Below are 69,311 nucleotides of genomic sequence, written 5' to 3'. Positions count from 1 at the left end.
CCCGCAGCACCGTCTCCATTGCCGCTGGCCGCGGAGGGCGAAGAAGATCGGCGAGGCGAGTCCGATACGAGGAACAGGTGCAGCGACTAAGACAAAACACAAAAAACAAGAGAGAAACTGAAATTAAAAATGGACAAAATGACACGCCAAACAGAGACGGAACGTCCCGTAACATGAAAGATGAGACGCTCTCACGTGATACAAAATCACCTCACACCCTATTGTACACATGCATACATAAATACATATATATACATATATATATATACAGAGGTATTTATAATTTTTGATCATTTTACAGTGACTTTGCAGGGCTGGATCCTGGAGTGTATTCGTATTTACACATGCTGACGGAACGAAAAGTTCTGTTTAGACAAAGAAGAGCGTTGCCTCTCTTTTCGTGGGTAAAGAAGGTTGTACGGCAGACGCAGAGGAGCTGTGAGAATCTGCATCTTCGTCCTCTCGCTGCACTCGGATGTGGACCGTTCTCGTCCGCGAAACGCTTGACGCACATGAAGGATTTCTCCAGTTAGTTCGACGTCTCCGACCAACATGGCCTCGTGGAGAGCAAGGCGCAGAAAACGTGTGTCTGGCAGCCAGAAACGTTCGCGCAAATCCAGACGATATCGGCCCCAGCCACTGACGACGAACAGTGCGTGCGTCACCTGGAAAAAGCAAATACTCCAGTACGCGACAGCAGCGAATCAAGCGCGATCCCAGTGGACTCCTACACAGACAGACGCTGGCATGGACTCTTTCCCAGGTCCGCGCAGTCACCTCCCTCTCTCCTCGCCTCGGCCGCTGACCCCCTCAACGAGTCGATTCGTCGAACGCCTTCTGCAGGCGCAGGCAGTGAACGCACTCGAAGTTCTCGTCGACTCTAGAAGACCACGATCCTTTGATCTGATCCACTCTTTTCATGCACCTCTGTGTTCAGAGCGTTGCCGTCGTCGATATCACACGACGCGTTGCGTTTGGCATCTAATGCCGATTTCAAAAATCAAAGGTGAGGGGTGTGGAGGTCACTGCTTTCGCGAGTCTATTGCAACTTGGGTGGTGGATTCGTTCTCTTTGAAAGTGGCGAACTTTGCACGGAGAAGCAAAGTGCGGTCTGCTCCGCTGTGCGTTGAATCGCAGCTGCGAACCGCTGGAGTCGAAACGCTTCTACAAACGCGAAAGCGCGCGTTGTCCCATCGAACAGTTCCAAGTTCCACGTCGCTGCAGACTGTCGAGGACCCGCAGCCACAGTCCTTTCCTTCCGCCAGTAGTCCCTGCACTCGAGTGTCTCCGCCAGACTCCCCACCTGTAAAGAGACGAATTAAGGGAGAGTGTGTGTGCATCGCCTCACCATGTAGACTTGGTTTTTCCAGTCTTCGGTTCCCAAGTCGAGGCGACGGCGCCAGGGCCGCAAGCTGCTCTTCATTTCGAGGAGAATCTGCTCGACAGGCGACGATCCGCCCCAGCAACTGCGGCCTTTCTTCGCTTCACACGGAGTGATGCCCGCCCGCTGCATGAGGCTTCCCCACACCAGCTGCTCGAACAGGCGACCGAAGTCCACACAGGCCCACTCCGGCGGCAAGAGGAAGTTGCACAGACTGCAGACCGCTGCGCAGCAAACAGAGAGACTCCAGCAAGGCGCGTCACAAGTCTGCGCGCAGAGGCCCCAGAGGAAGGAACCTGGCTGTTCGTCGACACCGCGGAAAGCACGCGCGGCGGATACTCACCGCTTTCAGCCACCGCACCACTCTCCGAGAAACGCCCGCGACCCAAGCGTCGAGACAAGCGTTGGCCGCAAACAGTTTCTTTTTGCGGAGCGCGAGTCTTCCCAAAGACAGAAACCCAATTCACCTCAGTTCACATGTGTCTGCTTCCGCCTTTGTCGATGCACACGTACATATATATATATATATATATAAATGTAGACAGAGTGAACTTGTGAGTTTTCAGATATTTGCGTTCTGAAGGTTACCCCGCGTTTCCCCCGCCTGTGCAAGGGACTGTGGACTTTACCGTATCGGCCTGAGACGCCTCCAGATCGGTCACAGTTTGGGCAGGTGGAGAGGTCGTAGTAGAGGAGCTGGCCAGCTCGGAAGTCGAAGTAGAGGAACTCGAGTCGACTTGCAGCGATTGAACGCTCGACTTCTTCCTTCCACTCTCGGTAGTACAGTTTTTGTTCCCCCAGACTGCAGCTGAGAGTCGTCTTCGGAGAAGAGCCCGCCAGCGACGCCGAAGGCGTCGACGACGGCGAAGCTCGCAATCCCGAAGTCGTGCTGTACCGGTGAAGCACTCTGCATGCAGCAAAGGGAGACAAACGAAACCTGGACTTGTTCGCCAAAATGAACAGCGTGCACTCTGACCAACAGCCCAACAGACGTGAGGACGTTCAGGGGGGCCAGCGTCTCGCTGCAGAATGGGAGGGAAAGGTAGACAACAAGAAACTCGGATATTTCTTGACGGGATGAGGTCACTCGTGGTCAAAATGGACCCTCGAGCCCCGGTGCTCAACAGCTGTGTCGACTTCTGCAACAACCGTTCTCTTCTCTAGGAGACACCAGCTTCGCTCACGTCTCCTGACGACTGTGTGTATGAACGCAAGTCGATTTGTTCTCCCCCCCTGGCAAATTTGTTTGTTTCCACACATCCACGCGTGGGTAAGGCAGAACTGGAGGCACTGTTCAACTTCGAGAAACTCGCATGCGTCCGCTGTTCCGCTCTGAAGCTACTGCATGCATCGACCGCGGCTCGCACGCCCAACGAGAGTGGAGAGTATCACGGGGGGGCTTTCGTGTCTTCGCGTGCACGTGAGAGACTGGGTGCTTCTTGACTGCGTCGCGTACAGCTGCGCCCAGCAGGCCTCGAGTGTGGAGAAGATCAACGCCTCATCCGTCATGATCGCTTCTTTGCCGAGTTTCCGCCGGCGCTTGGACCAGAGCAAAAGAATGCAGGAGGCTGCGTCGACGATGGGGTCCACCAGATGTTTGGAGGCGCCCAAGTACCCGAGCAAGTTGGTCAGAAGATACGCTACTTCGGCTCCAAATTCCTGAGAGAGCTCACCACCGGACGCACAGGCACGGCTCTTGAAGCACACAGAAACGCGGGGAGAGTCGAGGAAAGGGAACCGCGTAGGCGCTGAGACGCGCCCCCAAGTGCCTCAGAAGGGACAGCAAACCACCGGAACGTCACGCCCGAGACCAAGCCTGCCAAGCAAGCGAAAAACGAACCCACCGCACACCCTGGAGCTTCGCGAGCTCCCCCGTCTCCTCGAGTCCCACACCCCTTTTTTCGTCGTGGCTGCATGCACTCGGCTACACGGCAAACCCCAACCGGACAGTGCGAAACGCTGCAGGCCATGCCCCTTCCGCAGTACCAGAAAGTTCATTTGTTCTTCTTCTTTGCTCGAGCTGGCGACGCGCAGAAGAAGGTTTTTCAGGAAGCCGACCGCCTGCAAGGCTGTCTTCTTGCCCATCGCGTAGAGCAAGTGTCTGGCGGGGGTGAGCGGGAAGTCTCCGAGTCGAAGGAAGACAGTTTTCGCAGGACGCGTTTGCTTTTCGCGGCCGGCCTTCGTCGCACCGGTCACCGTCTTGGCAATCTGCGCGGACCGCTTCAAGAGTTTCTCGCCTTTCCTGTCTCGGAAGCTTCGCCACGCGTCCTCATCGCCGAAGTACGGCTGGACGGCGTCGAGACTGGGGAAGGAGAGAAACAAATGGCTTTCTTCCTCAGCGAGTCTGCGCCAGTCGACGCACTTCACACGCCATGCCGGGTGCTCCGTCGGCCGGCTCGCGGAATAGGGGACGCCGTAGCAGTCCGGGCACATCCAGAGACTCTTTGCGTCTTCTTCCGGAGTCGCGCAGGCAAACGCAGAACCGCTCGCCTCTGCTCTCCCCCGGCCTTGCTCGTCCTCCAGCGCCCGCGAGTGGCTGCGGTACCCTGGCAGCGGCGGCGGAGGTGGAGGCAACGACCCCCAGTCGGCCGCCTGGGTCCGCCGAGAAGAAGAAGAAGAAGAGGAAGAGGAAGAAGACGAACAAGGAGAAGAAGACGAAGACGACAGAGTGGCGTGGGCAGCCTCCCGCAGTTCGACTGGCACGAAGACGCGCAGCGGGTGGTACTTGAAGAGACAGACAGGATGGAAGACGCGAGGACAAAAGTCGCAACAGAGAACGTCCCCGAACCCCCCGCAAATGCCGCACAAAGTGAAGTTCACTGTAGCCTGAAAACACGGGGCAGGGTGGAGACAGAGGAAATCACGGGAGAGAACAACAGACAAAAGGCCACCAGGAGAACGAAGCAGGACAGAGACCAGAAGTCGTGCAAGGGGAAAAGCGAAGAACGGCGTAGAAAAAAAAGAAACGCACTGAAAAACCAACCGAGAGACGAAAGACGAAATCCCTCCCAGACACAGATGTGACAAGACAACGGAGGGCAGGTCGACAGAGGCGACCAGCGTGTGAAGAAACGCCGGAACCTCCAAAACAAGAAGGCACCTTAACGAGAGAGAAAAACACAGACAGGAGACAGTTCAGAAGGAAGGACAGTCTCGAAAGGCAAGGACGCCCCTCTCGGCGGGGATGGAGTTGTGGAAATCTTTGCGAGAAGCTCAGTTGTCAGAACTGCCAAAGCCATGAAGAAAGGAGGAAGTTTGCCGAGCTCTCAGGCAAATATGAAGACTCTGAAGAAACCGCAGCTAGCCACTCGAAGGTTTTGTCGGCCGTCACTTGGCTAACGACTCCACAAGGGGGAACAGAGAAACGCGATGAGACACCGACCGCAATCGTCGCAGAACGGCGGTTCGACGTGACGACGCCTCCAAAAAAAAACGTGAGACCACAACAGCTCGTCCTGGCGATAGACACACCCCGCAAAGCGAATGGCGACCGGATCCTTGACCCCCACAAAGCATGCATGAGAAAACTGAAACAATGGCAAACCGCACTGGCACGTGGAGTCTCGAAAAAGGGCAACTTGTCGGTTGTGAGACGTCTCTTCAATGAACTACAAACATCCGTGTGGGTGCCACAAAAACTGGAATTCACCTACATTTGCTTTAATGACTCTCTTGCGAATTTTGAGAGGGCGTCCCTCGCATGGTGCGCGAACTTCTTTTGCTCCTCCCTGACCGTCAGACCTCTCGAGGTTTCCTGCTTCTTCTTCTGAGCTCCGGTCCTTCTTCTCTCTGCGTCCTCCGCCTTCGGCATCGCATGCAGTTGGAAGCGACGCTCGACGTCTATCTGTCCTGTTCTCCGCAGCTCCCTCGTCATCGCTGTGCGTCCTCACTCGTCGTATTTCCACTTCCTGGTCTTTGTGTTCTTCCCCGGTCCTAATCGCTTCTTCGGCTCGAGTCGAATCACCCCTGGGTTCTCGCTCTCGAGTCGCCTCTCTCGCATCGAGATCTCCATTTGCCTCGTCTTCTTTTTTCTCTCCATCGGTCGCAGAGTATCGGTGTCGAGCCCCCGAGACTGTCGCAGCTCCCCCCCGTTCCTGCGCCTCCAAGGTGTCTGCGTCGTCAGCCGAGAAAAGACATTTTTCAGCATTTGTCTTCGTTTTACGAGGTGAAAAAAGTGACACGCTGTTCTCCACCTCTTCCTTCACGAACTGTTCCTCTTCTGCCGTCGTGGACTCTTCTTCAGGACTCTTCGTCTTTGTCCTGGCCTTCTTCGGAGGAGAGAGTTCGTCGTCTCTGTTGCCGTCTCTGTTTCCGTCTCGCTTCGGCAGCGGGGTGGCTTGGACCTCTGCTCGGTCCACATCCCCGACCTCTCTAGACGCTTCAGCCGATTCAGAGGTTCTCTCTCTTTTTGTCACTTCTCTGGATTCCCCAGTCTCTCTTTCCTCCCCGCTGTCGCCCCCGCCCTCTCCGGTCTGCGCCTTCCTTCGCGTCTTCGCCTGATTTGTCCCCTTCGACGCCAACTTCGTCGTGTCCTTCTCCTCCTTGATTTGTACTTCCTCTTCTCTCTCCGTTTTCTTCCTCTTTTTCTCCGCCAGCTCCGCGTTCACGAGGTCACTTTTCCTCTTCCCGTTTCTGCCCCTCTCCAAACACAAGGCTTCGTCCTCCGATGACTCCGCCTCGCCTTTCGCTGTGGTCGCAGCAACTTTCCTCTGCTGCTCTTCCGCCTCTCTCGTCTCCGACGCCTCAGCCTTCTTCTGCCGTCTGACACCTCGGGATTTCCCCTTCTTCCTCTTTTGTCTTTCTTCTTCACCCTCCCCTCGCTCGGTCCCTCGGTCGGGCCATGCGTCTTTGTCCTCGTCAGACGGCTCGCCCTCTGCGCTCCTGGCGAGGACTGGAGAGCTCTTCTCTTCTTCCTCTTCTTCACCGATCTCTCTCCCGCCATCGCAGCTCTTCTTCAAGGCTGCTTTCTTGCTCCTCTTCTCTCTCATCACGTCGTCGTGCCATCCTTTGCCATTTGCAGCCTCTGCAGACGCAGACGCCAGGGCCGCGAGCTGCCGGGTCGCGCGGCGCCGGCAGCCGAGGCCGCCAGCGAGAGACGCCGCAAGTCGTCCGTACGCCTGGACCTCTCCCTCTCCCGCGAGAAGCTTCGCTGCTTCTCTTGACGCCCCGATTTCCTCAGCGAGAAGAGCTGCGATCGCAGCTTGTGTCGCCTCGTCTGCCTCTTCTAAAACTCTTCGCGAGTCCGTCTCTGTCTTCACTTCACTCTTGTCCTCTTGTTTTTCTCGTTTGCTCGCTTGCTTCTGCTCTCTCTTGTGCGTGCTCTTCTCTTCCTTGTTGTCCAAACGCTTCTCGTCGTTCACATCTGAATGCCGCTCTTCGGTTTCGTTCACCTGTTCCTTTTCTCTGTTCTCTGCGGGCTCCTGTGGATCCGTTCTCGTCGATCCAGCCTTTAGACTTCTTGAAGATCTTCCAGACTTCAGTGAAAGATCGAGGGAAGCAGCTGAGGAGTCGCGACAGCTGGCGGCGCGAGGAGAGGCGCTTGAATCCGACTTTCCGCATGCACTGGTGGAGCCGCGACTCTTCGCCTTCGCGTCCCGCTTCCAGGTGGCTTGTGCCGGTTTTGGTGCAGCGCAGCTCCGCAAGGGGCGTCGAGCTTTCTGTCCGGCCAAGGCCAGAAGAATTTCCTCCGGCACTGCGCCCTGGTCGCCGCCTTTACCATTCTTCAGCAGACTCGACAACTCCCGGCAGGTCTCCATCTCGGCAGCGAGGGCAGTGGCGATCGCTTTCGCTGTCTCCTCATCGACGCAGACGCAGCCTGAGGCCGCCGCCTGTCCTTCAGAAGCTTCGGGGCCCTCCCTCGTTCGTGACGAACAGTTCGTCTCCGAGTTCGTCTTGGAGTCAGTGGGTGAGACAGAAGCAGCTGACTTCTTCTCCTTCCTCACGGACGCCCGACCGCCTGACGCTTGAGCAGGAGACGAAGCCGAGGACGGACGTCCTTCCTTTTCAGTCTGAGGAGAGAGCGTTTCCAGGGTGCTGTCGTCTCGGCGGCGCCCTCGAGTCGACACCGAGCCACTGGGATTGGAAGCCCCAGCGGACGCGTGACGGGACCGTGGGTTGAAGGCGAAGCACAGTTCATCGAAGGAATTTCCACTTCCAGACAAAAGCTTCAGCAACTCTCGACTCATGCCGTTCTTCGATCCACGCGGAGTCGGGGCGCCGGACGAAGCGGGTGCGCATGCAGCGGCAGGAGCAGCAGCGGCTCCGTCGAGGGTGTCATCGCGACAGTCTGCGCCTGCAGAGGAAGCAAGCTGAGGCAACTGAGCGCGAGGTGCAGGAGCGGCGGATACAGAGGAAGAAGCGGGAGAGAAAGAGTGTGGTGGATTTTCTTTGTTTTCGTCACATGGGGCGGCTTCCGGAGCGTCGCCAACAATCTGTGCATGCAGTGTGCGGGGTCGACACCCTTCGTCCCTCGGATCCGTTTCCGCAGATTCGCTGCCTTCTTTGCGATTTGAAGAAACCGGACATGCAGAAACAGCGCCTGGCGGAGGCGCCGCCATCTTGTAAAGGCTTTGCGAAACGTCCTGGAAGCGACCCAGAAAAGAGGCGAGCAAAGGGGAAGAAGGACGACCCACACGAAATCAAAGACAGCGAAGGAAAGACAGGGACGACGAAGCGCGGGGGAGGCGAGTCGGCACCGGAAGCAACGCTTCAGACAAGACCGGGTGCAGGGATATGGGGGAAGGCGACACACAGGACAGCAAGAAAATCAAAGAATCCGGCAAGTCAGCCATGAAACCGTTTCTTTCAGCTCGAAACAACACGGTTCACTTCCAGAAGAGAAAAGAAGCCCTGAGATACCACAAACCCCGACGAGTCAACCCCAAGTCCGTGCTGGAAGCTGCGGTTTCGTGTTCCAGAATCGCTGGCGATTGAATGAGTCCACACGCGCCACCAGTCCCTGCGACACAAAGAGGCGACCTCTGTGGAACGGAAATGCAGCAACTTGTTTAGAAAGTAAAGACTCGACACTGCCACGCAGGGAGAAAGAGTAGGAAGATCGCACATGCGTGGTCTCGAACAGTCCAAATCTCCTCGCAGGAAGGAAAAGTGGGCGGCGGAACCTCGAAACTCGGTCCACGAATCACGAAAGGCGCCCTCTCCTTGAGTCGGAGGCAAAAAGTCAAACGTCTTAGTTCAAGCTGCAGAAACGGTCGTGAGAAACGCACGCAGACTCGCGGAAACGGACGTGAGAAAATGCCAAGCATCCAACCTACGCTGACGGGGGCCGGGCTTCAACTGAGACGCCCCCATAGAGACGAGGTACGGCAGCGCACCGTTCCTGAGAGTCCCACATTTGAACGATATTTGGAATGTTCACACGACAATCGAAAAATATTTGAATGGTAGCGGCATGTGGAAGAATGCTACACATGCAACTCGCGGCTCGACGGTCCCCTCCCCTTCCCGGTCACTCTCACGGGGCTCTTTTCTCCAGAAGCCATTTGCGTCGCCAGTGGCGCATGCGGCCAGGTCGATAAGCACGCAGTGAAACGGATTCAGGGGAATTATACGTTCGTTAGTGTCTGCCACAATCGCGAACTCGAGGGACATGTTAGGTCTGTACGTTGTTTTTTCACTGCAGTTTACGAGACTTTACTCCATGTGCAGGCCGTAGAAGCACACACGCGTGCACACTAGGATCAGATGCGCGTTTCATTCGGGAATTATGTTGCCTTTGCATGATTCTGATATTCCATTTCCATTCGTCCCTTGCCTTTCTTCCAATGTTGATGGTGGCTACCACATATAAATGTGGCGAAGACAAATCGATGCTTAATGATCGCAAGCTGTAGTGGACCGCACTGGCCCGCGAAATTTCGCATAAAACGCCAGAATGAGCTCGGTATACCGTTCACAGAGTCTTCGAGAGTGCTCGGGAAATAGTGTCTGCTGGAACCGCCAGTGCGAATAGTTGCCTGAAGCCCTTCTTCTGTTTGTTTAGCAGCTACCTCGATCGTTTGTTTCATTTGATCGACAGCTCGACTGCGAAGTAGAGAAATGGGCAGCACGTGTAAACACTTCATGTGTCTAAACAAGGATGCCACAAGAAAAAAACACTCGAACTTCTCTGTCGTGACTTAATCGTCTTATCTTCTATGAGGCAGAATTATCATCGATTTGTCTGTCACGGAAACGACAAAAGATGACAGGCCTACATATCAACGACACCTCAGCAGCAGCTGCACTGTAGTACCATCGCTATGAAGAGGGACCTGTAACTTCCTTGTTTCTCGCCGAGACAGAGAGAGTGAGGGCTGCAATACATCTTTACTGCTGTCTCCATGTCCTTTCCACTCGTGCATGACGTAGACTTGGCAGAGTGCCAATTCTTTGGGCCTGTTTTCCAACCTCAACGAGGCCTCATGGTGAGAATCCTTCGGCTTCTTGAACGGTTAACTTTCCACAAAGTTACCCCGAAGGAGGCTAGACTCCGTATGGATCTGTGTGTGTCGTCGATGGACCCTCGCATGTCCTCGCTTGGACTTCGGTCGCATTCGCGTTCGTTTTCGGTGAATAGTACGTCCTTTCGCGCCAGTCGCATGGTCTCAACGTAACAGACGTCATATGAACTAGAGAGATCGGTAGGCTTAAAAGCATGCACAATGCCGAGACTTTTGCAGAGTCAAAAGCTCTGCACAGCGAGACTTCCGGATTTCCACCTGACGCCAGCGCTCAAAAACACGCACCAGCTGGTGCAAACATTACCTGCCCTTCTCCCACATGGTCTCTGTGGTATCATTTTTATGACTCTGGGAGTCATGCCCGCTCAGGCAGTGACCGAATAGAGACGTCAAAAGAGAGAGTTGAATTAAGGCGGGGGGCGCCAGTGCATCGATCAATGGGAAACAGACACGGAACAGCGAAGGAGCTGCTTTCTTCATTCTATGCACAGGTAAAGCCTACGCCGAAAGACATCGGTTTCCAACAAGCGTAGTCGTGAATTTCTTCCCCCAGCCTCTTCAAGTGAAAGAAAATTCTTCAGCCCTAGCGGTAGTTACCGAGCCAGTTTCAATCTTCCCTCCGCTTTCCTGCTCAGGGTTCGTTACAACTCCAGTGCCAAAAGCCTTCACCTGCACCAAGCAAACATCGGTACCCACCCAGTGGACTCCGTGGTCCAGTGCACCCCGCGACGAAAGTGGCGTCCTGTGGTGGAAAAGCTTTTGGCGGCACCATGACGCTTCTTCCAGTATTCGAGGCAAATGCTACAGTCCGCCATCGTTCATCCATTTGGTACCTCTGAAAGATGTTGCTGAATAGCGGAACTCCTGCTTTCCCAGTGCACCCCTGGTTTTTCATCCCCTCCGCACAGTCGGGGTTTTGCTGTGATGGTTGGAATACCGCAGCAGTACCACAAACCAAGTTGTACTAGTTCGACGCAATAGTAAGCGTCACCGGGAACTATTCGACGCAGCGTTCGCGCATGTCGGTGTCCTTCTGTTCCGATTGTACTTTGACGCTATAATGGTCGGTGTTACGCATGCATTTGTACTGCGTCCCCTTTTACCTCAAGAAAAAAGTCTTCGGGGTTTACGGAGGAAAGCTTTTACTCCGTAATTCCAATCTCAAGCCGAGCGAAAGTTTGCATATGTTCACTTTTTTTTCTGCGCATTCGGCAAAAAGGTTGCATTTCCACAGCCTTGCAGAGATGAACACTTGATGACACGGTTCCAGTACACATCGTCTGGTTCTGTATCAGATTAGGTGGGACTGCATGTTCGCCGTTCCTTGGCAGGCTAATGACAACGAAGAAAATGATGTTGTCAATGTCACCGGATGTTTGGCTGACGGACCTGCGGCATTACATGGGAAGGTATTCGATGCCTCGCACCAGGTAACCCGGACTATGACAGCAAGCATAAAAGAACACCGTAGCCACAGCAAGACCGCTCCTGCTGTTGCCTCCAACCCACTTGCTACCGCCATACTCAGGTCCAGTTGAGACACCATTGATAGGATACTAAATTTTAAACGACACCAGACATACAGGAACTGTAAGCCGCATAAATATAAATATCAAGTGTATCTGGGCATGTGGAAAGGGGAGTTATTGAGCCCGTTTGACCGCATCGCCTCGAAAGACATCATGCACCTGTCGCTCCTTTCACAGTTGTCTCTTATTACTGGATGTACCACTGGTTGTCTATGCAAACGGACAGAAAGCTCAGCTATAAACCGGACATCCTGTGTACCCTCACGGTGACTACGTGGCACAGCCATGACAACGCCAGATCATCGTGGACAGCACAACTCGGACAAAAGCATTTTCAGTCGCCAAAGTGACTGGCGCCACCGGAAGGTTCCGGCCAGGCTCTGCGTCGAAAGAACAGAGTACGCTCTCGTGTCACTGAAACGCATTCCTGTTCCGTGCAGTCAAGACTACGTCAAGATCCATGTACCTTTGGCCAGACTCAGAGCGGGATTGTATACGTGACTACATTCAGCAGCGCCTCCGTTTTTACAAAGTGGTTCAGGAACAGGTCGGGCGACAGGTCGATGTGGTAATGTGGTATACTGGAGCAAGAGCGAAGGACAATTCTTTTTGGTATGTGTGTTACTGCCGGAGTGCGCTTTACTTAAAGGCAATGCGGTCAGACCCGTCGGTGCTACAGCAAACACACACCAGCTTTGTATAAGCGTACCCAGATCTCATCCATGGGTAACAAAGGTTGAGTTATTCTAAAAATCATCTGATTTCTCTTCCTGGCTGCCTGTGATCCCACAAAAATATCAACGCAATGTTGGTCGACTCTTGACGTGCCGCGGCACTGTGGATGACTGCGGGGTCACTTTTCCTTTTACACGACCCTGTCGTCGTAACGAGGAAGAGAGGCATTTTGAGGGAGCAAAAGATATTGAGTAGGCCGTGGAAAATCTGAGTCCGTTTGCCAGAAAAATCTACGTGGATGACCAACCCTGAAGGCGCTGGCGCGCACGCAAGCCGTCTGTACACTAGAGAGAGTCGGACTAGCAAGTATGCAACTCCGTGAAAAGAGACCGGACTACGAGTCAAGAAGCGTAAGTGAATCGATGTTGCTCGCTATCCTTGAGTTTCACCGTACACGTTTCCTGTAGACAAAGTCTAAGGGCTAATGGTGCCGCAAAAGCGTTGTCTAGCCGTATTGGGTGGCGTGGCGCACGCAGCAAGGGATCATCGACCTGGCCCGAGTACGTGTGTGCTGGCGTTGTCTTGCTCGAGACGCTGCTGCCACTCACTCTGGTTCAAGACACGGTTTTTATGACATACTGGAGATCACTTGTCTATGCCCACTTGCACACAACAAAGAATTGCTGTCGTTCACATTTTGGGTAGGAACGCGGACGGTTCCCTTGTGCTTCTTGGGACCGCGAACGGCTGATCCTCGCTGGTGCGTCCGGTTTACCTATTTTCCTGGCGTCTTCTTTGCTCCCTCGTGGAATGTCGGGGCTGTGGTTGTCTATTCGTTTCCGTGTATTGTTTTTTAGAAAAACAACTTGACTGAGGCTCCGCTGACAAAAGGCAAGCGCACTGAGTCTAGGCGCTCTTGCCTACAACCCTTCTTCAAGATGTACCCGCCAGCGGCTTTATGGGAGTTCGGCGGCCAGCGTCCGCGCAAGAACGATGTCGAAGAGTTTCTCACTCGGGTCGAAAAGGTCAGGAAAAACCGAAAGACCCATGTTCCAGAAGACCTGTTTTCTTATGAAGAAAAGAAGCGACTGCGGAATTCCGAGTACTCGTCTCCGCTAGACGGCTCTGACAGAGACGACGACGCACTCTTGTCTGGCGCAACCAGTACGGCTGATAGGGACGAAGTGGACACACCGGCCGGAGGGGTAGATGAGGAACATGACAATGCTCAGAAAGCACCGTCTGATGCAGGTAGCGCGAACTCATCGGGAAAAGACCATCCACAAGACACTGCGGCACAGAGAGAGATGGAGCAACTGAGAGAGAACATGAGCGAGGAACTCCATAGTGACTGCGTTGAGTGCTTCACGCTGCACGACGCTAACAAAGATGGCCTCGTTCCCCTAGAGGAACTGCCGTGGATGCTCCGCAATCTGGGCCAGTTCTGGACGAAAAACGAGTTGAACGCTTTAATCGCGCAACTCCAGATCGACGGAGTCACTGAACTGGATCTGACAAAATTCATCGATATCGTCGTGACTGAGCAAAGCCGGAGAAAGTTGGACGCCAGAAAACTCGCCGATGCTTTCCGCGTCATGGACAGGCAAAAAAAGAATAGTGTCGTTCTAAGCGAACTGAAACACTACATGCAAGCCTTTGGTGAACGCATGAGTGAGGAGGACTGGAACATGCTAGTCGGCACGAAAGGTGATGTCTTTGAGGGATACTATCCTTCTGCCATCAAACAAGCGACCTTCATCGAAATGTTCGCCGGAAGCCCCGAGAAAATCTTTGAGTCCGGGAGTACCCACACAATGCACCCCCCGCAGTGAGAGTGGATGCATATTGTGCGATTTCTGGATAATGCGGGGGCGTAAACAGCTTTCGGGGACAGAAAAAGTTAATCTGCTGTGTCCCAGAGCATAACCGGTTGTGGTCGCAGGCACTGCACGTTCCTTGTACAGCATTGAACTGGGAAGAATACCGAGCATGAACATGTTCAAAAAAGCATACTAAAACACTTCTTGCTGCTTCTCACAAGGAAAGGAGAACTTGACGGACCTGCACATTCGCAGAAGACATAGAGACAGGAACAGCAACGAAAAGGAAAGAGCCCTACCTGAAACGCGGAAGGAGCACGCGGAGACAGTGACGCTTAACAAAGATTACTAGTAAACGCTGCTCCCCACAAGTTGCGTCGCCAGTAAGTTTCGTCACATCCAAACGTTTGTAAACATTGATGACGATCGCCCATACCTTCCCATTCGCTGTTGTGTATCTGAAAATGTAGGTAGACGGCGGACTCAAGGCATCCATAAGACGGATGTACACATATATAGTTAAATACGCAAACATGCGTAGGTACAGTTCTGCATGCCTAGGGGCTAGCTTGGTTTTTTTCTTTTGATGTATATTTGAATATATGTTTTTATATATATGAGTACATATATGTGTATATATATGTACGACTATGCTAGTTGGCAGTCACATCGGATGTCTGCTTCTGTATTCTGGCACATCGGATGTCTGCTTCTGTATTCTGGCAGGCGCACGTGTAAGGAGGTCTACTTGTGTGGCGGGTGTCCTTGTTTTCAAGGTATCCTTACCTATTTCAAACGCAGAACCTGACAGAGATTAGCTCTTTTCGACTGTTTCTGGTTGACATAAAAGAAGCGACACGAGAATATCTCGTTGCTGCATTCAGACTGTGTTTTTATTAATGCGACTCATTCGCGAAAGTCGGCGACCTAATCAATCTGAAATTCTTCCATAGCTGGGCGCAGTGCCAAGTTCGTTTCTTGGTTGTCTTTAACTGCTTTCCTCTAACGCGCGGACGCCTTTCTTTCCTTTTTCACTTTAACACTGTGTATCATGAACCAGAGTACTGTACTTTTGTACGCACAGAATACATCTAGCTGCGCGTGTTCGTTGGGGAGAGGTCGAAAAATTGCTTGTCAAGCCATGCCAATTACTACCTTGAAGAATTCACACGTCATTCGCTTACGGCAAGAAGCCCGGGGTCGATCCCATTTGAAATGAAAACTACAAGGTTACGCGTGTCCTTCGCTTGACAGACTCACTCCCCGATCTAGGCTCCACGTCTTCTGTGTGTACTGGCTCTTTTCTTGCTGAGTTGTGAACAGCGCCCTGCTCCGGCGATTCCCCGCATTAATTCTTTGAGTCCTCGTAAATAACTAGCGTAAACAGTGTCCCCTGACTAAAGGAAGTCTGCTATCGACCACGTAGAAGAAAGCGGGAACTTTTTCCGGGGAACGGACACGTCCAGCGAAGCGCCTCGTAGCAACTTGCTTCTCGCTGCACTTACCAACGGTTTCTGATCCTGTCTGTGTATCGGCAAGACCAAGGGAATGCCCGGTTTACTGACAGGGAATTTGGACACCACTGTTAATGGCTTTGCTGGGATCACACTCTGGATTATGATAATGAGAAAAATCAGTGTTGCGCGCAAGCGTGTGCGTCCGTCACCCCGCACAATTGCCGCCCTGTTACCAGGGACGCCAGAAGCTTACTAGATTGCAACGTCGCTTAAACTTGTTGCTTCCCCATTTGCTTCTAGAAAAGACTCCTTTCAAGACTAGGTGTTGTGGAAAGGGAGCTGGATTCCATTTGAAGGAAGGCTTGGCCCATGACATTTTTATGGTTCCTTTTACACGCTCATGCTACCAATCATGCCACCTAGTTGCCGGCGACATGGAACGTTCTCTGGAATTACCTTTCAGTGCCGGGAGCGAATTCGAGTCTACTGCAGGCAAATCCATCGGAGGGACTGCTGATGCCACAACTGAACAAATACGTTACGGGTCCCTATGCGACACACCGGTCCTGTCTTGCGGCCAGACTGTGCCCTGTTGGCCTCATGAAATTTTCTTATCGCGGCTTACTGTTTTGTCTGGGTGGCCACATTTTCTCTGTCGCTTTTCAGAAGCACCCACCACACCTGGACAGGCATTCGCGACACTGTCACATAAGCTCAGTGCCACTCTGGGACGCAGGCAATGAAGCTTCGCAAAGTTTTTGCCTGTTCACTTTTCGTACACAGCGGCAAGCGTAAACATAGATAATTCGAATGAAATGAAGCCAAAGGTCACCATAAGACGACAGACGCTGCACAAGTTCACATTCCCCGACTCACCCAGTGGTTAGGTCACCACGACTTCGTCACCGCGCTCACCTGCCTGCTACTCTTATTGAAGAGTACTCACGAGAAAGCTTTTGTTGGTGTAATTGTGTGCATTTACCGCCAACCTCATTAGCTATCTACATGCTGGTGAACAGGACACATAATATGTCACCAGGTGTAGAATGCCAATCATACCGAGTGAATACTGAACCTTGAGTGCCCGTTACTCGATGCAAGATGGGGATGTCTAAGACACCCTTGCGCTTACTAACAATTCCTTCTTCCAGATTCGAATGAAGTTCGTCTTTAAATGTGTCCAATATCCCATCGCGTAGCAGGTTTCGACTGTCGACCGCCTTCCCTAGACAAGTGTGCCAATATGCCTCTCTCCAACGACACAACAACTAACGGCGGCATGCGTCCGTTCCGCCTGCTTGATTTAACCAGGCTATATTTCTGCTTCTGCGGGTGTGTGTCAGGGTCAGATCATCTCAATCAACAAGAATCATCTTAAACGGTATCTCGTGGGTCTCGTCAACTCTTCATCGTTGCATGCACAAGGAAAATCAGAACAGAACCTTCATTCGCCTGGAGTAACAAACGGCGGCCTATTTTCGAGGCTTGCTGGGGGATGTTGCCGTCAGAAAAGGAACCTGGAACGCGCTTCTCTCCATTCTTTGACGAGACATTCCTTCGGTTGTGGAGGACTTGAATTCAAACTCGAAGAGAGCAGTTCGGCTGCCGGGGCCGAAGAAGCTGAACTTGAAAGAGAAAAGTTGCCCCGCTGCCGTGCTAGGACTCTCTGCATGTAAGACTCGGTGGGTCCGCGTGTACGTTTTGAAGGAACGAATCGACCTTTTCGCAAGGAGATAAACTTCCTTCTTTACTTAGTATCTTCGTTTCGTTTTCGTGGATTTGGAATCGTAGACGACGGGCTCGTTCGGATTCGGTTGTGTGCAGAATGTTCTTGTCTTGCCAGACACGCCTGGCTGCAGTTCGCTTCTTCTGTCGACAGAATGGCAGATGACGGCAGAACGCTCGGCTTTCTGTCCTTTTTCTCCTCGTGTCTTCTACTGAATCGCGTCTCTCTGCTTTCTCTTACTCTCCTCATCTTTCTTCTACACTTGCATGCAGGCACTGTGAGGCCGGCGACTCCTGAGAGACTTTCTCAGCCGCGGTCTAGTGTTTTTCTCTTCGTGTCTGCTCGCGCATCCAGTCCTGATCCAACCTCTTCACTGAGAGTTCCAAACAGACTAGCCGCTCCGTCTTCTGTTTCTTCGCCGTCTTCTTCCAAAACGCCTGAGGCCAGTGTCTCAGGGGGACAGCAGTCTTGTGCCTCCTCTCCTTCCTCTGTGGCAGCTTCCCTTGAGGCCTTTGCTTCACTCTTTGTTTCCTCTCGTCTTGACGGAGACTCCTCTTCTTCTTCTGGAGTACAGACAGTTCCGTTTGCTTCTTCGGGCGCCTCTCCTCAGCCTGCTCACTCGATCCTTTCAGTTCACCAGGCACCGGTCGGAGTCCTTTCCTCTGCGTTGCTCCCGCCTTCTGAAGATGGCACATCCCATGAGGAGCCTCCCCTAACTCGTGAAGCTTCTCCTTCTGTGTCGGCTTCGCTTCCTTCGCCAACATCTATCTCGTCCTCTCCCTCAAGTTCTTCTTCAACCTCAACTGTTTCTCCCTCTCCTTCATCTGATTCTGCCTCTCCTTCTACTGTTTCAGCTTCTGCATCTCCTTCTGCTTCGTCACTTTCTTCTTCGTCTGTGTCGAGTTCTTCGTCCTCTGCCCTTTCAAAGGCAGCGCCGGGCACTGAGACACCATCGGGGGAGACGGGGAAGGAGAAGGATGTTGACTTGGAGGGAGAAGACTCGGTTCTCATCTCAGTTAACGCAGGGAACTTTGACAGATTCCTTCGAGCAGAGGAGTGAGTGGAGCTCCCGTGTTTTTCTTGTTTTCGAATCCTGCGGCCTCCCTCGATGGCTCTGCATCCTCTGTCAAAACGATTGTTCCCCCTTCGGGTGTCTTCTTCTCCCTCTTTCCGAAAGAAGCGTTTTGTGTCTCAGATGAGCGACGGCTGTCGGTCCCCAGCTTCTCTCGTCACCACGAGTTTCTTCCAGCTCTTCATGTCCTAACCGCGCTGTACAGCAACTGCTCAAGAAGCGCCTCTATGTACATCTTTTGCCCTACCTCTCTGCACTTGGCTGAGCACCCATTTTTTGTAGAGAATTGACTAGCATGTCCCCGTTTGCGCATTCCGTTTCGAGTTGTGAATGGCTGATGTGTCTTCGCTTGCGTTCTCAGTGTTCTCAGAAACGTCCAACCTGTTCAGCCGTCTCGAGTGTGGCGTAGCCAAGATTCGTTTTTTTGTGCATTGTCCAGCGAAGACAGCGAGTCACTGGAGATCTGTTCGTACCAAGGAGGTTCGGAGAACTAAGGAAACTCGTACTTGTCTCCTTTTCCGGAGATCCGCATGTGGACATGTTCTGTCACTGTACGGAGTGCACGTGTAGATACACCCGAGTCACGTCGCTGTCTGATTCGTTTCCTCTTTAATAATCTTTTCCGTCTTGGAACGCGCTCCGTAGCCGACGCTTCCCCTTTCGCGTCGCCTTGCGTCTGGCCATTCGATTTCTTTCTCTTTCGGCGTCTGGCTGACGCCTTTGCAGTCGCCTTTATATCGCTTTCTGGCCGAGTTCGAACCTTTTGACAACAGGGCACCGTCTGGGGGCTGAGGTGTATGAACATCCGACTGCCATCTCGCCGGCGCTTCCCGGTCGACTCGTTCGGTAGGCAGTTTCGCGTTTTTCTCTTTGCTGGTTTTCTGCAGACGCCTGGTTGTCTTCTTCTACGTCCCCTGGTGTGAGCGATGCCAAAATCTCTTCCCAGAAATCTACGATGCTGCTCTCCGTCTGCGCCGCCTTGACCCTCCGATTCGCGTTGCCACGGTGAGAGCGAGAATGAATGCACTGCGCAGTGCTGAAAGGGACTCGCAAAACCTGTGGCTCGCTTTCTGCGTCGACTGTTTCTTGACTTTTCTTTCGGATCGAGAACTTACACTTCTGTGGCATTCGCGCCCTCGTTTTCCTGAAGACGCGAGTGGCGACTAGGTCGATTACACGCGTTCCTCGCCATTGGAATGCGGCTTATGGACATCTTTTGTACGCGTCGTTGTTCTTGGTCGTATGTCTTGCATGCCTCTGCGCGTACTGCATACTCCCCGCTTGGTCAGGAGACAAAACAGAACCTGGACCCAGCAAAAGGAGATTTTCAAGATCGAAATTCGTAGTCCAACACTGGTGCTGAAGCTGCCTGTCATACTGAGATGGCCTCTGCTCCGTACGAGGGGACTTGGGAGGAGGGTGGACCGAGTTGTTCGCCGCTTCTCGTCCTCAACGCAAGACGAGATGTCATCTGTGCTCTCTCCACATGCTTCCTTCAGTTTCTTCGCACGCAGGCTTCTCCCGTCCTCAGCAGTGTCTCTTCTTCCTTCTCTCTGTCGTATTCTGTCCGTCACTGTCGCGCCACCTGTGTTTTTCTTCTCCTTCTTTCCTCTACGTTTTTACTGCCTTTTTCGTCTATTCTCTGCCTCGCTTCCCCTTCTCCTCTTACCTCTCCTTCTACCGCAGAGGGTGCCTCACTTTGTGGCTGCTTTTCTGTCGCGCTTCTGCCTTCTGCAGGTGGACTCTGCGGGCCAGGAAGAACTCGCGCGTCGCCTGAAGGCGGGCGCTGCTCCATGTGTGAAACTCGTCCGACTTCTTCCTGCTGCTTCTCCATCCTCTCCAGCCTCTGCCCAGGAAACGAATGGCGGCAGCCGCGCTGCTCTCGAGGCGGCAAGGCGAGAAGGAGCCGCCCTGTCTCCTTTCAAGGGACTCGAAACGGAAGAGTACCAAGGCTTCCCTGACGCAGACCGTCTCGTCAGATGGGCGATGAAGTACGAAGAGAAGAAGAAGGGCAAAGAGAAGACGAGGAAAGGGGAAAAGGACAGTGCAGAAACAAGAGAAGATTCAGATGCAGGGACGACGGACGACAGCCGCAGATAAAGATGAAGAGCGAGGGGAAGAAGGCGCAGACGAACGAGAAGACGAAAGAGAACAAGATGAAGAAAGAGAAGCAGAAGGAGAACGAGGAGAGAAAAGGAGAGAAGAACTCAAGGCCCGACAGAGACAAGGAGGAAGAGACGGAAAAACAGAAGAGTGAAAGGAAGATGAAGAACGAGAAGAACTGGGCAAGTTTTGGGGGAAAAGGAAACCGGGCGGTGTCGAAGACGAGGTGCGTGACGGTGGATGCGACTCCGACTTCTTCACTACAGCAATTTCCCCTTTCTCACTGTCGATGTGTGTTCAGGAGGGCAGGCGCGCCGGCTTATTACTTGAAGGATTTCGCTACGGCAGATCGCTTCCTTTTCGACAATCCTGTCACACTTCTGGGCGTCTTCGACAGTGATGGCAAGTGCCTTTTCTTCACCTGGTCGACTGCGTCTTTCGCTTTTCTGTCTCTCCGGCTTCACGCAGACGCATGGGAGACCCCAGTCCCCAAGTGAAGCCGGTGTTTCGCTTTGCTTTCTTGTCGTTTTACCTTTGGGCTTTCCTTCACAAAAAGTTCCTCGCTCCGGTCCGCCAACAGACAGGCGCGGTGTAGATTGCCCTCCCCACCCTCGCCGCTGCTCGCGCCCCCATCGACTGTGTGCACTTTACGCTTCTTGTCTAGCTCTCTTGAGTCAAGTCGGAAAGAGGCCTCTTTGAGGAGAATCGAAACTGGCCGGCAGGCAGGATGACTCCTTCATGCGAATCGTTGCCGGGAAACTTTTCTTCCGACCCTTCGTCTGTGTGATTTTTCGGATAGCGACACGAGCCTGTCTCTGGCTCAAACGGAAGCTGTGTGAAACCAAGTGCGCCAAGCACGGCATAACGCGGAGAACTGCATGCGGGGCCGAAAAAAAAGGACTTTTGTCTGGCGTTTGCCGCTCTTTTCAGGTCAAGCAAGAGACGTCTTCTTGCAGGCATCACATCTGATCGAGGAGGTCACCGTGGCGATCACAAATAGCACGGAAATTGCGACTAAACTTCAGGTAGGAAGACAACTCCAGTGGTCCACCTTTGTTGAAGTCCACCTTGGGGCGTCCTCGGTTTTTCCTTCAGGGTCCATCACTTCAGAGTCGCCCGTTGTTCTCCGCTTTTCTCTCGCGTCAGTGTACACGCCGAGCGCCTTAGTCGTGGCTGTGAAACGCGGTGTCTCTGCACTCTTTCCTGTCTTCCTTTTCGCCGTCTTAAGGTGACCAAGTTCCTCTTTCTGCCTCCTCGCTCCGGACTGGCTTCAGTTCGCCACATTCGCGCCCTTTCGAACGCCTTCTCTGCGTCGCGGGCTCTCCAATTGTCTTTGCGTTTTTGAACTTGCTTCCCTCTCCCAGGTTCCCATCCCCAGCGTTCTTTTGTTCAGAACGTACGGCGAGCACATGGTCGTCTTGGGGGACCGCTCGTCTCCGGCTCTCACGCCACAGGACATCGTAGGCTGCATGTTCCTCTGTGTGTCGCGTTGTTCTCGAGTTCTCTGACTTCGACTCTTTCTCGCCCCGCTCCTTCGCATGGCGAGTCGCGACGTCCTCTGCGTGCTGTCCAGACCTCGATTTCCTCCGTTCGCTGCCGCATGTCTCGTCTTTTCCACCTCGTCCTCGTCGACGTTGTAGCCGTCTGTCCTGCGAGAAAAAAGTCGCTCTTCTCTGTCCACACTGGAGCTTGCAAGGATGACACTGCATCTTCCATTTGCTCTCACGTTCTTTAGGCTTTCTCTGGGAACGCGCGCTTCCGCTGTCGGCCGCGCGAAAGAGGAGTCTACACATCGTTTTCTCTTCGCGCGCGCCTTGGCAGATTCGAGCAGTGCATGCTTACGAGCCGATAGCCTCGAGTCCACTGCCGTTCTTTCCGCCAGTTGCGAGTTCTGGTTGTCGTCTCTTTCGCTTCTCAGGCGTCGATCTGACTCGTGATTCGTCTTGCAAAGAACTCTGAACATGTCTGCGTTTCGCCTCCGCTTCCCCGCTTCTCAGGCTCGCTTCACGAGAGAACAGAGATTTCCTCATGTGGTTCCCTTCAGCCCATCGACAGCACCAGATGTAGGCCGGACGCATGGGTGCTGCCGGCAACGCGCATCCATCCCTGGGACTTATGAAACATCTTTTCGCTCTTTTGCGCGGTTTTCTCTTGTTCGTTTCGTCGCTGTTCTCTGTGGCTTGCTCGAGTCGGCCTCCAGCAATGGATATCCTCTCAGGTTTGCGCCTTGGTCTGTTTTTCCGTTAGTCCCTGCCCTCGGTTCCAGATCTTCTTTGAACAAAGGAGTAAACGACCAGTCGTTTCTTCCCCCGTGGCGCTCTTCCTTTTGCAGTCGCAACATTCGCCTTGCGTTTCCTTTCGTTTCGCTGCTCGCTGACGTCTTCTTCGCTTCTTCCCTGATGACTGTCCTCCTGGGTGTTGCTCCGCTGCTGGGTCTCCTCTCTGTGCGTTTCGCCGTTTTCTGTCTCGATTCATTCTCTCGCATTCTCTGTGTTCTCGCGCTTTCTTCCTTCCCTGCGTTCGCAGCTCTTCAATGACGGCCGGCCGCTCCTCATTCTCCTTCGCTCCGAGGACGAGGCGGGTCGGCAAGCCGAAGCGGCGGTGAGCTTTGGTGACGCGTTTCTCAAAAACTGAAATTCTTGAAGTCCTCCGCCATCTCGTGATGCACAGAAGAAGAACCGTTACAGTGTCCTTTGATGAGCAAGCTTTTCGTTTCTCTCTATGAGAAACGCGCGCCTGGAAGGTCACCTTCCACCACTCTGAAATCGAGAGGAGAAGGAACGAAGAAGAAAGACGCCTACAGACAGAGACGCGCGTCCCTGCAGCCTTTAGGTCGATCGACGATGGTTCGTCTCTGCGTGTCTTTCAATCTGTCCTTTTTTCCTAGGTTCTGCATGCAGAACCTCTCCTTTGCTTGTCGCGTTTTCGCTGGTACTCCTTCTTCGCCGTGTGCCCCTCTGTCACCTCGACTTCTTCGCGCGGGTCGCCTCGCTCTCCAGACACTCAAAAAGACCTCCCGCTCTCCGTTGTCTTTTTCCTCTTTCGTTTCAGCTCCATGAGGTGGCACCGCGGCATCGCAGAGAGATCATCTCCGTCGTCCATGGGACAAAGGGAGCATTCGCAGCTCGACTCATGAACTTCTTGAATCTCTCCATTCAAGACATCCCAGCTGTAAGAGAAACAGAGTCCGACTGCAAAGGAGACATTTTACGACCTAGATGCGCCTCTGGAAACAGCGCTCTCCCGTAAACATCCATAAGTATATATATGTTGCTATTTTAAGAGGTATACCTTTCTTTCCGTGGATCTTCCTATCCATCGATCGATCCATCTATCGATATACATATGTATATATATGCATATATGTATATATATATATGTACATATATGCATGTGCGTATGTGTAATTAGATGCGACCTGATTTATTGGCGTATACATTCGATTGGTAGAGGTACAATGTCGAGCATGTGATGCCCATCTGGTGAATTTATATTTCGTAGGCATATTCGGATGTTCACATCCGAGAACACATGTACATCTGCATTTGTTTTCTGCATATCCATTTTATGATACATGTAGATATGCATCTGTTTATAAATAAACTTGTGGGCGGGTGACAACCCGTGTGTCTCTCAGTGTACAGACACCACTCCGTTTTGAAGCAGACAACAGCACATATGCACATCTGTGTAGATGAGTCCTTTTGCGTCTGTGTGTGTGTGGATCGGTTGATTCAAGCCTTCGTTTGCCTGTGTTATTTCGTCTCTTTTCCGTGGTTGAACCTTTCTCTTGCCTTGGATCACTCGCTCTTTTCCGAGCTTCATCTCCACAGATAATCGTGACCGGCGAGAGCAAACGGCCTGTCAGATGCTCCCGCATGCAGTGTCTCCGTACTCGGATGTCCCTGCACTCACTGCATTTCCCCCGATGGCCATGAGAAGCAGCAGGTGTGGATGAGACTTTGAACGCTGTGCATCTGCGAACGGCACTCAGCACAGAGACGGTTACATGCCTATTCACTGCGTCTGTCTGGCGTTCTGCACAGGACTGAATTCGTACGGCTTTGGCCCACTGATGGGAACCATCGCTTTTTCTTGTTTTTCTGCATTGCAGGCGGTGATTGTCGAGAATCCATCTTCTCGTATTTCCAAAGTTCAGTTTGTTTGTGAAGACAAGCCTCTGACTCGCGGGAGCCTGGAGCGCCTAATAAGTGAGGAGATTGTTGAGAGTCTGAGACGCAGTCGTCGTCTCTGCTTTGTTCGAACAGAAAAAGACAGCAGCTGTCTCAATTCACCTGTCCGCTGTCCTTTCGCTTTCTCGGTCGCCTGCAAATTGCCAAGGTTTTCTCTGTTTCTTTCCTTTTCAGGAGACTACCGAGGTGGGGCTTTGAGGCCAACGCGAAAGAGCGCGCCGCCGCCTCTCCAGGCTGAGCAGGGGCACACCGTGGTGAGCCTCTTTCGTGAAACTTCAGCGAACGCGCGGGGAAAAAACAAAAGGCGGCAAAAGCGGAACCGATGGCCGAGACGCGACACTGCGAGGGGGAAAAGGAACTGGATGGAAGAGTTGGAAATTCAGGCCCAGCACTCGAATCCGAGGCGAAAGACGAGCCAGGAGGGAAAACGGAACTCGAGTTGAAGGGAGGACGAAGAGAGAAAGTGAAGACAGAAGTTCTATCGTGCGACGCAATTTGAGAGAGAGAAGGAGAAAGATTCAAGAGAAATGAAAAAAGAAGCAGTCAGAGGACGCAAAAGAATCACACCACTGTGACCGTGTCTATATCTGTTTATATCCGTGGAATTGTCTCTATTTCCATCCATGTGCGTCAAGCGATGCACATCTCTCTCTGTGTATCCATAAGATTTAAGCGTATATATATCTATATGTGTAGGTGTAGTTGCGTATATCTGTAACGTATCTTAATCTACCTTTTTCTCCCTTAACGTGAGTAGATCGATGTGAGAGGTGTGTCGTACGCTTTGTGGGGAACTTGTATTCGACCGCCGTGTCTCAGGAACTCTCTGGACAGGATCTACGCATGTCTTGGCAATTTTGTCTCCTTCGTTTATCTCTGCAGAAACTCGTGGGGTCGACGTTCGTCGAGCCTCTGCCGCCTCCGAACTCGGAAATGCTTCTCTTTGTTTATTCCCCCTGGTGTGCTCATAGCACCAAGCTGCGTCCAGTTTTTGAGGAGGTGAGGCCACAGACTCTATTGAGAACATTTTTACGAAGTCTCGTTTCGTTCCTCTGCACTCGGCGCACAGCAGAGCCAGGCCAGGCAGACCGACGGTCTTCTGCATGCGTGACGTTCTGTGTCCGCTACGGAACCACCAGAGGTGCTGTCCATACACGGCGGATCTGTTGCCCGGCGCTGTATCGCGCGAAAGGTTTTCGACTTGAAACCTCTAGAACGCCTGCGAATTCTCGTCACACAGATGCCTCTGTCGACGCATGCGCAGATGTAGAAACAAATGCTTCAAATCCCAAAACTGGACAGACTCCTCGGCTGGCTGTCACAATCCGTGACTTCGCACGCATCCGTGTGAACTGGTCTCTTTAATTCGGTTGTGAATCCAGGGCAGCTAAACGATTTCCTCCCACAAGAGACGCGCGTCGATGCGGTTAGACTGCATGCCCTGAGAGGGTCACTTTAAACGTGGATATTGTCTCGATGAAACTGACCTGTGCTCCAGAGATGCTCGCACATGCGGTGAGACTCGTGATCCCTTGTGGCAACTGTTCCGGTCTGCAAACGCGCTGCGGATACAGACGGGTGAACTTCTTACCGGTCGACCTTGTGAAGACGACTTCATCCTTCTGCGTGTGTCTCATCCGAGGAAGCGTGTGACCCAGCCGACTTGAGCTAAAGGACCGTGGCGTCCTGCTGGCGAGTCGTTCCAAAGAAGCGTTGCAAGGGAATGCCTTTTGCTCGACAGGCGACATCTCGGCTTTCTTTGACGACCTTTTGAGAACGCGATTCTGTGTGAGCTTTTCGCAGTGCCTCCTACGAGTGTCCGGCGGGCGTCTGCCTTGCGACGTTTGGATTTTGTGCAGGTAGCCACCCGTCTGGCTCACATTCCAGAACTGGTGACGGCTGAGTTGGATGGAACCGTGAACGAAGTCGAGGACGTCAACGTAGTGAGTTACCAGAATTTGGTGGATCTGCGCAGACGCGCAGGACCGAATGCCTGGAATGGCGACTCACTGTTGCGGCCGCCAAGTTCAATTCGCGGCAAGAAAGACGAGGGTCAGCGCGAGTCGCTCTGGGACTTTGACCGAGACGTCTCGCTCACGGATGTCATCGCTGCAGACGGCTATCCCGCGTTGCTGTTCTACACACACGACCAAGAGGAAGAGGACCTGGGGAAAACCAAGGAGAGAAAAACAGTTGTTTTCTACGACGGGGTTCGAGACGTGCAGAGCATCCTCGAGTTTCTGCTCATGCACAGCAAAATCCTCACCAGAGAAAGACTCTTCAACTCGCTGCAGATGTAACGGGGAAGGACTGGGGCGCTGCGCAGAAACGGACTTCGTGGACTCAGATTTCGAAACCGATGCGTGCAGAGCTGCATGCGAACGTGGAGAGCCTGCTCCCTTGAACGATGCCAGAGACAGAAACACGTGCTCAGAAGAGACAGACGAACGGGCATGAGGACGACGCGACAGAACGGGGTTGAGGCAAAAAGTCTTCGAAAGCTGAGGAGTCCTCTGTTTGCAGCTTGTACCGTTACACTCGGGAGCGTACCGGAAGACGCAGGAACTTTGTGTGTCGAGAGTAGTGCTAACATGGAGCATGCGGGGGAGAAAAACACAGGAATCGGGTCTCAGTTCGCACGCGGATGCAGCAACCTGCATGTGTGACGACGTTCCGTGACCAACCTCGCCGAGTTAGGCAGGAGAAACGGATCAAGCGGAACCGGTGTATCTGTAAGATAAGAAGAACAAGCAGAGAAACGAAGAGGGAAACAGAGAAGGCGGACAATGCCAACGGAGAACATTCTGAAAAAGACAGGAAGGACACGAATAAACTGTAGGGAGCTTCGCCAGGGAGGGGACCCGGGGCGAAGGCGGAGGGGGGGCTGCGGAGTAGGCAAGTGAATTTGAAAAACGCATGAAAGGTGAAAAGAATGTAGATGAGAAAGAAATGAAACATGCAGCGGTTGACATTCGTTTCCAGCGAATTGATTGAAGAGAAATCTCCCTTGTGGGAAATCTGGTAGAGTCGAGAAAGAAGTTTTACAGGACACGGAAGTGTTTGTAGGCTCCGGCGCTCAAGGTAGCCAATCAACTCGTCAGTCGACTTCCGTAACACTCATTACTTGCCTCTTTCCATCTGTCCCATCCATTTCTACCGGCTTCTCTGTCGAGTGACGATCTAAGTATAACCGTAAATTCTTTGAAGGACTGCTAAGGTCCACGATCAAATCAGAAATGAGATCCCCTCTCATTTCAGGCATCGGCAGGGACGTTGGGTTTGCGCGAGACTCAAAACAAAAACTCAGAATCTCAGAGGTCCAAAAGACACAACGCATGTCTTGATCGGCTTCCTCTATCTCGAAATTCCTCGTCCGCTTCTCTCTCACGATAAAATCGGTAATATGTATCAATTATTATCGACCATTATACATATTGTGACGTTCCGGGCAGATCTTGACAATCTCCGTCTGGACTGCTGTCTACATTCAACAACGCATGGACAAGCATGCCGACGTGTGCTGAGTTCCTGGCGGAGCAACGACAAAGCAGCGATCTACACTCGTCTTTGTTTCTCTTGCTCCAGGTTACACAGTCTAACAGACCCCGGAAACGGCCACCAACGCCCGCAGCAGTGATGCCGTTTGGTGGTTCTTGAGGCGTCTCTGTTATGTCCGTCGTTATATTAAATTTAGGTGTCCGATGAGACAGGAATTTCGTTATCCGAGGAGTGAACACCACAAAATGAATTAATGCACCTTTCCACGCAGTGATGACATACTGTCTTGACATGCCACGGACAACATCATAAACGAAAAAATTCAAATATCCTTTTGTTTTGGACACAACTCAAATCGAGGAGTCATAGACATTATAATACCTAAGGTATGACACAATATGACTCCAGTGCGAAGAATCAACACTTTTAGCGGCGACACGATGAAATCCAAAACGGCAACAGAGCTTGATCGACTCCGTGCACCTTTTCAAGGTTGTGAGGCACCAAGAATAACAAAGAGGACTCCTTTTTTAAAGCAACCGGCGGACAAAAAGACTGGCTAACTTTCCGAGTGTTTGGACATACATCGAGCTCCCTCTGAGCTTTCTTGTCGCTTGCTTGGTGTCTCGTTTTTGTATTACACAATATTTACACTTTCTTCACTGGCGACTGTGGAACTGGAGAGACAGCAGCAAAATGGTTTTCTTTATCCCTCCGAGCTCGCGCAATTGAAGTCCTTTGAGGTCGGCCGCCTCGTCGTCTCTTCCCATGACTCGCTGCACCGTCCAGCGTGTCCGAACCAGATCCTCTGGGTAGATCACGACTTCATCAATGTTCGTCGGAGGAGTTACATCGGGTGCGAGTTTCAAAAAGGAGAGAGACACCGTTGTTCTCGGCTGAGGGAAAGTGAATCGGCGAACGAACAGGGTGAATGCCCGGCGTATCAGGCGACAGGTTCCTGCCACATCTGGTAGCGGCTGCGACTGGAGGAAACCAAGAAAGACAAGGAGGTACTATGAATGTAGACGTGACTTCATACCAAAACGATAGGCATAAAACTGCAAGCAAAGCAAACATGGAGGCGAAACTACTCGCACTGTCTAATATACAGAGAGGAACGGCCTCAAGGAGCGAGGTGAAGTGACGGTGACAATGGGAATAGGGGAAAAGAAAAGCACACTCACACAAACATGCGCGGACATATACGCTTTGCCCCATCTGCTATCTCGATGTGTCTCTCTCGTTGCGGTTACACCTAGCTGTGTTGGTATGCGTGCGCATGCGTCGACATCTCTTGGGAACTATTCGTCTGTGAAATGTCACCTTCGTGTGAGCTGTTGAGTGACGAAGCATCACCAAAATGCCATCATTATCAGCTTGTTCTCCACCTGCAGGTCTGAAGGTGAGTAGGGCGCCTTCTACGCGTACAGGCTGCCCCTGAGTTTCCTCCTTTCCTTCTGTTTCTACTTTTATTTCCTCGGCATCAGCTAACTGATAACTCGACTCTTCGGGGCCGTCAAAAAGGATCGACGATTTCAGTTTCTTTCGAGAAATCGGTTCCTTGTCAAGAATCCAGACAAAATCAACTTCGAGTGCGTGGGTCTCCAGTGCATGCATCAACAGCGTCACAGCTTCAGTTGTCCGAACTGTCACATGATGCTCATCGGACACCTGATTCTCGCTGCCACCCGATGAAGTCTCCGTCGAAGAAGAGGGAGAAGATGGATCCGGATGCGGAGAAACGAATTTGCTTTTCTGCCTCTGGGACTTAGCCGTAACTTTACTGGGACCTTTCAAACGCAGCTGGAAGCAGTCACCAACAAGCAGACGAAGCAGACAAGAAAATGCGTCAGAGAGAACTGCGGGTCCGAAAGCACTGGACACATTAAAAGCGGAAGCCCGTGTTGACAAAGGCATCTGTGAAGACCTGATGGTCCTGCGCTTCTCGACCTGAGTTGATGATGAACGCTATCAAATATACAAAGTGTTTCTGAAGTGTTTCTAAACACGAGAGAAAATTACAGACTGCCAACCGAAGACCGATCGCCGTGACTTGCACCACCCGAAGAATCGGTGGAGAAACAACTGACCTTTGTGTTTCGTAAAGCGTCTCCCCACTGGTGAAGCGTAGAATAATGGGGAAGCCTGGCGAGCGCTCTCTGGCTTTTTGCTGTCAACTGAAGACCCGCGGCATCGAGAGCCGCACGAAGGGCATCTGCATGCATTGAAAACCAAAACAGAAAAACAACACAGGAAAAACGCCTCGCAACCGGAATTGTCGAAGAGTCATTAAACGCACCTGTAGGCACAGTTATGTCACTAGATAAACAAAGAACGACGGCCTCGGAGCCACCTGCGCGTGCGTTTGCGGCAACCTGGTCAACAGCAGTGCTGACACTCACACATCTAACAGAGATTTTTCACTGTGTAGACAGTGCGCATTAGTACGATTGTCTCTGTATAGAAACGCCTGTGCCATTCCTCCAGAAGTCACCCCAGTCGCATGTGTCAGAGGATGCGATATGCAGAAGTTTCGTGTCTGCATGCTTCGACATCCGTTGGTGATTTAACTCTTTACTTATATGTGCAAGCGCTTTTGCAGCTGTTCAGGTTTGCACACACGCATTTTCGCTCGCCCACATGAACTGAAGTTCGGCACCACACAGCTGGTCTGGGGTGTGAATTATACAGCGGCTGAGCACACAAGAAGCAAACCGTTTCTCAGAAGAAGCAAAAGTCAAACGACCTGGCTTCTCAGTTTCTTCCCTATACTCTTTATTGCTTTGTTTGTCTGCCCTATCACTACGTTTCTCTCGCGTATCCTACTCATCTATTGTCAAATGAAACTTCCAGCTTATCATCACTTTTGTACCTCCTATTCAGTTTCTGACAACCGTGCACTCGTTTCTTTCTCTAGGTAATGTTTCGTTCCTTCGATTCGCTTCCATTTGCGTCTTTGTTTTCTTCGCGTACGAAGCGCTGTAAACACTCACGGGTTGCTTCACCAGGTGACGAAAGCAGTCCTGCCGCTGCATCGTGAAGCACTGCGGAAAAGAGACACAAAACATGGCCCACTGGCGTACACCATGATGCATGACTTTCGTGAGGGAAACGCGGTCGCTGGCAAAGTATTTAGAAGAACAGGCGCGAATTCCGTGAATGCGTCTTACAATGGTGTAACTGGAGGTGTGTGTGTGATGCCTGGAACAAATGTTTATTAAGATCGTTAAGCCGCTACAGTGATAATCACGACGCCCTTGAGGCGGAGGTTCCAAGTTCTACCAAAACAATTATCACAATTCGAAAAAAGGAAACAAGCTGCATACGATGCAAACATGACTGCGTTGACAGTTTACCAAAGTACGAATGAGAAAAAAGACTACATGTAGTTGTGGGTGGCCGGAAACAGTTTGGCCATGAGGCGCATCACGCACTTGCTCTAGGCCACGGCAGTAAGAAATTTGATGCCGAACGCGATTCGAACAACTCACTTTTATCGCGGATATTCAAGAGTTGGCGTGCACCGGTGACTTGGCCATTGACTGCATGCACTCGCGCCACAGAGAAAGAAAAAGAACGATGACGCGAAAGCATCCGTCGGGGGTGAAATAAAACGCCTTACAGGTCGCGTGTTAGATGCCGAGGGAAATAGCAAGAGAGTGAATCTGCTTTCTCGAGCTTGAAGTGATATCCGCCCACGACTACCAGTTTTACGTCAACATTTCCTTTAAGTATGTGTGTGTGTTTCAACAGATAAAGCCTGTTGGCTTCTTAAACGTTTCTCCCCACTAGGACTGTGTCGTCGTGCGACACAGCGCCCATCAATTCGTTTCATTATGAAACTGCTATCGTTCTGTTTCGTCGTAGTCACCACCGTTCTGTCGCCGCTAGGGTCTTCTTCTACAAGCCAAACATGCTGAATTCCAATAGCTTGCGACACCAACGCTTAACCATATTGCTCATTGGCTGTGTTCTAAGCGTAACATATGGACTACTGTGATGAACAGGGTTAACAGCACCAGACAAGTACTGCTCAGATACCGACGCTCCTTTGATTTCCATGAACAAAGTTATATATCAGGTTCTCTGCGCCCCCATGGTGTGTAGCCAGATGACTTCGAACTTATACAATGTAACGTCTGAAAGTAGTTCACGTTCGTCTTCTATGCTGTTATGCTGAATAAGTTTCTTTGCTCGGTGTCGCTCGCTCACTTGCATGCGCGACTGCATCCAGAAACGCGTGCTGACCGACAAAGAAATCTTTCATTTCGTTTATCTCCAGCTTCGCTTCCTTCAATACGCGAACTGCTGCACTGACGAGATTCTGCTGGTCGGGCGCGGTTGAGTAGCGCAGAGCCAGACGATACAGCTTTGCACCAGCCTGATGGGAAGGCATGTGAGTGATGCAGAAACGGAAGCAAGCGACAAAGATAAAACCGTGGAACGACGGAGCTGAAGAACAGACGAAGGCAACGCGCGAGAGACAAACTAGCGAGCGGAAGCTGTTCCACATGAGCGCTTGCAAGAGGAAACAATGAAGGAAAGCAGAACGAAATCAGAAACGAGAGCAACTGGTACACATAAGTTGCCTACACGGTGACGAAGCGGAATGAAGGGGAGACGGCACAAAGAACACAGCCAGAAAAAGAGAAGTGACGAACCGTACGCCTGGATGCAAGAATAGGGCGGGAACTGTGAGAGCGAAACGTGTGAAAATGCATGCAGAGACCGAGAGAGTAAGATGAATTACATCAAGGATGACAGAAACATAAACAGATACGCAATACTCTTACGGTCCCATGGACGTCGCCGCTGTTCGAAGAAAACTCTTCTGCGGGGAGAAAGCAAACAACGGCAAGATGAGCCGGAAGGCACAACTGAACGAAGCAACACAAAGTTACAAATTGCAGCGAAACAAAGCGAACGGTGGCGACAGAGAAATACTGAAAGAAGAAGGGAGACAAACACAGCACCCGAAGCCAGAACATGCGCAAGGAGAGACAACAGCAGACAATGGACACAAAACGGATGGAAGACGGAGAGACCAGCTACAGACACACATACGTGACCTCGATATACACACTCATGTGAATATGCTGCTATATCCGTTAACCATATAAGCATATGTGCACAAGCAGATATATATATATATATATATTTAATATAAATGCATATATGCATATATACAGGGTCAATACATCTTTACATGCTCGATTGTAGATGTTGGTACCCATTTCATCTGCTCTTTTCGGCAGTTGTACTTTCTTCAAGCTGTGCACCTTCGTGTGCCGCTCAGGTTCCATCTTGCTGTTTTTCGGCTAAACTCTGCGTCTCATACCCTATAATATGCATGTGTACGTTTCGGAGTCCCCAGCCTGGCACACCGTCTGTATCCATTCTCTCTTCCGTTTTAACGAATCATGGTCTATGACTCCAGCTGTCCCACTCATATCATTGTGAAATACTCTGTTGATCCTCTCGAGCTCCATACCTCTGTAGATCGCGAGGAGAAAATGATAGAGCCTTTCAGCAGCTTCTGCTCTATTCTTCTCGTCGAACGGATACTCGTGCAAGGCCCGATTTAGAACTTCCGGCCAGAAAGACTCGACAAAAAGTCCTGCCGCGAAGACACGCGAGAGTGTGGCAGCCTCCTTTACTACAGTTTTCTGTTCTTTCATCCATTGCTTTATGTTCGACATTTGTTCCTGGCCTCCAGTCTTCGTTGACTCCGCCTGCCCTCCGCTTATAAGCATCTGCTGAAGGCTGTGGACTCGGCTTTGATAGAAAGTGAAGAAGGTTGAGAAAGAAAACAGCCGCCGGCACTTGTATGAGGGAAGCGTGGAGGCTAGGGATTCTGCACTGGTGGCAAACAGTATTTTGAACAGTTCTTCGGAGCCTTTGAGCTCTTCTAGAGCCTTCTTCTCATCCTCTGCCTGCCTGCTCGCGACTTGCGTCTCCGCATTCTTCGATTTCCTTCGTTTTCTCTTCCCGCTGTGAGGCTGCTCTCTCGCCTTGGCTTCATCTAGACTCAGAGCGCGTTTCAGCGAGAAAATGCGCTCTGCTACCTCTGTCTTCAGGGCCTGTTTCTCCGCTTCTGGAACATGCGCCGAAAGCAGGTACCATCCATAGCCGTAGAGGAGCCACGCGCGTTGGGGGGAAAACAGAGGAAAACGCATGACTAAGGTTGAATAGATGGATCCACTGAAAGCTGCTTGCTGATCGCGAAACACCGAGAGAAAAGTGACCCCAGCTGCAGAGAAGATCCGATCGTCCAGGCTCAGCCATTGCCTCGACAACGGCAGCAAGCGACTGATTAAAAGAAACGAAGCAGCTGAAAAACGACCAGGAAAGAGAAAAAAACAGAGGAAAAGACGAAGAATGCGGGTGGCTTGCGCCTCGAAAAACGAGCGAAGGGTGCCTGGCGCGCGAAGGAAATAGCGACGAAAGAGAGGGCCGGAGAGAGGTAGCGAGAGATCCCATTCTCGGCAGGTTCCCTGTTGCGACAAACATGTGTCTACATCTCTGAATGCTTCGAAACAGGAAATCGGGACAGGAACGAACAAGCATCGCAAACACAAAACCCCTGAGGATTTTCCAAGCAACGACCAGCATCTTGGAACAGACCATCTGTTTCGTTAAACGCACGGAGGGACTAGTTCAGGACCGAAAGAAAAACGCAAGCAAGAGCACAGCATCTCAATTTTCTTACAGAAATAACGGGTCGATGCAATGTAAGGTCGGGCTTCAAGAAACGCCAGCAAAAGTCAGTGGAAGGACCAAGATGAAAGCAAAGTACCTTTGTGCCGGATATGGGGTTCCAGACTCCTCAAAGCGGCAACCTGCAGACTATCGGGGATGCGAGATCGAATCCAAGTTTCCAGCTTTTTGTAAGCCGTGAATGTCCGTGAATCGTTTTGATTTTTCCGCTTCTTGCGCCCTAAGTCAATCTGCTCCCCTTGCCGAGCTACATGGGCGGCGTAACGGTCAGACACTGGAAAAGGCAGGCGAAACGACAGAACAAAAAACAGTGTCTCGTGCTGTGAAATTGTCATTCGAGGAACGTAAGATGCATTGATATAGCTGTCCGATCCAGCACGTATATGTAACTGTCAATAGCTGCGCCGTAACATTCAACCACACAACTTTACAAGGAAAAGGGTGAAACAAAGTACCCATGTCCATACTGCCACCACCTACATGTAGATAGCATGATACACACTACATGTGCAAATGTTCTGGCGACATGATATTTTACAAGCATACCAACAAACGCACATTCAGAGGAAAAAGGAGACAAAAGTGCCTTTCGTGCCCTTCTACCTCTCAATGACTCGGGAAGCCCTGCTGTTCTAGTGGAAGCTAACAAGGAGGCAAACGATTTGAGAATGAAGCGTACATGCGCGAATGAGGCCGTCGACGGCTTCTTGATAATGTTCCACCTCTAAGTTCTCGAGTAACATCTCAATCGCCGCCTTTGGCATTTTGTCAAATGCATGCCTAGCGACGCTGGCAGCAAGCTGGTTCTCCATCTTGACGAGAACGCGATCTTCTTGGGGAGTTGCCGGACATGGGCGAGGCACATGTTCATTGCTCCGGCGTCTCCGTTCGTCACGCACTGAAATCGGGAAGAAAACCAAATAGCACGTTGAGGAAGGCTTGATATGCAGAGTTACGACTTATCAGGAAACGACGAGAAACTGTAACTGAGACACGAATCGGTATCAACATTCAAATGTATGCCAATCCACTTTGCTGCAGGTATATACCCTTCTTTCTGTCTCGATGTATTGAGTACCAGGCGTTATGCATGTACGGTTTTGATATGTAGAAGACACGCGCGCAGTACCAAACAATCGTTTCCGCCTGATATAGAGAGAATTGAAATGCGTTTCGTCGGGACTGTATGCATCTTATGTGTTGAGGGTTAGAGTTATGGTAAAAAGGTCACCGAACAACCAAAATACACTGATATAAAAAGGGTGCCATATTCTCCGTGCAAAACCGGCATTACGAACACTAAATCAAAATGAAGTATAGATTTGTGCAAGCGGCGCTTTCGTCGGCATGCGCAGGCACCGGAATCGAAGACTGCATTCATCCATTTGCAGGAGGAACAGACGCTCGAGGTCAATAAACTTGCACGAGGTTACCACGGCATATATGTGACATTACGTTAACAACCTTACTTGCGTCAGAGAGCATTCCCAAATGCGGATGTTGCTCTTTACATTTTTTTGCCTCTAACGGATCCAACGGCCGTGCTGCGGACCAAACAAGAAAGAACCAGGGGGTAGAGAGCGATCATCGAAAGGAACTTTGTAAATGCCGAAGAACGAAGAGTACACGAATACGGAATCCGGCATATATTCGGGGAGATACTCCGCAAAAAAACCACAAAACCAGCTTTCTCTACAAAGTGAGAGGAAATGCAGGACAAGGAGGCGGAGGGGAGGTACATAGGCGGTTGCACAGGTGGATGCAGATAGGCACATGCATACATGTGCATATATGAGAATGGAGAGAAACAACGACACTTAGACAAGAACTTGAGGCCTTTCACATCGACAGATGGTACGAGTTCGTTGGTCGTACCTGATCGAGCCACATGTCGCTTGAAGAGTAGAAGAGATAATTCGATTCCTTTCTGTTGCCTCAAGATTTCATGCACTGAAGGGTCTTGCTCCATAGCTGCGAGAATTCTTCCAACTTTGGCTTTTCCAATACATGCGTGTGTTAAAACTCTCGCCACTTCTCGAGACAAGCTCTGATGGGCTGAATCTTTCTTCTGCGCTTTGACTTGAGGGAGTCTTAGAAACTTTTGAAGCAAATCAGCCAACTGGCTACGCAGGCCTGAAGTGAAAGACCAATCCAACGTAAAGAGAAGACAAGCTCTTAAAGGACTGCTGCTGTGAAAGATGGTGTGGTCGAAGTGAAACAAAGAGGATGTCGAATTTCAGCGGTTCATCGTCGCATCTACCTTGTATTTACTTGGACTACAAATATTCGTACACACACTTCCTCGGAGACATACACACCTTGCAAACGAGGTGATCGAAGATCATCCATGACGCATTTCGCGCAAGAGAAACAACTTGTCCATCTTGACCACACAAGTAAATATGTGCAATTCTGTATAATAGATGCATTAATATATATATATATATATATATACGCATGTATATTAAATCCGGATGCGAATGCATCTGTATGTATAAGTGTAGAAGATGCTCTTCTGTGTATTTCCGCGCTTGGTGTGTTCGACCTACCAATGTACGCAAGCCAGGCCGCCGTGTCGGGTGGGAGAGAAATACTTTGCTCAGCCTCTTTCACAATGTGGCGAGCGAGGGCCGCGGTCTTTTCGCTTTCAAGACTCCGGATGGAATTCTCAATTTCTGTGAGAGCTTTCGAATCCACATGTGGTTTCCCTTCACCAACTGTCCGGTCTTCTGCGAGAGCATGTATATGGGTCCCGAGGCGTCTATAGATGTCCCGAAAAAGGCGGGTAAAGCCATCAGCTTCCTCCTTGTCGACTGCGAAAGACGCAAGAGAATTCCTAACACTACTGAAAAAGAAATAAAGTAAAGATATGTTCTTGAGAACGCAAGAACTCGACACAGTAACACTGTGACACGAAGAGTGGAACGAATATCGGGAAAGGAAGCCAACAAAAGTCGATTTTCACGCAACTGTACAAGCATATACATCCACAAACACGATAAACCAGGAGGCTCTAGGTAGGTACGTATATCCTCGTTGCATAGTGAGGGATAGACTAGGCCGTGTGGCAACGCAGTTTGAGGATTCTTGGTGAGAGAATCTTGGGCGCACAGGGTTTTCGCGTTTCCATCGCCAGTTTTCCTGCTTTATGTTCCCCTTCTTCGAAATTCTACTTGCCCCCTTTCGGGGATCGACTATCGCTTGCGAAACCGTGCCGTCTCTGTTTCTCGCTTTGTCACATTGCAGGGCCCTGTTTTGGCGTGCGACGTTAAAGGCTCCACCGTCATCTAGTGCAGCTCGTCTCCCGTTCCTCCAAGCTCTCACTCAGTTCAGCAACTTCTCACTTGCATGTGCGAGACGGGGAATAATCTTGAGAGGCAACTTTAAGCGATCCGCCTCATCCTCACTTAGAGGCGCTCTTCGAGATCCTGTAAATCGATGGCGTAAAAGCCGTTGCCGATCAGCAAAGGAGAGAGAGTAAAAGCCTTGACCAGAAATCGCCGTCGCCGTGTTTTCGCATGCTGATGACGTGAAGCAAAACGACAGAAAAAACGGTAGAGAGATACAGTGTAGGCCGAAAGGAGTTACGTGGAGAAAGACGACGAAAGAAAACACAGCGAGGAAAAATTACCGAAAAAAGCGGTGACACACGAAACACCTCACTCATTTCGACAAGCTGGTAATTATGCCCATGCGTGTATATACGAATGCATTGATGTACTTTTATATTCGTATCAATTTTCGTATACAGATGCCGATTTGCAGATGCATGCGTACACGTACCCAGGATCATATTGAGGTCCATATAGGTGTTGATGTAGACGTATTCACGAGTCAGCGTGGAATTGCGTTATCGATGTCTACGATGTTGTTCGTCACTGACTGGTTAGTCTTTGGCGCCAGACGCCGCGAGTGTTGAAGGAGGAAAGCCACGGCTGCAAATTTATGCTCACCTTTCTCGACAGTTTCGTAGTCTGCTTTTGTCTGCCTCGACAAAGGTACTGCAGGAAAGCGGAAAACAGATACACCGACGAAGCCCAACAAGCGACACATGCATTCGAGAATCCAGGTGTATTAGACGAATGTCTGCACATGATGACGCGTGTATTTACATTGCATGTATGCCGGTGTAAATGTACATATGCTTGATCCAACCCCACAACAAAAACTCCTACCATAAAACAGATTCTACATCGAACTGTACTTGATGAAAAACTCTGAAACAGTTGATTAACGTACCGCAGTTACATAGAGTTTTCCTCTTGCAGGTTCACAGCAACCTAAATATACCTTACGCATCCTGCATATATATATATATATATATATATATATATATATATCAGTACACGGTACATGACGTATGCGGCAAGACTACTAAGATTTCCAATTCGAGGCCGACCTTCGTTAGATTTCTGCTCATGTTCATTTGCGTGTGAAAAATAAAGACCTCGAGTTACCGTGCTGTAAACTGCGGACTAACGAAAGCTGAAAAAAACAGCAAATCAAGGTCAAATTAGAGTGGCATCGACAACCGACAGCAACCTGTTGGTGGTAAGGATACACATGTGCTCAGCGACGCAGTAGGGAAGGCGACGAGTCTAGCATAAAACATACATGACGACAGTAGTGAAGCTTCGGAATTGTTCGCATTCTGTTGGCAGGAAATTCACAGCTTGCATGTATGTACAGGCATGCATGCATGCCCATGCTGGCGCTGGGACACCAGGCATTATGTAGAACGCCCAGGTGAATACTGAGAGGTATCAGTTGCGGCCTCACTGGACGCCAATAGAGATAACATCATAGTAGGAGTGTGAAGATGTAGAGAGACAAGTCAAGCGGTATTTTCAGACCTTCATCTCGAGGTTTACAGTCCTTGAAACAGATGAAGTAAACTCAACTGAATATGAAAGAAGCCGTCGTAGCACTTTCTGTTCTGCTTGTAAGACGATAAGCACCCAAGCGGGGGAGCGCGAGGGAGTGGCAACTCGAAGGGAATCCGGCCAGCGCACAAGAGAAACTCAGAGACACAAACTTTTCACTTTGAAATGGTGTAGCATTCGTTCTTGTTTCTGTCACTCCTCATGCTCACCCTCAACTCCTTTAGACTTTCTAGTTTTTGTCTCTCTTCGCCTTGCCGAAATCCTAGACGGGAAACGTTCCACATAGCCAGCACACACTGAAGCATCGCACAACGTTGGTGATCTCTGTTGCGCCGTTGTACTTGTGACGCGCTGCTAACAAACTTTGGCAATCCAGTGCAGAACGAATATAGACTTTACATGCTTCTGAGTTGCCTTCACAACTATATATACGCGTATGTCGAGTCAAAGATAGTACAAACGTCTGTCAGTATAGAAATACACGTATACGAATATAAATATATATGTATATACATATGGATACACGTGGTGACCTGGACATGTAGATTGTTGTCTATGTCGAGTGTCTTTCATGTGTTTTCAATCGTGCACCGCACGGTATCTGTGGACACATATGCATGTATATACATGCGTATAAATTTATTTATCTATAGACTATAGAAACTTTGTGAGGACATGCATAGTGCGTTGGCGCCTGATCCTGCCTACAGGCAGCACGATCAGACGAACAGGCTTGGATTTGCTATCTTTGACCCTCCTTCTGTACTGTCTTTTCCCTCAAGTGTTGTTCCTTTCCCCCTATATGTTTTCATCTCAATGCTGTGTCTGCCGGTCTATCGTTCACATGTTGGAATTGCTTACGTTCTCTGATACGTTGAAAGATAGCTTCTTGGAATGCCGGATCGAGTGGCTGGTCACTATTTTCATTTTTGCACGCAACGATCCTGTGCATCGTGGGAAGATCAACGCCATCAGCCTGCTGGAGATACAGAAGATAGTCGGCTCCCTTCTCCACGACATTGTATAGAGACGATCTCTGCTTGTTCTGCATTTTCCGCATTTGTGTTTTCGCCTTTTTCGAGGCACGACGCTTCGGCTGTTTCGATGCGGAGGTGGAATCCGAAGCCTCGCGATCAGCATGCACAAGGAGAAAAGAATAAGGAAAGGAAGAGCCGGAGGGGGTCACGGACCATGATGAAGATCCCGGAGAAGCTGCAGGTTGAAAGGTTGAAAGGGTAAAATAGTGTCGCGAAGAGGCAACCGGAAAAAGCGCACGAGACGGAGAAGAAGAATACACAGAGGCGAATGAAGAAGGCGGAAGAGCAGACGTGGAAAAGGCAGACGAAGAGGGAACAGAGGGTGCAAACGACACGAAAGGGGAATTGTCTCCCCACGAATCTATGGAGGCATCCAGAGAGGATTGCTCATAACGATGGACGAAGGAGACAGGTGACTTAGACGCAGCAGAGGGTGAGGATGACGAATGGTGGGAAAGAGACGACGAGGGAGGGGCAGACAAAGCAGACGTTGAAGCTGGTGCGGAAGCGGAAATGAACATGAAAGAAGAAGGATGATGACCAGAGGGCTCGTGACCAAATGAAGGCGTTTCAGAATGCCGGGGATGTGATGCCTCCTGTTTCTTGTGCTTCCGCGCTGCGGCTTGTTTGCGCTCTTCGTCCGCGACCAGGTTCTTGTACTCGCTTGAAAGACGCTGCAGCTCTCTCTCTGCAACGCTTATCTCCTTCACTGAAAACGACAAGAGAACATGAACGCCACTCAAGGATAATGAACAATGTCGTTCTAGGCCGATGGCGAAACGCTCAAAGATTTTCCTTCTGCCCACACTAGTGTCGCAAAATGAATCTATCTTGTACGCACTGCGCACAGAGGGTATCTTTGCGAATTCATATTTTCTGATTTACATATATATCTATACATATGGGGATATACGTCCATGATGCATTCACTTGAATGCAATACGCCCGTCTGTCTAGAGCATGCTATTATTCGTTTCGGTAACCTCTAGAACCGTCCGAAGGTCAATCCTCCAGCTTGCCTCATCGAGTGTGCACACCGACGTGTGCATATATATATATATATATATATTCTCCCCTGGTCTGTAGTATGTTTACATTGAAACGCATCCAGTGTAAAGTTTAAACGTAACGCAGCTTAATCTTCTATACTGTCATGAAATCAGATAGGTTTCATCCACATGTTAACATGACCCGCACGTTTATTGAAATCCATTGTTTCTGCATTCGAGCACATCTACGTCTCTGTCTCTGTATGCAAGCAAAACGTACGGGTTTCTTCGACTTGGTCCAAATAGTCGGCCATCGCATTCGCAGCTCCCGCCCCCTGTCCCGCGTGCATCAAGGCAACAGTCAGATCACAAGTGTCGCCGTAAGCTTGTCCGATTTGGGCTGCCTGAATCGCCCGAATAAGCCGCGCAGCACTGAAAACCACCGTCTCTCTTGTCTGTCTTTTGTCATCATCAAGAGACTTGAAGGTCTCAGCGAATTCGCGGAAAAGCGCACGCTGTTCCTCCGGAGTTTGAGGAAGGTTCTCGCGGTAGGGGCATGTGTGGGGTTGCTTCCCAGATTTGTCAGTGTGGGCTGCGGATTCATGTTCCACTTTAGCCGCCTCACTGTCTGCCCCTGAGGCGTCCCGCTGGTGGGCGCGTGACGCCTGCACAGACATGGGTTTAGAGAGTACCGAGTCCCCCCTTTGAGCCAAACTTCCCCCTTCTTTCTCAGGCTGCAAACGGTCTGCTTGTGGCTGCCCACCGGGAGGGGAGACAGCAGGGAAAGCCTGTGGAGAGGCATTCGACGGAGTAGAAGTTTTGGGCGGTGGATGCTTTGAAAGTCTCTTTATCCACACGGTCGTCATGCGAATGTCCTCATGGGCGTGCTTCACCAGCAGGAAGTGGTTCATAAAATCCGGTTCCGGGGTCCACGCGTGAGCTGGAGCTGAAGCCTCTTGAAGCATGCAGTGGAGCCACGAGGCTTCACGAGGTGTTGTTGGGTCGGCATAAGTCGGAATGAGGTTATTTGCATGTCTTTTCAGGAACTCCGAATCTGCCGCGTAGAGAGGAGAACTCGGATTCGTAGAGTCAATCGCTCGATAGGTGTAGCGGCTGAGAAATTCTTTGTAGCGGGTTTTGGTCTCCTCGCTCGCCAAGGCCATTCCGTCGAAAACGGGCATCCAATCGGCGACGCGAACGATGACAGAGGGCAGAAGGAAGAACGCTTTCTTGTTCAGAAACTTGACGAGTTTGTAGACCATCCTCTGAACTCCTTCACTGGATAGATGCTCATACTTCTGAAGACATCATTAAAAGCAGACACGGAAAGTGTTCAAAACCATGCGAACGCAATAGACCTTGGATCCGGTAAACGAACACCTTCAAGAACTATACCAGATCTATTCCGGGGATTCCTTCCATTCATCGGTTGTCCGGAGACACTTCAAGTCTAGTCCTCATGAATACAAGTAAATACGCCCCTCGTTCCGCTAGCTAGTCGTAATCCACTGTTCAACCTGGAAAGGCGAGAGAGAATGTAACAGTGAAGCTTTACAGGTAAAACGTGGAGATAGTTAAAGAATAGGTTCACCTTCGTTGAGTGCGATGGAGTGGCCAAGGAAAAGCGTGAAAGACACCAATCGCATCCAGGTATGAAAAAAACTCACAACATAGATCCAGCCTACCTCTAGAACATGTCGAACAACTGGCAAAACGACTGCACCATCTTGGGCGGGAAGGAAAAGTCGATTTTCTCGTGGTTCTTGTCCCGATGTTGGACGAGGTGCATTGGGGCGTAACAATGCCTTAAAGTCGGAATAAGAGAGAAAGAAGGGGTTCGACGTCGATGCTGTCCCTTTGACGAAAATATCCCACAAAGTTACCGAAGCACGCAGGTACTCGTAAGCACATACAGCCAGTCGAAACGCCCCTAGGTCCTCTGGAGAGGTATCGGCGACATTGACGTGGTACTTCGTTGCGAAGGATGAGAAGACGGTGTGGTGAGTAGGCAAGCAAATGCCCCAGTTGTGCGTTTCTGTCGGCTCTGATTTCTGCGCACAGGAACGAAGAAGACAAGAGAAAAAGAGAGTTGGCGGCAAGGGAGCAACTACCGAGTAGTGTCTCATGAGGCAACTCATTCCCATTTGGCTGAACAGGAAAGCTGTGACGCAGACGTTCGAGGGTCCTGCAACACCTCTCGTCGGTGAACATCTTTCGATTGCGTAAAATGCTGCCATCAGACTCGTTTTTCTTACGACAGGCATCGAAAGACGATGTGCAGGCAAACAGTGATGGATGAACATGGACCGCACTGGAGCCCTAGATAAGCTGAGATGTTTCTTGTCTGCCTTTGAAACAAAGGGCACGGCGCGCTTTCTGAGTTCTCCACAGTTTTCTCCCTTTGTTCAGCCTCTGTTCCCCCCCTTGAACGGCTTCTGTGTGCAAGCTATTCTTCTCTTTCGCTTCTTGTTCCCTACCGGATGCTCCACGACCTCTTGGGTAGGAGCGGAGGTGCCCACACTGCGGGGTGTATCGTGGTGGATCTGCACTTGTGGAGCAGGGTGACTTGCGTGAGGCATCACCGGAATAATTCCTGGATATTCAGGAGAATTCGTTGAAGGCTCTGGCGGAGGACGTTCACCAGGAAAGAAAGTTGCTATTTCTGCCGGCGTTCGTCTAAGCTCAGCGGGACGCTGACTGGGAACAGCCGGCAACCTGGCCTCTGTATAAGGATACTCCTCTTGGTAATATTCGGCGTCGAAATCCTCATCTGGATCCGTATAGCTGTATGGATCACTTTCTAGATGCAGTTGAGCATCGAGCCAGGGCTGCTGTTCTCCCGCTTCATCATACTCGTCTGTCAACGCTTGGGCAAGATTTGCCTCGCTGGGTTGAGTGGGTTGTCGACGCCTGAGCCGTTCTTTCATACGGCGGAAGAGCGACACACAGTCACCGAAAACGAGGGGGGCAGAGGACGAAACAGTTGCAGAGCGAAAGCCAAAGAGGAAGCGAAGAAAAGGAAACACAGAGAACTCGAAGACGAGTGCGAGAATATTGGATGGGTGAGGAGCCTTCGACAATCCGAGGGTGGAAGGCTCAGGCGCAAGGTATGGGAGGAGAGAGAGACGCTGGGAGGGACCGTGGAAAGAGAAAGAAACGAATGTCCGGAAAGAGGAATAAGAAAGAGAGGAAGATCCGAACCAAAGATTAAAAAGTGTAGAAAAGCAGGGAGGGGACGGCGGTTTCGATGGCGTTGAAGTGGGAGAGGCAGCCGAATGTGAGGAAGCAGGTGATCGAGGCGAGACATCTCGAGTTACGTTACTACACAGTGAAAGAGGGCCGATAAGAAGAAGAAGGAGAAGAAAGTGAAGCGAGTATGAAGGTGACGGCGAAAACAATTGGCGCGCGGGCCTCGCACATCTGGCACTCATTCCAAGGGGGTAACTCCCGACATCTTCCCGCATTCTACCACCTCCTGTTGCTCTTTGTAGTACTTGCCTCTCTCTGCTCCTCGGTCCGCTCTGTGCATCTTTCATAGTTCCACCTTTTGTCCACCCGTGTCCTCCGCTTTCCAGACGTCTGCCCGGAGTCATCTTTGAAACGAACGAAAAGCTTTCTATTCACCTCCATCTCAAAAGGTCCGCTTGTTGCAGACTAAAACCAGAGTAAGAAAGAGCTGTATTCACATGTCCTACTAAAGATGCGCCAGGGGTTGGACACAATATCTATTGAATCCCTGTAACCTGGTGATTATAGCCCGCTTTTCCTTTGTTTTGTCGTGGGGGCGCTGCATCCGACGAACTGGGTTTTCTTGGCACCTTGTCGGAAGGCATTTTCTTCCACAACTAAAAGACACTTCCACGTCTGTCACCGCAGAACACCACACCCGTGTACAGCGTCTTCCACGCTTAAATGTTTTAAAACAGACTTCAAGTCCTTACGTCGTTTGGACTTTTCCTCGTCCTTTCCTTTACAGCTGGCGGCGCCTTCGCGTCTTTGGCTAGGTGCCTCACCGCCTCAGGAAGTCGCTAGGAATTTCTCCGGCTGTTTTCAAGTAGGTCGGATAGAGACATTCCCTGAAAGCAACTTATCTAGATTCCCCAATTGTCGCACAAAACGCATTGCGGCTTTATCTCTGTTCCAATGGTTTGCACCGGCCTCTGTAGTGGAGCACATCAACTCCCCCACTGCCGCTGCTTTCCGGGCCTAACCTGGTCGCCCTTTCGCGAGCATCTGAAAGGTTGCGTTAACCGTCATGTGAAGCGGCGGCTGGACAGCTGTAGAAGATTGGAGAATGGAAACTAAAATTCTTCCATCAGGGCAAACAGGCATGTTCCTGTTTTAATAGTTAACACAGTCGGCGAGTACTGTCTGCTCCTCTGCTTGAGAGTTGAAAACGAGAGGAAGGTGGAGACCAACGAATTGATAGAGAACAAACTCGACACTTTGACAGAGTCGATCCTTTTTTGTTGGCAAAAATGAACATTCGAACTCGTGTCCGTTTTAATCGGCTTCGCGGACAAGGAAGAATCCAGGTGAGGCAAGAACTTGAGCCGGGCTACCCAGCCGCCTGCGATTTGGATTAGGCTACCGCAAGGCTAGGTCAACCGGATGCATGAATGCGAAACAGGTTCACGAAATCGATGTGGGACGAGCAAAGAACTGTATCTCTTCACTTTCTTCCTTTTTGGACACATGAAGAAAGAAGCGAGGAGACTGGTACAGGAGGGACTGCGTTGGACGTCAGAACACGAGCTCGCCAGAAACATTCCAAAACCCCACTGGGGAATAAAGAGAGTTTTAAACGGGCGGAATGTCTTGCCTGCCGGCGTTTCTTGCTACAAGAATGCTCCCGTCTTCGTACGTATTTGGGCAGCTTATCGAAATCCGTTCCAGGATGCACGCACATGCCCCCTGCCTGCTAGCGAAGCCACCCGTTGTGAGGCGTTAACAGCAGAAGCAGAGTATCAAGGAGACATCTGCCCATACAAAGCGGACGAAAACCGATTTCGGGGTGCTACACACGTCTCTCGGAAATCCAAAGATACAGACGAAACCTCACAGAAGATAGCGGAGACGAAAATAACCTGAAATTCTAGAAAAAAATGTCAGTCCTCTTTAATCACGCGCGACGGCCCTGTTGTTCATTTGCTACACAGTCATGCCAGACGCAACCGGATATCATAGGGACGAAGACAACTGGAAAGCGCGATGAAGTGACAAGCATGTCTTTCTTAAAGTCTCCTGACAAACTCCACAAGAAGAGAGGAAATGCCTAATCCTTGCGGAGGATCGAATCCGCAAAAAGGCATTAAAGCAGCCAGCCAGAAGACACGAGAGTGAGCCTCGCGCTCTGCCATCGCTTGTGGCCCTCGGAAAGGACTGTCAGATTGCGATAAAGGAGACATGACGCTCGCGGATATTTTTCTAACATTTCGCCACAATGGCAGACCATGGTCACCCTCTTCTTCTCTTGTCGCCGAGCGGAAATATACGTTGCTTTGTTGCGAGACATGGCACACCCAGGCCCGGCGTGTCTCTCGAAAAAGAGGCGCACATGAGAATTCGCCTATGCCTGTCGGTCTCGTAGGTTACGTCCGGTGAAACAAGAGAACAACACTCTTCCGAAACACGTAGGCGCAAAAGAATCGATGGCTCCTACCCCCTTTGAAGCAGTTTTATGGTGCTTCGCTCCTGCTTTTAAAGTCTCAAACTCGAGGCTAGGCCGCTAGGCAACAAGACTGGAAGTCTAAGGGTGTCAAACCTCGAGCGCACTGCAAGAGAAAGCGATGTTGCTGTGCCGTCGAGTGAGGAGAGGAGGATGCCCGCCATTTCTAGTTTTCTCAACATATCTGTCACCGATTCCGTGTGGCAAATTAGAGGTAGAGAGCAACCAACGAAACGGAGACAAGCAGATATAAAAATAGAAAACAGGAAAGAAACACGACGACGAGCTGCCGCGCTCCATTGCACCCCAACAGCCCTGGCTCGGGGGGCTGTGTGTCTGCGCCACTTCCTTGATTCTCTCCGCAGTCCATTTGTTTTTTTGAAGCCGCTGTCGTCCGAGATTCCCTTAAAACCCTTCCTTCTGAAACAATAACAAGAGAATCCTTCGATCCCGAACGCAAATATCTCTAACTTGCTCCTGTCTTCCACCGGGTAGGAGCATGTTCACTCCGTCCTCGCAAGGTAGCCGACCAGACGCTTCCCGGCGAGATTTTGTCACATTTCTGTTAGTTGCAAACAGCTGATTTCCAGTCGCCTAAGACCTTACTGCCTCGCGAATGTGTGAACCCTCTTTTCCTCCTTGTTGGCGGACACTTCTGTTTCCTCCCTGCCGTCCCTCTTGCGTGTCTTCCGAGCGGATCGTCGATAGTGGAGGGTCAGACACCCTTTGGCACCTGCGAGGCATGGTGGACGACAGAAATCGCGGGAGTCAAGGGGAAAAAGACAGTACCGAAGACATTGATGGACAGAACCTGCGGCATTCACTTCTTCTCCGAAAAAACTTGTCCCATCTCTGCTACAAGGAATCTATCTTGTGCTCAGGGCAGCCTCCACCTGTGCGCCTCGAGAATCGAACGGCTTGTCAAGTGAACTTCCACGTTCGCTGTACAAACTCTACTTTCCGTTCCGTCTTTGCGAGTGGTTTTCATGACTTTCCTTCTTCTGTGAGGCATTTGCTTTCAAATCCGGTGGAGCTGCGTCGCGAGCCTCACGGATCCGCGAGCCAGCGTCCCGTGCCTTGCGCGAATGGCTAGCTTCGAACAGACCAGTTTTCTTCGTCTCTATACTTTTTTGTGTCCTCTTTTCTTTTCCACGCTGAATCCTTGTCGTCTCAGCTTTCAACAGATTTCACTCGTTGTGCCTGTCTTTCCCGTGGCGCTTCTCTTCCTCTTCAGGCTGCTCTTCGTGGTCTCTTCCCGAGATATGCGGTGCTTGCTATTTCGTCGAGTTTCACCGTCTTCGCCTCTTTCCTTCCTGTTTTTCTCCCTCTTTTCTGGAGTTTTGTGACATCTGTCTCAAGGTCACTTGGGTGTCTGTTCATCTGGGACAGCTTCAGATGGAAGCCGGTCGGCCTCTGTCTCTGGGGGCTGCCCCCCCTGGGCTTCTAGGTCCCCGTCAGCGTCCTTCTTCCTTCTTGCTGCCACGGACGTCGCCTGTACATCTGGTTCACCCTTCGCCTTCATCTTCCTCTGTTTCCTCCTTATACCGCGGACATGGAAAACGAGGCGTTGCCGACGAAGGCTCATGCGACGGTGACCCAGAAGACACTCGAGTTTCAGTGGACTCCAGTGGTACAGGCACAGATGACGAGGGAGAGACAGACGAGGAATTCGATTCAAACAGGACGCGCATCTCTACCTTTCAGAGGATAACCAACATGCGACACAGGTCCTGCCCACCTGCGCTGCATTCGCCGCTGTCTGATGTTATAGTCGAAGACGAACTCAGCTCAGACGGGGCGACAAGAAAGCCCAGACATGTCTACTTCGCTCCCTCATCTTCGGACGAAAGCTCTCCGAAAAGCAGTGTGTCTGCGGCCTCTCAGGAGCCAGCGGATGATTCTTCAGATGCTCATCCGGTCTCTCATGCTAGGGGGCGGCATGCCTGCCGCGCTGGATCTGCTTTTCCGTGGCGTTCCTCTTCGTCGTCTGATTGTTCCTCTGCTGCTTCTTTCTCACCTTCTGGATCATCGATGTCGGACGCCTCCACTCTCGCGGGTGCCACACAAAAACCTTTTGATCTGCATGCACAATCCCCTGGGGGGGATTCATGGCGTCTCGCCGAATCCGCTGTTTCTAGGCCTTCAAAGGCACTCCTACGCCCGCCACCCGCTGCAACAAGATCCCCTGTTGGAATCGCGCGTCCTGGCTGCATGAAAAAACCTAGCTTGAATCCATCGTGTTTGTCTTCTTTTTCTGGAGGTCATGTGGCGTCGTCACTCGGTCCCCCTCCAGGTCTTCGCTCTGCTGCGTCGTCGACGTCGCTGGCGTGCATGCAACTCCCAGAGCTTCGATGTGAGACTCGACGCCTGCGTGTGCGTTTTGCCGAAACGACCGTACACGCATCTGGGGCTGAAGAGACAGACAAGGGGACCCCCCACATGAGTCCGAAAGAGTCTCTCATGTCGCCGCCCACTTCGCCTTTGCAATCCCCGAGCCAGCCTCCTTCACAGTCTCCGCACCAGTCTCCATCGCAGTCTCCACCCAACTCTCCTTCGCAGTCTCCGCGCCAGTCTCCATCGCCGTCTCCGCCCAGCTCTCCTTCGCCGTCTCCGCGCCAGTCTCCATCGCCGTCTCCGCCCATGTCTCCGTCACAGTCTCCGCGCCAGTCTCCATCGCCGTCTCCGCCCAGCTCTCCTTCGCCGTCTCCGCGCCAGTCTCCATCGCCGTCTCCGCCCATGTCTCCGTCACAGTCTCCGCGCCAGTCTCCATCGCAGTCTCCGCGCCAGTCTCCATCGCAGTCTCCGCGCCAGTCTCCATCGGAGTCTCCGCGCCAGTCTCCTTCACAATCTCCGCGCCAGTCTCCTTCACAGTCTCCGCCCAAGTCTCCATCGCAGTCTCCACGCCAGTCTCCTTTGGAGTCACCGCGTCAACCGCGACCTGGGGCAAGAAAACAGGAGTCAAAAGAAGAAATCAAGGAACGTCCAAAGGCCTTTGGACGCCCGAAGAGCCTCACCAAGTCCGAGGATCCCGCAGTCCTTGCCTCCGACGACAAGACAGCATCCGTTGTCGAAGCGCCTGTGGAAACCCAAGGAGTGATGAGGAGTACAAGCAGGCTGCTTATGGATCAAGAAGGAAGCAGCATGCGCCCGAAGAGGAGTGAGTCGTCCTCCGTAGAGGCACGATCTCGTTCTGGCCGACAGGGCCTGGCTATTTGCGGTCCACGGCTGGCGTCGGGGAAGAGCGTTCAGAGCTTGCGGTCGATGAACTCTTTGGCGTCGATCGCGGCAAAAACCTCAGGGGCAACGAGTCCCGAGGTGGGGCAGTCCCAGCGAGAGATCACGGGCGCATCGATGGAGACGGAGCCCCCGCTTGCCGCAGAGTGGCCCAGCGCCAAGAATGACAAGCCAGGGAGCACCATCGCCTCTTCTAGCAGAGTGCCGCCAGACCCCAGTTCGGCCAAACCCACAAGAGGAGACATCAAGTTGTCTCCAGAGGCCATATTGGAGGCTGAGGAATCAATAAACGACAGAAGTGAAAACGACAAAACAAACACGGATGGCGATGCGTCCCCGCAGTCTCCAAAGACTCCTGTCGACTTGACAACCGGTCACGCAGAAGCCGATGGCACGAGGATTTGTCCTGACGGCGCAGACGAGAGTGCAGAGGCCAGCGAAATGCCGCCTGAGACGCAGCGCCCGCTCACTACTGAAGGCGTCACGAAAGTCAGAGAAGAACGCGAACGTGCAGCTGACAAAAGGAAACGACATGAGAAGCACATGCTGTCGACGCAGGCCACTCTGCGTGTAAGGACATAGTGGGGAGTGCAGCGAAATGACGTCATGGACATGAAGGAAACTAAGGAAACTCGGAACCCGATGATAAATTACACAAACACACATCTCTTATTGTCCGCAAGTACGGGGGAGGGAGTTGGTGCCTTAGGTCTGAGACTCCTAAAGCTTGGACTGTGTCTACGAAAGAGAGGAGCGAGAGAAATAGCAAGAGCGGAAGAAGACACCCACAGATGCGCTCAAAGCAGGTGAAAATCGTGGACTTGAGCGTATCCCGCGACACCTGGGCGATTTTACACTTTCTGCACATTATGACAGAAGTGCCGTCTATGGATGCCGACACATGTAGTCTTTTAAGAACTTGTGTTCTGTGCGTCTCCTGCGAATTCTTGTTACCTCTCACATTTAGCGTTTGGTCACATCCGCATTTGTTCTGTAGTATTCCACGCAGGCGTTGCTCTGTGAGCTGTACATCTCGTCCAGTTATCACGCGAATTGCCAAGGAACGAAAAGGCCTACCCAGATGCGGGGAGGTCGTGCAGGAGGTGGAAACAGTGCCTTATCTACTTGGTCTATCAGCTTCCTTCCTGCTCCTGCGCTGGGGTTTTCACTATTTGTATTCTTTTCGTGTTTCTGCAGCTGCATATCGCGTCGATCACGAACCTCCAAACAAGCGGCGTAGTGCCTAAACGCGGGGGATATCCTCTGCCTCAGCGCGCTCGGGGAGGAGTCTCTGGCGCCAATGGCGCTTACGGACTCGCTCCGTGTTTCACCATTTGCACGGTGGCGTGGTTTCCAGAAGAAGATCCTCTCGAAATTCTTGGGTTCGCCCAGGGGGCTTCTTGGCTCCCGGGGTGGGGACTGCGTGTGTCCAGTGCCGGTGAGTCGAAACGAGAGAAGGCGGCGAACTTGGTAGAAAACAACTGCAGAGACGAGAGAACGGGGAGATAGATCTAGAGACGAGAGCAAAGGGAGAGACGCACTCGAGAGACGGCGATGAAAAACGAGTCGAGGAACCATTAGTCGGAACGAATCGATCTAGGAATGTCTCTGCAGGCATGGGGGGGCGCTTTCACATGAATCTGGAAACAACGACAGCCACACATAAAGGGCGATACGGGACAAGGTCACCCAGACATCAAAATCAGCTTTAGGGAGTTCTAGAGCCCTACAAGGTGGTTTTTCGTGTGAGGACTCTACAAGCAACCGTTACATGATTCCAAGTTCAAGCGCGTCCTGTCGGTGCTAGTTGTTTGCGTTATAATTGCCTTTTGACAAGGGAATGCCAAGAAGGCAACAACTCCACGGGTGTTGCTCGCTTTCTTTCCTACTCCACCCTCGCCTTATGCGCTGGCAAATCTACACACGCCGAGTCACTCTAACTCTCTCCAGGGGTGGAAAGTTTTTCGATTCCTCTTCGGCACCCTTTCCTTGCATAAACCGTTGTCTGTACCAAGCCGAAACAGTTTCGTTTTTTTCCTTCACTGCAGTCAACACGCGGCCGAGTGCGAGACCTGGGGCAATCTGTCTGGACGACGCCGAGGTGCAGCAAGAGTTAAACATTCCAATTTCTATCCTTGAGAGCCCCTGGCAACAAAGGATGCTGGCTCTCGAACTCGGGAGCAACTTCTCCCTCGGAGTGCCGGAGGCGACTCCTGCGTCCTCGACTGGAATGAGCGGGAAACAGGCCGTGAAGGCCGTGATGAAACGGGTCTCTCAGGCCTTCACCCTGTGGCCATTCCTGCTCGTCTCCGTGATTCAAATCCATCCAAAACTCTCGCACTCCTTAACCATTGGAAACAGTCCCTTTCGGCCCGCCCCTGTTGGCACTCAACCGCAAGTAAGACCGACTAGACGTAGCAGAGACCGGTGGAAATGTAGAATGTTATTCCTTTTTCTGCTATATTTTCTTGTAAACGGAGTGTCTCGACCCTAGGAGTTTAATGGCGTTGCTCCACGTTTCTGAGCTTCATTGGGGTCTTGGGCACCATGCTTCTACACCTGCCCGACTGTATACATATGTCGTGTGCCCCTGCTGGCTGTTACCGAGTCAGTCATCTGTATTACAGTATGCCGATGGTGCGTCTCGCCAGAGAAAGCTTGAAATTAATTCTATCTCATCCATTTGTTACAAAGTAAAGAATCCTATCTCAGAAATAACGTCTCGCAGGGCGAGGGCAGCGACCATAGTGGTATCGCAGCGCAGGCAGATGTTGCCTCTGTCGGACTGATGCTGGAACCCCTGTCGTTCCAAGGGTGTGGTTGTTCGCCATTTCTTTCCTAGATGACTGGTTTCGTTTTTCTTTTTTCGCTCTGCAGAACGCAATTGGTCCTCCGCAGCGCGTGCGCTATCCGACGAAGTCTCCTGTGACTGTAGTCGGAACGGCGATTTTGCCGCTGAAACAGATACATGAAGGTAGCGGCGTACTCGTGGATCGCCACCAACTTCTCTTCATGGACATCGACAAGGCACCGCCCGTTGCAGTGCATTCTGACGGCAGCTTGACGTACTTACAGGCCTGCCGGCTCTTTCGCCACGACGTGAGGTTTCTTTTCGTGAAAAATTCTTGTCGTTGCGACTCTGAACCACCAAATGGGCTTCTCCGCAACCGGTTCGAGCCCGTACGGAAGGTCGACTGGAATGCATCATGAGACTCGCCAGACATGAGGACTGAAAAAGGCGGCAATGCAGAGTCCATATAGACGTTACCAACCAGCAGCAGTCTTGTTGGACATGGATGGTAGATTTGCTCAGTACTAAGAAACGGAAACCCTCTGTGACCCGTAGGTTTCTACCATTCGCTTGCACGCTGCAGACACCGAATTCTTCGTCTCTTTTAAATTGACACAACCAACATATACGTATATTTATATTTGTGTTCTGTGTCGCTTTGGTTTCTCGAGCTGCGGATCTTGTTTCTGGAGTCCCTCCTCCGTCATTCTGGGGTCTCGGGGTGTCGAGTTTCCTTTCTGTTTTTTCCAATTTACGGGATCTGCAGGTGATTCGTGAAATGATATCGACGTACCGCGAAGGCCTGAAGCGCCTGGAGCCCGTCAGCCTGCTTTCTGTCATCGAGGCATACTCTGGGCGGCTATCGCCGGTTGGAGAAATTTTCGTCACGCTGAATCAATTGAAGCCTCTGACGATTAACTGGGGTCCCGTACTGGGCCGACGCTGGTCCCATCCGGATGCACGCAGAGCAGGCGATGTGGGCGACCGCAAGGGCTCCAGGGGAAAGACCGCTCACACGAGGAGACTCAAGGACGCAGGCGACAACCTTCAAGAGGAGAAAAATGCTCCCGTCGGCAGCTACCCGGTGGCGCATGCTGTGTGGATCGAAATTCGGAAGGTAGGACGCTGACTGAGAAAGGCTTCTACGTAGAAAGGGTCGAATCTGCAGGGGACGCGCGGATGCGACATTGGCGCGTAGAAGCCGAGGACACATCAGCATCTACATATTTGCACATATCTGTCGACGCGTTGTCTAAACGTTTTGCTGTGTTTCGATTCCATTGGCAGAGGGAAGGGGAAGTACAGATGAGGCTGCCTGCAGGGCTTCGTCGGGTCAGTTGCAAGTGCATCTGGATGTCTGTATGGCCTCAAGAAACGCGTGAACTGTGTTGGTTTTCGCTGCCAGAGACACACACACAGAGACGCGAGGTGTCTCTCCCTTTCTCACTCCCGAGCTGGTCATCGACTGTTGTGTACCCTTCAAATAGACATCCCCTTCTCCGTGCGTCGTCTCGGCGTTTCAGACACGTCTTGCATCATGGGTTTCCTGGCCAGTTTCTCGACGCTCGCTTCTCGGCATTTTACCCTAGACCGAGAACAGCCGAAAAGACTCACCTTCGCGCCCTGCGTTTATCCATTCACTCTCAGGTGGTGAATGTGCCGATATACGGCTTGACCTTTCGTCAGATCTGCGAGGCCGAGTTGTCTGTGGTGGCGATGTGGGAGGCGGAGCGTGCATGTGCGGCGATTTTGCGACGAAAATCCCGGAAGATCACGGCAGTGACAAGATGCGAAGTTCAGCCGCTGAACATTTCTGCAATTGAGCGCATGAGCGGGTCCGAGGACTCGCTTCTCTCCTGCTACATTCGCGGTCAGGTCTGTCTCCCTGTTTACCCGGGACTGGACCCCAGCGTGGTTCTCTATCTCTGCTTGAATGGGCACATCTACGCGACTCTGGCGTCCCCGCTGAACCTCGCTGCCTTCTCGCCTGAGAGCGGGCTCGGCGGCCACCAGGAGCTGCGGAAAAAGGAGGGCACAGCGCAACTGCGAAATGGAAAAGCGGAGCGCGGGCCTCTTTCGGGGCCAGGCCAGACAGGGCGCTGGCGAGCGCCGGTATCTTCGCGAACACCTTTGCAAAACGAGGACGCGAACGGCTCTTTGGCCGCGACCGATGAGGACGATGAATCTGAGAAGTCGGAACCAGACAACGTGGAACACACCACAGACGAGTCGTCTTTCCGAGCCTACAAACTCCGCAGCTTCGTCCCAGAAGGGCCTCAAGGTAAGTCACGCGGAGGACGAGATCAAGTTGGTCCCGGATTTTTATTTGGCCTTCGTTTTGTTTTCAGCTACAGTCTAGTCGACGAGCTTTCCATCCCTGGGGACGCTGTAGTATCGACTCAAACGGATGTGCAGAGGACCGGTCAGGGCTGGCCACTAGAGAGCGGTTTGCGATTATGCTTTTTGTGCAGGCGATGCCCGCAGATTCGCCTACAGGCTGTACTGCGGACAAATCGAGCTGCGAGTTTTCCCTTGTCCCGCCAATGGGTTGTTTATGACTGCGGCAGAGTTCGCCAAGTTGAACATCGAGGGACGCTCGAACTCGGGGCCGAGCATGCAGCTATGGCCTGACTCGCCGAATGAGTACGGCGCCCCGGTGATTGGGCCGTTTGGGAAGTGGACTGCGTTCGCAGACGATTTCGAGGGAAGGCCAGGACTCGAGAATCTGGAAGGCGGCGTGGAAGAAGACGAAGAGGCTCCAGGCTCTCCCATGGGCTCTCGCCCGGTGTGTGCCTTCTTCAGTCCAGCCCCATCGCACCTGCAGCCGCTTCCTGGAACACCTGATGAGATGCGTTCCGACAGCGATGTCGCCTCGGCGTCGTCCGAAGCCGAACCCACTCCGACCTCGCTTTCTAGGCCTTCACCTGTCGAATCCATGTCTCCAGGCCGAGCAACGCATCGAGGAGGCGCTCGCGGAGGCCTCGGAACCGTGCCGCGGGGCGCAGGTCCGGTCGACGCCCAGATGTGTGTAGCGGAGGGAGCGAACTTGACGGTAGGACATGTGGGAGAGTGGAACATGTTTGAAGTGAGGGTGCGAAACCGGCGAGGCGAAGAAGTCGCAGACGCCGACGGCGCTGTGGCTCTTTGCTTCTCGCCCTTGGGAGAGCCTCAGTACTCGTTCGTCGCAGATCCGACTTCGAGTCTCTCCGTGGATGCCTACCGCATGGACACCATGCTGATTGGCGGAGGCAGAGTGGGCGTGATCACCAAGACCGAGCTGACGAGCCTCACGCCGGAGTGGGCAGTTGAAAAAACCGAGGGAGACTGCGTGTATCGCGTCAAGTACAGACACACCCGCCCCGGCTTCGTCCTCATGCACGTGACCTACGAAGGGTTGGAGATCGCAGGGTCGCCCTTCGAGGTCCATTTCATTCGCGGAAAAGCTGTTGCTGAGGCATGCCGAGTCATCGGCCAAGGTGCCAAGACGTGTTTCGCCTCCCCTTCACCGCACCTCCAACTGCCTTATGTGAATGCCGAGGAAGCGCGTGCTCTCATCGACCAGCGCGCGAGAGAAGAAGCCTGGAAAACGGGGGTCGAGGGAAAGGGGGAACCCCCAAAGCCTGCAGTTCTCAACAACTACGTCAACCAGTTTGTCGTCGCCGTATGCGACGAAATGGGTACGAACACGACCAGGCTCTGCCTGAAGCGGTGGAGAAAACAAACGCGTTCCTCACTTCGTAGACGCGACGCGAGCGAGCCGTCAGTGTTCCCGGCTTCTTCCTGTTGTCTCCTCACTGCTTCCCCTCTGCATGGGTTCACCTTTCTACGGTCAATTGGGTTTATGCGCCGATAGAGCGAAAGGAATCACAAGACGCATCCACCGGCGTCTGGATCCGTGTGCGACGTCCTCGTTCCGGGCACTGACGCACCGGTTTATCTTCTTGTGTCCAGTGTCGATTGCGGGATGCGTCCCTCTGCATGCATTATTCAAACATGTAGAATCGAACTGTTTCTCGGACTGCACGAATACAGTCCCGACTCGGATTTGCTCTTAAACGCGAATATACAAGTACGGTTGTATACATTTTTACGTAGAGCATAGCTTCCTCTAAAGCGTTAATATATATATATATATATATATTCATGCAGACTTTGCTTTACTGTAATATAGTAGTAAATAAGTGCATATATATATATATATATATATATATATATATATATATATATGCTCATCTAGAGTCGCTGCGGGGGTTAGAGATCTTCATTGCTGCTGGGTCGCATTTTTTTGAATCGTTTTTAGGCAACCGCGTCTCCATAGGTGGACACCGTGTGAGTGTGCGAGGATCGCGGGGGGCGAAAATTCTGCAAGTTGTTGACGAAGGCTGTGGGACGTACAGAGTCGACTATGCGGTGTATCTCCCCAAGACGCCCTTGCAACAGATCGACGTTGGACTGCTGGAGAAAATCGACTCATATGCGTGGATCACGCAGGCGCAGCCTGACGTGTTTGTTCCCGGCATTGCCGAGGCATACGAGGTAAAATGTTGAGTTCTTTTACTGTAACCACTTTCGAACACTGCTGGAAGGTACAGGACGTCTAGCAAGTGCTCAGAAGCTACGCTGTGAATTGATACGATTCAATACGATGGGGCATTATTGCGGAAACGTGCACTCGTCCATGTGGCAGGAGACAGCGCGTCCCGTTTGCTTGACAAAAGAAAGACTCTCAGTCAGACGAGCTGTCGGTGAAATCCAGGTTCCACGGAGAAAAAGTTGTCTGTCGCTTCATCGGGTGCAGCACATTGAATCCTTGGAACTCCCCATCCACACTGAAGCAGAAATCGAGGTTCTTTTGAACGAACAACCGATTTTCGGGTGTCCCTTCAAAGTGCGAATCTGCAACTTCGTCGAAGTCTTCAACGCCTACGCCGAACTCGACCGTCGCTCTCTTCTCGGCCAGCAGGTGCGGCTTCACAGAAAGTTTTTGATGAAATTCACTTTCTGTCGAATCAGTTCCAGCGAAGACACAGGTGCCTGTCGATGATGGAAGGGAGAAAAGGCTCTCCAACCACGGGGGCATAGCTGCATCCACAGATGTATGCATTTGTTCCCCATGGTCTACCGCGCGACCTTTTACTTCGTAAAGATATATTTATGTATGTATGTATATATATATATATATATATATTAATATGTCATTGCATAGGCGAATCGCCCTTGTGTTAGGAGTTCCAGAAAATCCGAAGCACATATACAAGACTCCCCGTTGGTTTGATTTTTACCGTGGCAAGAGAAGAAAGCGCCAGATAAAACAAGAAGCGACGACTTCGCCTGTGGTCGCTGTTCGTCCCCAGTTCTCCTCTTGTCTTTCTTTTGCGTCCTCGTTGTCGTTCGTCTTCGTGCTTGCATCTTTTCTCCACCTGAGCGGTTTGTCGCATCTCCACCCAGTTTTTTCTGTGCTCCTAGAGATACGGCAGAGCGTCTCAGTCGAGCGTGACACGAGGGAGAACTCGGTTAACCGAATTTGATCTCTTCAAATTTCTGACGTCTTAATGAGTGTGCAGGTCTGTGCGTTCGAGCGCGTACTGGAAGAGGGGAACTACGAGGAGGCGACATCTATGCTGTGGAAGGTGCAGGACATGGCCGACGAGAAGCAGCTGAAGGAAGAAGTCGTGAAAGTTCTGGAAAATCTGGTCCGCAAGCAGCTCGAGCGTGAAGACGCCCAAAAGCGAGAAGCTGAAGAAGGAGGCTGCACATATTTGCTCGAAGAGACGTCGAAGGACAGGGAAGAAAAACGCAGAAGAGAAGTCGAGGAAATCAGGTCTCAGTGGGAAGATATCCACCTTTTAAGGTGAGCTTGGACATACAGACAGAAGCGCAGAAAACCGTGAAGGAAGCGTTTAAAAAGTCAGAGACTTCTGAGCTTTTACGGCTGGAGCCACTAAGGTCGCCTTCTCTCGGTTGAATCTTCATGGGAACAACAGGGACATCCAAGGCCTGCTCACCAACGCGTAGGAGACATTTTTGCGTGCAGTCGCAAGTAGCCATCGCCATGAGATTTCCTTTCAACATCCGCTATTCAGACGTCGCTGTGTAAATGCGAGCAAAGGTCTGCCGTCTCGGAAAGGATTTGGAGTCTCGGGAGCTTTTCCCTTTGAGCCACTGTAAATCTTGCCCCCTAGTCACTTGCCCGTACAACATCACTACTCGCGAGACCACAGACTCACATACATTCAGGCACATAACAACAAATGTAGATGTACGTACTGTACATTTTAAGCCAGTGTGAATGTACTGATGTGCATGGTGGACCATTGGTCTGCAGAGGTGTGGCTACCTGCACCGATGGGTCTTTCGGCTTTTGCATGCACGCAACCACTTTCTCCAACGTTCCGTTTCTGTGTGTCTCTTTAAATGCGTTGCGCGCAGAGAGCTTTTGCTTCGCTTGAACAAGAACTGCACCGACAGGGAGTCGCTGGTCCACAAGTTTACGCTGTCGATGGTCGGTCGCCTTCAGCTGACCGAAATGTGTAATTTGCGAATCTTGGCGGAGCACCACAACATGCAACGCCTGCAGCAGGAGAACTTGATGCCTCTGGCCGAAGTTCTCCAAGCTCAGTACATTTCCTTGTTCAGACAGATGACCCAAGAAATCGTGGCTCTTGTCAAGGATGTCGAAGATAACAAGTTCCAAAACCTTGAGGCTCTCCTTCAGGCCTACAGGCGCATCGGGTGAGGCTCTGTCCTGCAGCCGGGAGTGCGCAAACGAAGCTCCAAAGGAAAATATATCCAGTGCATGCAGTTTCGGCCAAAGCAGTCCATAAATTCACAGAATGCCTCCTGCGGGATACAACGAACAACCTGCCACACTTTTATGCAGATGAATACGTATATACGAAGTTGGTTTCCATCGCGTGTCTACGTGTGAACATGTGGATGGATACAAGGTATTAAATGGGCCACCGTGGTGGCTGTTTGTGCACCAAGTTTGTGTATACGCCAGTGTGTTTGCAAATGGTGTTCACGTCAATATATATATATATATATATATATAGCTGCATGGAGCAGTGCCCACATTTACGTGGAAGGAAGGATACACGCGTCCGCGCCTGGTGGAGGTTTACACTCTTGTTGATGTTTCTCTCGGGTATGGTTCCCTCTGTTTCACGTTGTCCTAGCGTCCTTTCTCTCGTGGCATGCATCACGGTTATCCTTTGTTCCTACAGGTTGTAGGACAACATATGCATCCACATTTATATTACAGACGCACTTGTATTCCAGTACAGGCAGGTCGACATTTGTCGTGTAGCCTGAGCTGCACGTAGGGTGGTGGATGTTTGTGGGTCGACGTTCTGTCTTTTTTAGAGTTCAGCTGCGCCGCCTTCACCGATATCAGTTGGCAGATCAAATGGACCAGATTATCGAGTGCGTCGTGGAGGAGATTGAACTGCAGAGACTGGCAAGCATTGCACGTGCTAAACAAGAGAAAATACAGGAAATCGAGAACGTAATTGCGGCGAAGGAGCAGGCGTTGGAGGCGGAAAAAAAGAAATACGACGAACACGCAAAGACATTCCAACCCCTCGACATGGACGAAGTCCGGGCGCTCATCACAACGAGACGTCAAGCAGGTACGAACGCGAAAAACGTACCTCCAGCCTTTGGATTGCAAGCGTCTGTGAACGAATCAACGAAGCACCGAAATGGAAAGCCACGCTTTTTCCCTGGTTTTCAAGCCTATATATCTATACATCGAAATGTACACCCATATATATATATATATTATGTGTGTATGTGTATCCTTGTACATATACGCACATGTATGCACGTTAGCATGGATAAATATATGTATAAAACTGTGCAGATATTTATATATACATATGCATAGATGTATATTTATATATGTAAATATATATTCATATATTCTCCACTGCGAGTGCATGCGCGTAGATGTGTGGGAAATCCATTATGGCTTCACTATGTTTCGTGTACCACTTTGGTGTTGACGCGTTCATGTTGCAATGCTCAGGAGTGCAAACGGAAGACGCTCTTTCTCTTCGTCAGGGGATTTTCGGTCCACTCATCGTGGCACGGGCGACGGGGCAGCATGTCCCCAAGGCGTCCACTGTCGTCACGACAGTCAAGGTGAAGCCGGTTGAAAACAGACGGTTTCGGTGAAAGATGAAAACACATTTCCAACGCGAATTTCTCGTCGTGAAGTCTCAAGTCATTCGTGAAGAACTGATTGACGGATATACAGGCAAACGTAGACATACATGTTTATATGCGTCCATGCGCGTTTGTGGTTCCGCGTACATGCACCTTCCTAGTGTTCTATGTTCATTTGTGGAGGGGCAGATCACCGGCAATAAAACGCCGAGGGTCTGTCATTTATCAGATGCCGGAAATTGTAAACACGTCAGCACTTTTTGAGTCCGGCATGAGTGTTGGATGCACACTGAGGCATATATATATGTATATATATATGTATATATATATGTATATATATATATATATATGTATATATATATATATGTATATATGTATATATATATATATATATGTATATATATATATATGTATATATGTATATATATATATATATGTTTATCTGTGCTCCTGCATGCACGAGCATTCATAGGGGTATCGGGGCATCGAAGCAAATGCGTTGCCATTGTGGCACTGGTTTTTCAATCGTGAACATCCAGGGAGGCTGATACAGGGGTGTCAAGAATTTTCGACTGGTTGTGTGTTTGTCTGTCCAGAAAGAATGGAGGTCTTGCAATGTGTATGACATCCATACGACCATAAAGCGCCTTCTGAAAAATTGCCCTCGGTGAGTCGAGCTTCAAGAATGTCTCTGCACAATCTCGAAACAGAAACGGACTGCCATACCCGAGCTTACATATATATATATATATGTATATATATATATGTATATATATATATATATATCGTATTTGTCTTAATCGTCGTTTCGTAGCGAAAGAAGATAAACACAGAGAGGTCGACTGAATGCACAGTGCTCAGTGTCGTATTTGGAAACCTGATGTTCTTTCGCTTGCGAGTTCACTCCTGTGTTGCTTTACAGTCTTAAGCATTGCTTGAAAGAGGTGTTTCTGTATTACGCGAAAGTCAGTGAAGCAAACGTGACGGACCTTCAGAGCGACGGACTTCCCGTCGGGCTTCCCCAGCTCTCCTTTCTTCGCTTCTGCAACGACGCTCGCGTTGACGAGCACTTGTTGGCCGATCGAACCGAGGTAGGTTCGTCGTTTTTGAAACCCGTGTCAGAAGAGCGAGGAGACCCGTAGCAGCAGCTGGGCATGCAGCAAAGAAGAAAGTGAGAAATCATGTGTTGACTCAACGATTTGCGAAACATGGCACGCAACGGTTCTTCCTGGACAAGTCGGAAAGGCAGCGGCGATAGGAAAGAGACTCAAACCTAAACCAGACGTCCGAGCGGATGCAATGACCTGAAGGTCGCGCAAGCTTCCAACCGTGGACGATGATTCTTCCGACGCTCTTTGAATCTGTAGAAAATACCCAGATAACCTGGTAGTTGCGCACTAGTTCGCCCACATGTGCAAGTAGTAAAACTGGAGGTGGCTTCTCTCGCCTTGAGGAAGCTGAAAAGGAAAGCATCTAGAACGCGAGCGCATCTGGCAAAAAAGGACTGAAATCAACCAACATCGCGTCCAGAAAAACAAACTGTAGAAGGGGATCCCTCTCGCATACTAACACACTTCAGAACCACATGCCTGTATATCCATCTATATACCCATACGTATATTTCTATATGTTTGTAAACGTGTTTGTAAACATGCGTGCATGCCGATGAATTGTTGTGACTGCATCCAAGTAGTTCTGAGTATATTCGTGTGCGCTTACGCATCGTTATATATATATATATATATATATATACGTATAGGACTCGTTTTTCATGTTTCACGTACGACGCAACTCTGATTCGTCTTGATGTTGTGCTTAAACCTTGAATGTGGTTTTTCCTTTGCACCTGTTCTACAGCTACAGGATCTTTTCGAGAAATTCAGCATCGAACCCGACACTGGCCGCATTCGAGCTGACGGTTTTCTGCGTGTCATTCCAGTGTTTCTCTGGCTCCCCTGCCTCAGAGAACTCGCGTATCTTGACCTTCTTCATGTGGTGAGTCGCTTCCACGTGCAGCCGACGAACAGTCCGTGCTTCGCGTCTCTTCTGAGTGAGACGCGCGCAGAAGAGCTTGTTCCAGAAGGAGGGGTGTCACTCTGCTTGCTGTGCCTTAGAAAAAGCGATGCCACCGCATCTGTTTCAGACCCAAAGATGTGGAAGAGACATGTGGAAGCGGCACTACAAACACTCTCCAGAAAGATGTTTTTCTCGACATCTCACTCTCCTCTTCCTTTCGAAACGGATGTGCGTTTTTTCAACTCCTGCGTCTTTTTTGGGCATATGTGTATGCAGGAAAGACTCTGAGTGTGTGTGGGAGTATTCTTTGTTTCCTACGGGTTTTCATATATATCTTCCTCACCGTTTTAGGTTTCTCTATTCTTCCTGAGTGGCGTGTTTTTATGTGTGGTTTCTCAGATATGTCGAGAGGCTTTGGACAAGGGCGAGGCTCCTCGGGTGGCGTTGCGTCGCGCACATCCGTCGCGCTTAACGGCCTTCCACTTTTTCTGTCGAGCGCGATTCCTGCCGCTCTACGATATGCTGTACAACAATGACGACTTCAGGATATCGACAAGCGTGATTATGGAGTCAGCTGCAGGGGACGTTCTAAGCACGACTGCGGAGTCTCGCGAGAGCAATACGAAACACAGCATTTGGACGTACGCACACGAGCGGCTGCCAGGTGACGTGTTTGCCATGCTCAAGCTGGAACCTGTTGAGCACCTTTTCGTTTTCTATAGTGAGTTGTCTGCGCAGCCGGCGCTCGGTCGCGCCCGCGCTGAGGCGACTCTCCCCACGGCTTCAAAGGGCTCGGTGGCGCCTGCAAAAAAAGGAGACGGCGCGGAGACAAAACGGCCGCCCAAGGCCTCGCCGAAGGGCCAGGAGCCGCAGCGCCCGAAACCCAAGGCGCAGGTGACTGGAAGGCGCTTCGTGGCCCAAACGTCTCTGGAGGAGACAGGGGCGGAGCACGTCTCCACACGCGCCTGGGTGTCGCTCGGAGTGCTCATTCAAATGTGGAGAGAGTTCTCTGTGATCCCCGGATTCATCGACTGCGATGCCGCCATGTCGATCGCTCGCGTCGCGATTGGAGGTTCCAGGGGGAAGAAAAACGCGGTACGCAAAACCGCAGATTCTCAAGACCCGGGCGGTGGTGATACTGGCGTTCCAAACGCGAAAGACTCTGCGGCCGAAGAACCAGAGTTCCGGAGACTCCTCTCGATGCCCGAAATTCAAGGAGACACACGACGAGGACCAAACGGAAAGCTAAGGAAAGCCGCGCCTTCACCTGAAGCTGAAGTGGTACGATTCAGCTTCTGCCGAGCCATATATATATATATATATATATATATATATATATATATATATATATATATATATATGTACATGTACAGATGTAGAGCCATATGTATGTATATATATATATATATATATATATATATACGTATGGAGTGTTTGACGGTTGAGCCTCCTGACAGAATGATTTGTAGATTAGTTTTTCGAGTAAGCGCTTCGCGTGTGGGAGTTGAGGTAAGGACGATTTGGGTGTGTTCAGCAACGTTCGTAGAACGTTCGTGTGAGGGAACTGGGTGGGAGTGTTTCCTCTTCTTTAATTTTGTTCGGAACTGTGTTGCGGTGGTGTTTTCCTCCCCGTTTCCTTCCCTGCAGGGCCGACTGTACTTCCCGAACTTCGTGGAAGCAGTCGTCAACACGGTTTGCGAGTGCACAGCGCGTGCCTTGGTTCAAGAAGGGGACTCAAGCGTTCCGCCGGGATCCCGAGAGGCGACGTCGGCAGAAATTAAGAAGAAAGCTTTCTTTCTGTTGCACTTGTTTGGAATCAACGACGTGTCTCGCATTCTCCTCCTCACTCGTCGTCCTTTGCGAGAAGCGGTTCGCACTCCAGCAAAAGACGAAACGCAGAATTCAGGAGTTCCCAATGCTCCCCCGGGCACCTAAAAATGCGCTTTCGCCTTGGAAGTGGAGATTCAGGGCAACGACGGAGGAGAGGTGGAAACAACTGCGGAGTCTCAGGATTCAGAGGCTTGGCTTCGTCTAAAGAAAGTCAACTCTTTCACGGAAGAGGTGCGAGATTGAAAACGCGGGAAAACACACAGATGTCGCTCTTTCATCTCTCTCCTGTGTCCCAGCCTCCCACGGCCAATTCAGGTTTCGGACCTGTTTCCATTGATTCTGGAAAAGAAGGAAAGACTTTATCGAGGCTCAAGACTTCGTTTTATACCTCTGAGGTCAGACCTAATGTTTTTTTTGGAATCCAATCCAGCGTGATCACAAACGAAACCGCGGCTGCAGGCTTTTCGTGCCACTTCAGCCGTGGAGTCGGGACCTCAGAGATTCCTAGTTTCGAGGCGAGAAAATGACAAGGAGACATAACCCGCACAACATCTTATGGGAAACACGTGTACAGACTCAGTTTCCCTCGGCTTATGCGGCAGGTCCGAGTTCCTTTTTTCACCCTCTATTCCTCTTGTCTGTGATGTGTGTGGCTTGGTGCCAAGAGTTGGTCTCTCGACGTTCCTCCCGGCGTAGTGATAACACCATAACTTCTCTCTTCCATCTCCGTCCGCGTGGCGTCGTTGCCAGCTTTCTGCAATTTCTTCTTTCTCCCCAGAACTCCGAATAAAGGTGGAGCAAGAGACCGGAATCTGCAAGCTGCGCGCAGCCGTCTGTTTTCCTAGGAGCCCGGCTTCTGCGGGCGACTGTGCTTCAGAAAAGCGAGCGAAAAAAGAATTAGTTTTTTCACGGATACGGTCCTTGTCAAGTGGCATCAACTGCGTAGACAGCGAACCCGAGCGCTTTTATCCCTAGGCCCCAACCCTCTGTTTGTATCGACCTGATGCCTTCAAATAGTATCGACAAGAGAGTTCGCGCATGAAAGGGGAAAACGAGAGAGAACGAAAATCAAACAAAGTTTGGAGCGTCTCCGTCACTGAGCGAAAGCGAAACTGGCACGAAGTACCCATTCACTTTCTCGTTTGGTGACGCGAAAAACGCGTTCTGCGGTCGAGCACAGGCGTGAGGCGACCTCACGGGTGACAGGCGTTTGAGGGACCCTGAGCAAAGACGGAGAGATGAGAGGTTGAGCCGACAAGAGAAAGCACAGTCTCTCACGATCCCATCTCTCAACGGATGCCGGAAGGAAAGCAATTCCCCACTGTTTTCAGACTCATATATATATATATATATATACAGATATATGCAGTTAGATCGACTTTTGAATGCTTGCCGCCGTCCACACGCGCATATGCACACCGAGGCTGACTTGCTTGCGCGTATCCGTAAAGAACGAACCGCAACGTCACAGACATCGCATTAGTCATGCTGCATTGTCAACACATGCGCAAGAGGTGGCACAGAGATGTATCGACGAAAGCAGTCCAAGAGAGGCACTTTCGAGGAAAAACGGATCGGGACGCTGCCTTTAGAATGTAAAAGCGCTAAAAGTCTGCAGGACGAGATCCGATGATCGCCAGTACCTTCCGACCGACAGACGTCCCTCCGTAGTCGTCCAGGATTTTCCGCTGCAGCCAAAAGAAAACTCACTGGGCGCCACCACTCAGAATTTAAAACTTCATATGTTCCCAAGAACAAGAAACATCAACACTACACACACACGAATCTAGAAATATGTACATGAGTATTTCTCTCCACAGATCTATCTACATACATGCATATATACATATGTATATGAATATATATATTTAAATATGTATATAAATATATATATATATATGTATATGTATTGGTAGACAGATGACGTTCTCATGCATCTACAGATATACGGGGAGATACAGATGAGCGTTGTTGCGTATGTCTATACTCATTCGTCTGTATGCGTTTTGTATTTCTGTGGAGTGGGAACTGGCTGTGGCGAACTGTGGCACACGATTTTCGTTGGAAACTCTGCCGCCGATTGGAAAGGCTCGTTCCAGTGCATGACGAGGGGAGTTCACGCTTGCACAGGAAAGGAAAAGCTATTCGTCCTCGGAGAAAGATCGGCGAGCGAAAGCGATGCAGACCTGAATGCAACTGAGCTTGTCGAAATAGAAATTCCTTTCTCCTAGGAGCTGCCGAACGTCGAGGAGGAAAGCTTTGTGTCTCGCGAGTCTGCACAAAGAGGCGAAGATGACAGAAAAGGAGAAAAGGAGAAGGAAGAACACAGGGACAGCAGTCGTTTCCTGTTCGATTGAGCAGTGGCTTCATTTTTGCGCGTCGCGTTCCATCCTTGGTTTTCTTTGCGATTTTCGTTTTTGTCTTGTTTCTTGCTTGTACATCTCTTTTTCTCTTCTCGCCTTTCCTTTGTCTACTCTTTTTTCCGGTCTCGCGTCCTTCTTCTCCCGGTTCCTCTTCCTGCCTTTACTTGTCGCGCTTTCTTCCTCCCGTTCTTCTTTGCTCCCGTGTCACCTTCGGTCTGCGCTTATCTGCTCTCTTCGCGTTTTTTGCTGCCTCTCCTTCCTCTCGCCTCTCGCGTTTCCTTCTTTCTTCCCTCACCTTTGACGAATGCGTTCTCTCAGTTCGCCGACGACCTTGTCCTCGCACTCTGCCGAGTAGGGTCGCCTGTTCGCCACCGTCCTCTCGCCTTGTTCCGTGAGTTCTTCCGCCCTCAGTGGCTCCACAGTTCCAGGACTTTCTTCGTCAGAAGGAAGGCACTGTTCTGTCCCTTCCCTCAGGGCCTTGCAGACCTCTTCCTTCATTTTCTTTTCGCTCTCGCAGCTGCTGTGCACAAGCGGTGAAAGTCGAAGGAAGACCAGCCGACGGGATGAAGAGCGAAGAAAGAAGGAAGACAAAGAGCAGAGAAACTCCAACTTCCGGGACGCGTCGAACTTCGCCTACTTGTCGGCGAAGCGGTACGAGCGAATGTGGTGACTTCCCTCCTAGGAGGCGAGCAGAAGCAAGAGCCAGCTTGCGGAGACAGCAACTAAAAAAGGGTGACCATCAATCTTGAATAAGAGTCGTGTGCCGCAAAGCGGTGCGTGGAGAGTTCCGTCTCTCTCTCTCTTCGCTCGTGCAGCTAACTGCACTCGAACATGACTCATGGGAGTGGTGTGTTCTCTTTAAACTCGAGAGAAGAATGGCGAAACGCCTGAGAACCGCTTTCGCGGAAGAGTGAAGGCCCCTCTTCCTTGCGATTCACTGCTTTTCAGCGGAAAACTTGAAACTGAACACCCCTTGAAAAGGATCTCCTCCACTGCGAGGCAGCTGGACAGACGGAGGGTCACTCTTCCTCGCTCGGCCACGCGTTTTTGATCTTCACCGTGCGGTCCGCAGCGACTCGGCCTTTGATGCAAAAAACGTAGAAGAAAAACGATGTGTCTCTCGCTCGCCTTTCGAGACGAAAGTTCGCGGAAGAGAAGAGCAAGAAGTCCCTGTTTCGCCGTAAAAAAACGCGCTTTCCGGGATCCAATTCGCTGCCACAGGGGCACTAGATAGGATTTGGCCGACTTCTCCGCCGGCTTGGCGCTATGGCAGCAACGGGACAGTTGTCCCAGAGGAGACAGCTGAAATTTTCTTTTATCTTCGCAGTGTGTTTCGAGTTCGCTGAGAGTTTTCCCTCCCTTTTCGCTGCGTTGTGTGCTGCGACGACGAGAGAAACGCGAGTTTCTCCCCTGAACGGAAGCCTGTGCCTCTTCGGTCGGCCACCGTCGTCAGCGGAGGAGTGCAAGGATTTGCGGCAGTTTTCCAGCAAGTGAAGAAGCGGAGCTGAAGACGGTTCACCACCCGTTTTTTGCGAGTCTTCGCACGGGTCGTGAGAAGGGGAGGCTCTCTCTCTCTCTGCGCAGGCTCTTGAGCAATTCGGGTCTATCACCTGCGCCCTTTCCCGGTCGTTCTTTTGCCCGGTGTTTCTTGGCCATTTCTGCTTCGTTTCCGTTCTTTTTTCCGCGAAAGAAAGACGG

The 69,311-nt window shown here is 51.1% G+C and overlaps 6 protein-coding genes across 6 annotated transcripts in view; 3 read left to right on the top strand and 3 right to left on the bottom strand.

Moving 5' to 3' along the window:
- Window positions 1-7,938, bottom strand: part of TGME49_271740 (hypothetical protein) — a gene marked incomplete at its 5' end in the record, with an annotated part of 12,497 nt that extends 4,559 nt beyond the window's left edge. Inside the window, 7 exons of the mRNA XM_002365779.1 lie at window positions 1-86; window positions 513-665; window positions 1,349-1,605; window positions 2,011-2,288; window positions 2,838-3,040; window positions 3,368-4,207; window positions 5,035-7,938. The exon at window positions 1-86 is cut by the window's left edge and continues 197 nt beyond it. Of these exons, the coding sequence (XP_002365820.1) occupies window positions 1-86; window positions 513-665; window positions 1,349-1,605; window positions 2,011-2,288; window positions 2,838-3,040; window positions 3,368-4,207; window positions 5,035-7,938 (4,721 nt within the window). The remainder of the gene's footprint in view (window positions 87-512; window positions 666-1,348; window positions 1,606-2,010; window positions 2,289-2,837; window positions 3,041-3,367; window positions 4,208-5,034) is intronic.
- Window positions 7,939-12,708: 4,770 nt separating this feature from the next.
- Window positions 12,709-14,372, top strand: TGME49_271750 (EF hand domain-containing protein). The gene has a single exon (XM_002365780.2). The coding sequence runs from the start codon at window positions 12,986-12,988 to the stop codon at window positions 13,877-13,879; it is 894 nt and encodes a 297-aa protein (XP_002365821.1). The 5' UTR covers window positions 12,709-12,985; the 3' UTR covers window positions 13,880-14,372.
- A 2,832-nt stretch (window positions 14,373-17,204) lies between these two features.
- TGME49_271760 (seryl-tRNA synthetase (SerRS2)) lies at window positions 17,205-26,718 on the top strand (the record flags this gene model as incomplete). The annotated part of the gene is made up of 13 exons (XM_002365781.2): window positions 17,205-18,106; window positions 19,010-19,127; window positions 19,860-20,113; window positions 20,527-20,627; window positions 21,156-21,250; window positions 21,590-21,685; window positions 22,223-22,288; window positions 22,752-22,826; window positions 23,277-23,396; window positions 24,340-24,436; window positions 24,593-24,672; window positions 25,301-25,417; window positions 26,278-26,718. 13 exons carry the CDS (start codon window positions 17,205-17,207, stop codon window positions 26,716-26,718), a joined length of 2,562 nt encoding a protein of 853 aa, XP_002365822.1.
- A 1,857-nt stretch (window positions 26,719-28,575) lies between these two features.
- On the bottom strand, window positions 28,576-45,135 carry TGME49_271770 (hypothetical protein; the record flags this gene model as incomplete). Its single annotated transcript, XM_018781627.1, has 21 exons — window positions 28,576-28,899; window positions 29,240-29,719; window positions 30,007-30,131; window positions 30,910-30,960; window positions 31,408-31,458; window positions 32,129-32,297; window positions 32,710-32,747; window positions 33,408-34,247; window positions 34,713-34,907; window positions 35,313-35,531; window positions 36,103-36,177; window positions 36,509-36,766; window positions 37,183-37,446; window positions 37,978-38,154; window positions 38,587-38,634; window positions 39,091-39,118; window positions 39,726-39,778; window positions 40,378-41,262; window positions 41,823-42,840; window positions 43,228-43,593; window positions 44,020-45,135. 21 exons carry the CDS (start codon window positions 45,133-45,135, stop codon window positions 28,576-28,578), a joined length of 6,780 nt encoding a protein of 2,259 aa, XP_018636663.1.
- A 3,470-nt stretch (window positions 45,136-48,605) lies between these two features.
- TGME49_271780 (Filamin/ABP280 repeat-containing protein) lies at window positions 48,606-65,355 on the top strand (the record flags this gene model as incomplete). Its single annotated transcript, XM_002365783.1, has 18 exons — window positions 48,606-51,014; window positions 51,642-51,882; window positions 52,493-52,842; window positions 53,322-53,543; window positions 54,002-54,352; window positions 54,883-55,516; window positions 55,707-56,912; window positions 57,536-57,771; window positions 58,034-58,198; window positions 58,800-59,086; window positions 59,665-59,967; window positions 60,601-60,866; window positions 61,265-61,380; window positions 62,001-62,071; window positions 62,327-62,495; window positions 63,262-63,399; window positions 63,820-64,701; window positions 65,068-65,355. The coding sequence occupies 18 exons, from the start codon at window positions 48,606-48,608 to the stop codon at window positions 65,353-65,355; spliced, it is 8,334 nt and encodes a 2,777-aa protein (XP_002365824.1).
- Window positions 65,356-66,176: 821 nt separating this feature from the next.
- On the bottom strand, window positions 66,177-69,006 carry TGME49_271790 (hypothetical protein). Its single transcript, XM_018781628.1, has 3 exons — window positions 67,909-69,006; window positions 67,437-67,524; window positions 66,177-66,938 (listed from the first exon to the last, which is right to left on the bottom strand). Exons 1-3 carry the CDS (start codon window positions 68,109-68,111, stop codon window positions 66,855-66,857), a joined length of 375 nt encoding a protein of 124 aa, XP_018636664.1. The 5' UTR covers window positions 68,112-69,006; the 3' UTR covers window positions 66,177-66,854.
- Between the last annotated feature and the right edge of the window lie 305 nt (window positions 69,007-69,311).

The sequence above is a fragment of the Toxoplasma gondii genome, chromosome VIII (assembly GCF_000006565.2).
Source record: "Toxoplasma gondii ME49 chromosome VIII, whole genome shotgun sequence".
In the NCBI taxonomy this organism is placed as follows: domain Eukaryota; phylum Apicomplexa; class Conoidasida; order Eucoccidiorida; family Sarcocystidae; genus Toxoplasma; species Toxoplasma gondii.
The sequence above is the reverse complement of the archived record's forward strand: the minus strand, read 5'-3'. Positions and strand labels throughout refer to the sequence as shown.

Bases quoted from the DNA above. Each gene is read 5' to 3' on its own strand.
- TGME49_271750 (XM_002365780.2), top strand. From the start codon at position 12,986: ATGTACCCGCCAGCGGCTTTATGGGAGTTCGGCGGCCAGCGTCCGCGC.
- TGME49_271790 (XM_018781628.1), bottom strand. From the start codon at position 68,111: ATGAAGGAAGAGGTCTGCAAGGCCCTGAGGGAAGGGACAGAACAGTGC. The intron at 67,525-67,908 runs GTGAGGGAAGAA...CTCTTTGTGCAG, and splicing joins AGAGAACGCATTCGTCAAAG to ACTCGCGAGACACAAAGCTT. The intron at 66,939-67,436 runs GTCTGCATCGCT...TTTTGGCTGCAG, and splicing joins ACAAGCTCAGTTGCATTCAG to CGGAAAATCCTGGACGACTA.